The sequence below is a fragment of the Artibeus jamaicensis genome, unplaced genomic scaffold (genome assembly GCF_021234435.1).
Source record: "Artibeus jamaicensis isolate MK-2021 breed Jamaican fruit bat unplaced genomic scaffold, CSHL_Jam_final scaffold_614, whole genome shotgun sequence".
NCBI lineage: Eukaryota > Metazoa > Chordata > Mammalia > Chiroptera > Phyllostomidae > Artibeus > Artibeus jamaicensis.
Genome location: NW_026522050.1, coordinates 6,908,688 through 6,980,776, shown reverse-complemented (window position 1 = coordinate 6,980,776; position 72,089 = coordinate 6,908,688). Strand labels below are relative to the sequence as shown.

Below are 72,089 nucleotides of genomic sequence, written 5' to 3'. Positions count from 1 at the left end.
TAGGTAATTGTGGGGGAAACTTTGCCCAAAAGTCCCCCTGTCCACCATGGATGAAAATAAAACTACCAAGACATGATCTGCTTGGGGAGGAGAGGTGGTCGATCTCTCAAAGGAGAAGGACCAAGAGCCCCTTCTTCAACGACTTTTATTAGGCTTGTAACACAGGAATACAAGTAAAGCTCATCAATCAATGTCAGGTGGCAAGGATCAAACAATAGATAGCATTTCAAAGAAATCTAAGGGCTTAATCTGAGTCAGTGTCTGTCAGGTAAGGGGGTTGCAAAAACTTTGGGAGACATACTCGTTTCCTGCTCGGACCCTTATCATATGACTGAAAACACTCTTAGCAAAGCAGGCTTCACAGGACCTTAGGAACTCTTTCTTATGCCCGATCACCCCGGAACCCGCTCTAGCTGGCAAAGAGCTGCACCGCCCTCCCTGTCGTAGGTTTTTAGGCTTAAGTGGATAAGAGCCAGGAAGTGCTTTTCCCAGACAGAAATGGGGACTCAGGTTATGGGGACCCAAAAGGAGCAATAGATAAAGATGTGTGTCAGTTACATGTCTGATGAAAGCTCACTTAGTCCATACCTACAAACAGTGCAGAAAAAATGGCTGAGAAATCCTGATGCCAAGAAAGAAGCTTATAAGCATCTTAAAATGCTAGTGCAGACAAGTCACCTAGAAGTTGGGACAATCGGAGGCTATGACAAGTCTAAGGGCTGATGAAGCAAGGGGACAGAAGGGTTATAACCCAAATCTAAGACCAGAAGTTTGGGTTTTTACCTCCTGTTTAAAACAGAGGACCAGGGTTATTTTATTCAATACCAGGAGAATAGGCAGATATCTGAGGAGATTTTTATCACCCTCAAAGCAAAATTTGCTCTCAGAAGTAGAGGTGAGATGACAAGAATCATGTTGTTGAAAACAATTATAAATCACTTTAAGGGAAGATTAGGATACAGGTTAAGTGGTATAACCAGTGAACTTCTCAAATACAGTGACTCATTAAATAAGCTAGGATTGTATTTCTCTCTCAGGCAACAGTGACTTGGGGGTTAATATAAGGCCATTAGACCTTCAATATGTGGCTTCCATGTTTGGGTCTAGAGTAACAGCTTCAGTGGCAACATTTTTAAGTGAGCAGGTGGAGGAAAAAATCCAGGACTAGTGGCTTTGACCTTGAGGTGATGACCTTTAGGTTACATTCATAACATTCTACTAACAACTCATTGCCAAAACTTCATAAAAAAGTTATAGACCTGGCTATTAAGGGAAAATGAAAACTTTTGTTTATACCTGAATGGCAAGCATTTTTGAAATAGTAGGAATATCTCTGCCCTGAGGATCACAGAAAATGTTGTCTTAGAATGTCAGGTTATAATTTCAATCCTATGAAAGCAGTTGTTTCTTGAGCAGCCCTATGTTTTGTGCTTGACACTAACACTTAAGAAGCAAACATGAATAGTTTATAAACATTTTAAAATACTCTTTGTTAGTATAGTTTCCAATACTAGCCAATGGTACTCTTTTCCCGTTCTCGGACTCTAAAATTATGAACAAAAATCCCCTTCCCTCCACCACCTGCCTTTTTTTCAGATCCATTCTAAGGACAAGTGGGCCATGCTTAATTGGCATATTAATCTGAGTTGCAATCCTGTCTCTTATTTAGTTCATCTTACTGGTGGTATTGCTACAACTGTATGCTGCTTCTCCAAGTCCTCCCTCAATATGCAGTTGTACACCCCTTTTAATTAGATTAGCTTTTATACAAGGATAAATTTACTCATCAGCAATCACTTCTACTTTCCATTTGCCCTATGTGGGTAAGTTAATAAGAGTCAGCAGAGATGGATAGATTTGTATTCTACTAGTAGAAAGAATGGAGTGTAGACAATATGGGCTATAGATGCCCCAGTCTAGATAAAATGAAGTGTGAGCTTTTGAAGATTTTTAATGAGGCCCAAAGGGATACCATTTTGACCTGTATTTATTACATTGGAATGCATACTCTGTGCAATAGCATTTGGTTGAAAGTGTTTCTTATCTGGTTGATTCACTCTAGGCACTAAAAACTTGGTTTAAGCTGCAAGAAACAGAACCAAAACATGGGTAGGAAGAACTGGAATCAAGTGATAGTTTCAAATCATATCAATGAAAGGTTTAATTGGACAAAGGTCAGATTTTAAATATAAGAAAACTTATACTTATTTATTTTTTATTATGATGAGGGCAGGAAAACCTTTAGTCATAAATATTTAACCCTTTTAACATCAGGGAATTTATACTACAATCCAAAACAAAAAATAAGGGTAATTAAACAGATTATTGAGATACAAACATTATTTATTATAAAACAGTGCATACTGAAGACAAATCTTATTATTGTATTGGGATACTAGTTGAAGATTCTGAAAACAATTTCACTTTTAAAAATCCATGTGCACATAAACACTACAGAATACTTTTTTGGTAAACCAGCATCCATCAACTTTCTGTATTCATAGAGAAGAAATAAATTCTTACTTACTCTTTCTCTCATGAAATATATATATACAAAATGTATCATAGGAAACCATGTTTGATTTCAACAAGAGTGACTCCAAGTTAACATTTTCTTTCTGAACTTATCTGTTAGTTCTTCCAATGACTATACTTAACACAATCTTATATATACAGTGAATGACATTAATATTCACATTCAATATGTTTTCATGTATAAGATGAAGTAAGCTAGCCATTCAAGTCTATTCATGGGGTAAAGCATCACTGCATTAGATTAAGCCTTTAATCATATGTAAGAGGTGTCTAATTTTTTTCAAGCTAGGACTTTCATGCCTGGGTATTTATAATAGGTAGCAACACACCACAAAAATATCTATCGTAGATTCACTGCCCCAAGTTTAATGATTGCTTTGCTGACTGCCTCTTTCACATCCTTGTTTCTCAAACTGTAGATCATGGGGTTCAACATAGGGATCACTGTGGTATAAAATACGGCCACTATTTTCCCCTGCTCCACAGATTCTTCAGTAGGCCGCCTAAGATACATGAATATGAGAGTCCCATAAAACAGGGTAACAGCTGTCAAGTGGGACCCACATGTGGAGAATGCCTTCTTCCTTCCATCAGCAGAATGCATGTGTAGCACAGTTACTACAATAAGGGTATAGGAAATGAGGACCACTGAGAGGGAATATGTGAAGTTAATTCCAGCAATCACAATCATTGTGTATTCTTTGATGTGGATGCCCCCACAGGCAATCTTGATGAGAGGAGGGTCTGCACAATAGAAGTGGTTGATTTCAAAGTTTCCGCAGAAGTACAAGCCATATGTCCATAGTGTGCATATTAGACTGACAGAGAATCCGTAGACATAGGGCACAGAAATAAGCCGAACACATACAGCCCTGGACATCTTACTGCTGTAAAGCAAAGGGTTGCAGATGGCCATGTAGCGATCAAAGGCCATCACAGCCAAGACATAGACCTCCACATGGACAAGGGCAATGAAAAAGTAACACTGCACCAGACACCCCACATAGGAAATAGTTTTTGTCTCTGATAGTAAGTTTTCCAGCATTTTGGGGGTGACATTGGAAGAGAACCACACATCCACAAAAGACAAATGACTCAAGAAAAAGTACATGGGGCTCTGAAGCTGGGGACTGATGGTGATCAAAATAATCATACCAATGTTTCCTAACAGAGTGATTATGTAAACTGCTAGGAACACCACAAAAAAGATAACTTGAAGTTCCTGGCGACTGGTCAACCCTAGAAGAATAAATTCTGTCACGTCGGTGAAATTTGGCATTGTCTTCACGTAGACTCAGTTTGTTAAAGGCTATGGAGAAATTAAAAATAAAAAATGGATTTGTTGTATTCTTGAAATTTTGAGTCACATTTATCTTTTTTCTAATTCAAATAGTTTAAAAGTTGATGTGAATTTCTCACAATGTCCAAGATAAGAATATATAGGCATAATTGTTTTCTTTAACAGGTGTTATAAGTAGTTACCATAAATATTTATTAGTTTTCTATCTGTAAAAGAAGAAATTACATTAGTTGCTAATACATATTAAAAATAGACATTAAAAAATAATAAATAAATATAGACATTTATATTTTGCTAGATTATGATACTAATGTTAAAATCACAGGGAACAAATATGACTAAAATCTGACTAAAAGTTGTCAAAGAATGGCTAAATCCTATTCCATATAGACTGATATATATTTTTAAATGTTCTATATTCATATGCACATGGATTTTTTAAAATAAAATTGTAGTCAGAATCTTCAACTACTATCTCAATACACTGGTGTTACAATCTAGTTATTAACATATTTGTCCCACTTAAGCCAGCATATGATATCATAGGTTTTCCAATATGAAATATCTAGTCTTATTTTCTTTTGTTTAGCTAACATTATGCTTGTCTGATTGCCACTCTTTGCAGGGGTGAGGTAAGAGGGACTTAACAGTATAAACTCTCTCAGTTGTACAATTATCTCAGAAAAGTAAACTACAAGTGGTCTAATCACCTAGCACCTACTTTCAAAATTACATCAATAGAGATAAATACCATGGGGTAAAGTTTAAGTAACATGTTTTAATAACTAGTATGTCTTATTTCAGGGAGGCAATCAATTCTATGACTTATTATCCATATCTAAATTTGGTGTCACTGCAAGAAAAAGCTTTTCAAACAACATATTCCTATTTTACTGCACTTCTCCAAAAATTAAACACGCGCTATGAGTTCTCAAGGATCTAAATATAGGATTAGCACAATCTTGAGAATTTAAGCTCTGCATAATAATAGTACTTAAAAGGTGTATTGTTGAACTATAAATGGGCCTGTTTGCAATCGCTTACATTAATTTATTTTACAAATATTAAAGCTAATTACATGTCAAATATATTTGTTGCATTTTCAAGTAATCTAAATTACTTGCAGATGAAAATATGAGGGTGAACAAAACAGATAAAATTCTGCATTGCATTATATTTTATTCTTATTGAGAATGTATAAGTAATAAATATACAAGTAAGATAATCTAAGGATGGAATTGCTGTGACAGAAGTATAACTTGCTAATAAGATAAGACAAATCATGAGCATGGACAATGGGGGGAACTGACTTTTGGAAGCTAGGTGGGACAGGTCAGGGGAGAGCAATGGGGGAAAAGGCATGACAACTTTAACTGAACAACAATAAATAAATTTTAAAAAGAAACATGCTCATTTCTGAATATTGACTTTGTATCCCTCCCATTTTGCCAAATTCACTTATTAGGTCGAGTACTTTTTTGGTAGAGTCTACTGGTTTTCTATGTACACTATCATGTCATCTGCAAACAATGACAATTTTGCTTCTTCTTTCCAACTGGGATGCCTTTTATTTCTTTTTCTTGTCTGATCACTGTGGCTTGGACTTCCAATACTATGTTGAATAAAAGTGGTGAAAGCAGACATCCTTGTCTTGTTCCTGATCTTAGTGAGAAAGCTTTTAGTTTTGCCCATTGAGTATGATGTTGACTCCAAGTTTCTTGTATATGATCATTATTATGTTGAGGAAAGATCCCTCTACTACCACTTTGCTGAGTGTTTTTATCATAAATGGGTGCTGTTTCTTATCAAATGCTTTTTTCTGCATCTGTTGATATGATCATGTGATTTTTGTCTTTCCTTTTGTTTATGTGATGTACTATGTTTATTGATTTGTGGATACTGTACCATCCTTGCATTTCTGGGATGCATCCCACTTGATCATAGAGTATGATCTATTTATGTATTGCTGGATGAAGTTGCCAATATTTTTTGAGAATTTTAGCATCTATGCTCATTAGCAATGTTGGCTTATAGTTTTATTTCTTTGTTGTGCCTTTAGCTGGTTTTGGGATTAGGATGATGCTGGCCTCATAAAAAGAGTTTGGGAGTTTTCCCTCTTGGATTTTCTGGAATAGTCTGAGAAGGATAAGGATTAGCTCTACCTAAATGTTTTGTAAAATTCTCCTGTGCAACCATCTTGTCCAGGGCTCTTGTGTAACGGGAGTTTTTTGATTACTGCTTCAATTTCACCAGATGTTATTGGTCTGTTCAGGCTTTCTGCTTTGTCTTCATTAAGTTTTGGAATATTACATTTTTCTAGAAATTTGTTGATTTTATACCAACAATGAAAGATTATAAACAAAAACCAGTAAATAATCCTATTTTCTATAGCAACAAAAAAATGAAGTACCTAGGAATAAACCTAACCAGGAAGTAAATGACCTATATTCAGAGCACTAAACAAAACTGAAGTAAGGAATTATGCAAGATACAAACAAATGAAAGCATATACATATTCATATATTGAAACAATTAACATCATCAAAATATCCGTGCTACCCAAAGAAGTTTATAGATTCAACACAATCCCTATTAAAATACCAATGACATATTTCACAGATATAGAACAAACATTTCAAAAATGTGTATGGAATCATAAATGACTCTCCATAGCTTCAGCAATTTTGAGAAAGAACAATATAGAAGGGATCATAATACCTGATTAAAAACTATATTACAAGGCCACAGTAATTAAAACAGTTTGGTACTGACATAAACATAGACCAATGGAACAGAATAGAGAGCCCAGAAATAAACCCATGTCTCTATGCTTAATTAATATTCAACAAAGGGGGCAGAGGTGTAAAATGGAGTAAAAATAGCCTCTTCAATAAATGGTGTTGGAAGATCTGGACAGCTACATGCAACAAAATAAAACTTGACCACCAACTTACACCATACACAAAAATAAACTCAAGATATTGAAAAAACTTAAATATAAGTCATAAAACCATAAAAGTCCTAGAGGAAAACATAAGCAGGAAAATCTCAGACATTCCACATAGCAATATTTTCACCGATATGTCCCCTAGAGCAAGGGACATAAAGGAAAGAATAAATAAATGGGACTTCATCAACTTAAAAAGCTTCTGCACAGCTAAAGAAAACAATACCAAAGTGAAATGGAGCCAACTGTGTGGAAATATATTTGCCAACAATACCTTGGACAAGTGTTTGATCTCCAAAATATATAAAGAACTCACATGACTCCACACCAGGAAGACAAACAATCCAATTAAAAAAATGAGCAAAGGACCTAAACTGACACTTCTCCAAGGAGGACATATAGAGAGCCCAGAGACATATGAAAGGATGCTCAGCATAACTAGCTATCAGAGAGATGCAAATTAAAACCACAATGAGACACTCCTTCACACCAGTAAGAACAGCCAACATAAAAAAATCAACAAACAACAAGTGCTGGCAAGGTTGTGGAAAAAAGGGAACTGTAGTGCACTTTAGGTGGGAATGTAAACTGGGGCAGCCACTGTGGAAAATATTACAAAATTTCCTCAAAAAACTAAAAATAAAGCTGCCTTTTGGCCTGGCAATTCCATTGATACGATTATACACTATGAATCCTAAAACACCAATTCAAATGAATCTATGCACCCCAATGTTTATAGCAACATTATTTACAATAGCCAAGTGCTGGAAATAGTCTAAGTACCCATCAGTAAATGAGTAGATCAAAAACTGTGGTACATTTACACAATGGAAAACTACGCAGCAGAAAGAAGAAAAAAACTTCTACCCTTTGCAACAGCATGGATGGAACTGGAGAGCATTATGCCAAGTGAAATAAACCAGGTGGTAAGGGACAAATACCATATGATCTCACCTTTAAATGAAACCTAATCAACAAAACAAATAAGCAATCAAAATATAACCAGAGACATTGAAATAAACGACAGTAACCAGAGGGGAGTGGGGAAGGGGAATAACAAGGGAGAGAAGGGGAAGGGTCATCAAGGAACGTATGTAAAGGACACATGGACAAAGCCAAAGGGGGTTAGGATTGAAGGTGGGAAGTGCGGGTGAGTGGGGCAAGGGAGAATCATGGGGGCAAAATGGAGACAACTGTACTTGAACAACAATAAAAAATAATAAGTAAATACATTGAAAAAATAAAAATTCCCCAAAAATGAAGAAGCACACTAAAAGTAAGCAAGGCATGTAGAGCCTACAGACTGATGAGCAATCTAAAGCTTCTGAAAAGAAACAGAAAAGTACATGTATAACATTCTTTTAAAATGCTAAGAAATAAGGGGAGGCGGAGTACAGACAGACTGGTCAAAATGATCTCGCTGAGGAGGTGACCACTGAGTCAGTGAGAAGTAGCCAGCTGTGTAGAAATATGACGGAAGCAGTGGATGAAAATGCAAAAGCTCAGAAGAGGAAATGTTAGCCTGGCATGTTGACAAAGAGTGTTGCTAGGGGCACTCCTTTATGTATTAAAAAGCGCATGAATTCTATGATGATATCATGGCACCTTCAATTATTAGCAGGGCCCACTGAGAAGTTAATTCATCTCAATAAACTGTTTTCTTACCCCTGAAATGCTTAATACATAAATTATATATCTCATTCATAAAATGAACTGGGCACATTACACACTAGGCACTGCAGTCTCGGTTCTGATCTGTTTCCCCTTCCTGGAGAGTTCCATGATTGTATCTCATCTGGTTTGCTCTTTGTAAGTATGGAAATGCTTAGGCAGATGAGAGCTAAGGTCAGGGATTCTTCTGTGTGAACATTCCTGACTTCACTGGAGGAGCCCATTATTCTCTAAAGAACAGAGTTCCAGTGTGGTTATCTTTAATAACCTTATATTGCTACCTCTCTGATAACCTATTGTTCTATTTTTACACATTTTAAATTTAGTTTGATTATCCTCCAAGACTGAATAAATCTATCTTTTTAGTATGTTTCCCTTGATGGACAGAGCTTAGTTTGACCCAAGAATAGGCTGAACTACAGAGATAGTGGACCTCTGCTTCTCCCTGTCTCTCCTTGGTTAGGTAATCCCAGAGACCCAGGATCAAATAAGCAAGACACTTCTGAAACAGGGCTAGTTTATTGCACAAGTGTGCCTCACCTATGAAAACAATTAAGAATACAGAATGTGCAATTTATAAATAAAAAAACCAAATTCACTTTTATTAACCTTTCTGGAATTTTTCATAGAGAAAAATTACTGGTGCAATTGTATTTACTGACACAAATATCCTCAAACTTCATTAACATATATTTTAAAGCAATAATGTTCAAATCAATGGAATTTGTAGAAAATAATGAATGAGTAAAAAATGAGAAATAAAAAATTTTGTACATACTTATTGTAGCAAGATCATTCTTATGAAATTTTGAATAAACTCTGAATAGAAATAAAAATATTTACCAGTAATATAATTTCACAAAATTAAACACTGTAATAACAAATAAATCTACAAGTAAAGTCTCAGTCTTCTCTTCAAAATAGGAATAAAAATTAAAGACTTGCATTTATCTGTATTGCATAGAATACAATTTACAGACCTACCTTCAGCAGAGAAGACCAGCAGATGATAATTTCTTATAATTTATAATGGAATCTGGAACACTGAGAGCATCTCCCTAAGGAATGATCCAGATAATTATGAAAGGAATAATGATTACAATTCTAGAAACATCTCAGGGGTAGCAGAAGCTAAGGGGTATTAATTGGTAGAATAATTCCTTTAATAAAATTAAGAAATAAAAATTATTGATATCATGGTACAATCTCTCACCTTCACATTTGCTCTGCCCTCTTTCATTCACACTTGGTACTTATGCATGTCATAAAAATATTCTTGGTTTGCATCATGCAAAACTTTGGGCAGTCACTTTCTTTTCTTTTGTATTACAGTTCTAATAATCATCATGTATCAGGATACATAATCATAGCAACTCATGCCCTGTGCTTACATTTTTGTTTGTTTGTTTACGGGTACCAGAAGCATCAAAAGTATAGATCACTTGGAAACATTTAGGGAGAAAGAGTACAATTAAAGGTCTTGGTGAAGTAGTCGATTGTAGAACAATTCAGCTTGTGGAGTTTAAGCTTTTCTGGGAGTTGATAAAGCATAGACTTTGGTCAGACATATCAGGAATAAAACCATGGTTCTACCACTATAACTACATGACTGTGAAAAAGTAACAATTCCCAGCCTCCATACCTATCTGTAGAGTGGGGAAACTACTATCTTATAGTGTGACTTAATGATCTCAGATGACATAGGGATAATTTTCAGAACAATGCCTCTTTCATATGACAACTCAAAAAAACTGAAATTATGCAATTTCACCTCTAACACTTTATAAGTATTATCCCACCATCTCTATTGTTGTGACTAATATTATCCACGCTCAAGAATAAAAATATGCATGTGGGACATAACTATGAGATTAAGTGTTTCTACCAAGTTTAGATAACTAGCAAGCTAAAGATCCGGAATGCTACCTTCACTTGTTCATGAAGTCTAAACTGTATACTATTTCAATTTAACCTGAAAAATTATGGACATAATTGTGCTCAAGCAATTTTCTCCTGAATTCCTCAGTTCCCAGGTACCCAGAATTCCTAAGTCCCTCCCAATTTACTATGGAGAAAATACATTTGATTAACTTTTTAGCACCAGGTTATTACAATATAATATGTACCCTTTCAAGAGTATGTAGTTTGGAAAAGCAGAAGGTGTGTGTATGTTAGAGAGAGAAAGAGCACGAAATAGTGACAAGGGGAGATGTTTAAATATAATGAAGTTGATAAATGTAGAAATTAATATAACAATAAAATGTATTTTAAAAAGTGTTTTACAGAAATATCCTGAATTTTCAGCTAATGTCAAAATTTCTTTTTAAGTTCTGCCAACTCATAAAAATTATGAACCAGAAGAGACATTGGAGATAATAGTCTACAACCTAAAAATCAACTAGATGAATAATAAAAATTGAATATTCCAAAGTCATTCACAAATTAGCCTTTTAAATTGTCAGTGATCTCATTATTTTAGCTTTCTCCTCCTCTTTTTTTAAACTTGATTTTTATTGTTGACTCTACTACATATGTCCCCATTTTCCTCCTTTTGCCCCCTTGCATGAAGCCTCTGCCACCCCCCTTACTTCAGGCAGTCACCACACTGTGTCTGTGTGTGAGAATATGTTCTTTGGCTAATCCCTTCACCTTCTATCATGCAGTCCCCACCCCCCACAATCTCCACCACACACAAATTAATTTAAAATTTGGAACATGATTGAACATTGATCTTGGGGCCCATCATTCTCCATGTAACATTAAAGTAGTTCTCTAAAAAAGTCAGATGGGAAAGCATTTCACCTTTGAAAAACAGAAGCAACAAAGGTTATCCAAATCTACCTAACAGATTACAAAATTAAATTGCTTTAAAATTATATTGTGAAATACATTATAACATGGCTTATCAAGCATTGTACAATAAATGGTTTGAATTTCAAAAGAAATTACTGTAACACATTCCAAAAGTAATATTGCATAAGTTAGATCTTAAATTCTTTATGGAGTTTATGATTTGTAACCAGAGACACAGCAATAGTGCAAATTAATCTAAAATAACACTTTGGTTATATGTGAATAGCTTTAAAGAGTTGCCCATGATATACACATATGTATGTGGAAATGAATTCATATGCATTTTGGGTTTCCCTTGGGGAAAATAAGAACAGAAACAGACAATGAAAAATGTTTTTCCTCACATTTCGAACATATAATTTTATATTTTTATCTTTGCAGATAAATTAATAGTTACTTAAATGTGTAGTTTAAATCTGTGAATTACATTTCTGTTGTTATACATTGTCTTTATCAAAGCATCAGGTTATTTGTGTAGCTACTGGGGACAAAGAGCCATTAAGGAAGTCCCAGTTGTCAAGTTGTTGCTTCATGCTGGTACTTCATGAAATGAGGTAAAATACAGATGCCAATCATGTTAACATTATCATGGTAGGACAGGCTATTGGTAATAAGAAAGAGAACACCCTAAATATATCATTTCTTTCAAACACAAAAATTATTTAAAAATATTTAAGTACTCTATTGAGAAAGACGTGCATAATGTTCCACGTGAACATCATTTTAATGGGTTAAGTGTAATCTGGAGAGCTGTGTTTTCAAAATGGCCCGTTCATCCATGAATCCCACCCACTTTCATTCAGACTAGACACCTTGGCAGAGGCACATGAGACAGGCACAGTGTGGTGTTTGGCAACTTTGGGGGTGAATTGTGGAAGTTATTAAAATCTGTAGAAGACAGACATCACGTTGTATCTCTTAAAAACCAAACAACTGAGCAGGGATTAAATACAGTAAGATTGTTATTTTCAAAGTAATTGTCACTGAACACACCTGCACTTCACAGTGAAAAAGCCACTAAATATTATAGAATCTCACAGCTTTTAGGGGGACTATTGTATGTCCTCATTCTATAAAATTAAATAAAATATATTATTTTTCTGCCCTGATTTACTCTCTAAATATACACATTGATATTTCCCAAATTCATCTACTGCATTTTAATAAGATAAACAAAACCTGTTCATTCTAGCTATGAATTTGAACAATTTCAATTAGTGCAAGAGTGAACTTTGACTCAAATAACCTTTCATTAGTTAATTTATGAAGTTTTAGTTATCCTCACTGCTTACATCAACAGAAATGGGTCAATCTACTATTTTTCTTTTAATGTGAGTCTTTGTTCTTTTTCTTTTCACTGTGCAGCCTTTAGCTTTTGTAAAAGGTCTTTAGCTTTGTACTAAGCCACAACCTGCTGACAAATAGAATGTAGGAGACAAAATTAACTCAATTTTACTTTAACTTGTTACACATATTCTGCTCATCACTTTGTTCAAGGCCACTTTCACATCCTTGTTTCTCAGACTGTAGATCATGGGGTTCAGCATAGGGATCACTGTGGTGTAAAACACAGCCACCATTTTCCCCTGCTCCACAGACTCCTCTGTGGGGCGTCTGAGATACATGAAGAAGAGAGTCCCATAAAATATGATGACAGCTGTCAAGTGGGACCCACAGGTGGAAAAGGCCTTCCACCTCCCTTCTGCTGAATGCATCCGGAAAATGGCGATGACAATGAATAGATAAGAAATTATAACTACAGTCAGAGAGTATGTGGCGTTATACCTCCAAGTATCTTCATGGAGTACTCTTTGACAAAGGTCCCAGCACAGGCCATTTTGATGAGAGGTGGGTCTGCACAGTAGAAGTGGTTGATCTCAATTTTCCCACAGAAGTATAAGCCATAGGTCAATAATGTTGCTGCCAGACTAGTCAGAAAACCATATATGTAAGGGAAAGAGATCAGTCGAACACAGACAACCGTTGACATTCTGCTGCCATAGAGCAGAGGCTTCCCAATTGCCATGTATCTATCAAAGGCCATCACAGCAAGAATAAAAAATTCTACATGGACAAGGGCAATGAAAAAGAAACACTGTACCAAACAGCCATTGTAAGAAATAGTTTTTGTCTCTGATAACAGGTTTTCCAACATTTTAGGGGTAACATTGGAAGAAAACCACACATCTACAAATGACAAATGACTGAGAAAAAAGTACATGGGGCTGTTGAGCTGTGGACTGACTTTAATTAACACAATCATGCCAATATTGCCTACTAAGGTGACAACGTAGATCATGAGAAAAATAATGAAGAAGAGAATTTGCCATTCCTGATGACTGGTGAGTCCCAAAAGAATAAACTCTGTCACATCAGTAAAGTTGAGCATTTTCTAAGTTCCTGGCCAATGTTAGTTATAAATCTCTGCAATAACAAAAAGAAAATGAATTTGAAAATCAAGTATTAATTATTTATTAATTTACACTTTTATCCAGCCCACTTTGATTGTTTTCCTTGTGACATACTTCGGACTGCTTTTTGCCAATATTGCCAGCAGATCTCTGGTGGTCACTGAGATGAATAAATACATGGGCTCTACTACGTAACAGTAAAACTAACTATTTTGATTAAAACATGCTAGTGTTAAATATCGGGATTAGCCAAATTCAAAGACTACCTTTTAGACATCTCTCCTTCCCAGCACTGGCATGTTTTAGAAGTTTCACATTTTTTAGGTATTTATGGAAAGCTATACTTCTCTTTTGACCATAAGTCAAAAAAAATTTTTCCACCAACTCTTTTTTAATATAAATATATTCTCCATGATTAAAAGAGAAAGCCAATTATTCAAATAACCTATCAAATAAACTTAATGCCAGAAATAAATACTCTTTAATGTAATCTCCTACTTATACTCACTCAAACTGAAGAGGCACAAACGAATCACAGTCATCATCAAAACCAAGTGAAAAGGGTGAACCACTTATACATGTTCATATGTATTCACACATTATGCATGTTCCCTGGGTACTGACTCTTTTACATATCACATGCAATTCCAATCTACTAGCTGGCATCCACTGTAATGTCCTGGAGATTCAAAAATAAGTAAAACAAGGACACTAATATTACTACTTATAGCAGTATTAATGTAAGTAAATTTTTCAAAACCATGATACACTCTTAAAGAGTTATACAAGGTGAAGAAAGTAAGAATGCTTGACTCTTCTTTTGAGATCCAGTGGAGTTTAAGAAAGCTTCTTGGATGTTTTTCTAATTTATTTTCAAATATAGGTTGTATCATATACACCTTTCTCCAGAACAATATTTTACAAGTTCTTTTCCTAAAAAAACATTAGTTCCTTTATAATTTTAATAGGGTTTATGAAGAAAAATCCACCAGTATCCATTCATCAAATAAGAATGAGAAATCTTTATATCCTATCCAATCATTTAGAGTCACACAATCTACCTACTACAATTGAATTCTGAAAAGTTATGTGGAAAATATTGATTAAACTTAGTTTGGCTTGCATTGACTTATCTCAGAAGAGAAGTGAGAGAGAGAGATCCCATCAGCCTCAGTGAACATGGACACAGACTGTTATACTACCCCATAAGAATCTTGAGACAGTTTTTCAATGGCACAATGAATGTGTCATGGAATGGTGTCATGCCCTTGAAGGTGAAATGTCATTCCTAAGACACAGGACTATTCCAAAAACTCTTGTTTTAACCTCCATAATTACACTTTGTTCAATTACAATTAGATGGGACCTACCCATGGTTTTCACTGGGTACTGACCAGGACAGACAAGAACAGGCAATAAGATGCACCTCACTGCCATAGTGAAAGTAAATGCACATGTCCACAAATGTAATGCTTTACTGCCCACTCACCTAATTTGGAAAGGAAAGTTTTCTCTGGAGAAAGGAGAATGCTAACAATCAAGGTCGATCAGACCAAGACTGAATAACTCCTGAGTCTCAGGCTAAATAAGGAAAAGTGGAGGCATTAACTAATGGCTAAAAAAACTATCAATAATTACAGTTCAACTTCTTTGAAACTAGATAATCTGACTTGGAATATATTTAGGCAAAAAAAATACTTGTAGAGTTGATAACCTCATCTCTAAAATCCTTTAGAGGATTTGTCATTTGTAGATGTGTGGTTTTCTTCCAATGTTACCCCTAAAATGTTGGAAAACCTGTTATCAGACACAAAAACTATTACTTACAATGGCTGTTTGGTACAGTGTTTCTTTTTCATTGCCCTTGTCCATGTGGAAGTTTTTATCCTTGCTGTGATGGCCTTTGATAGATACATGGCAATTGGGAAGCCTCTGCTCTATGGCTGCAGAATGTCAATGGCTATCTGTGTGATAACCTCTAACAGATGTGATAAAGAGTACCATTCTTCATCCCCAGCTCTAAGGCTCCAGAGAGCCTGTAGAGAACCCAGAGAGAAACTTTATGGGACTTGTATTGCTTTAGAAGAGTTTTTCAACCTTCAATTATTTTTGGACAATATTGCAATCAAAACCCAACAATCGTCTTCTAATTTTCGCATTGTCCAGGTATCTTTATGGCAGAAAATACAGTAAAAGAAACAACCTTTCAGCTGAGGGAAGAAAGGGAAGGGAAAGAGATAGAGAAAAGAAATTCGATTCCTTCCCTTCCTTTACTGTCTCAAGGCCCAGTCCACAAGGGTGTCCTGCTTTTAGGTGCCAGGTCTCTGGATCAGAGACTGTTTTAGTTTCCAGACACTGGCATTCCCCAAAAGCTTCCAGCTGAGATTTTCCTGAAAATGCTTTTGTTTGGATTTATTATTATTTCCTTAAGAATGAATATCATTCATGTATTTTGGGCATGATTGCCACAGAAATGAGGCTGTGTTTTCTCTGTCACATCAAGGGAGACATAACATGTATTTATTTCATTCTGCCTTGGTTTTGTTATCTGCCAGGTCTCAGCACCATACTTGTAATTAACAAGTATTTTGTCCTTATTACTTAATGAGAATTAGGTGTTGCTGTGTATTTTGTAGGTGGGGGGTGGGGGGAAGACAGTGTGCTCTGTGAATACCATGTTACTCCTAAGACTTTCAGCCACTAGGTAACAGCCAGTGGTGTTCTTAGGTAAATCTGTCATTACTGTGATGGTAGTCAGGTGGAGATTCCATAATTATGTTGTTTATTTTATATTTACCACTTGGCAATTCACTGCAGAGTTTTGCTTTCTCTTCAATCTGTTCATGCGTGCATGTCTAGAGAGGCTTGTTGATTGACAAAGCAGACAACCTGTCTTGCTGTATTGGAGATGTGAGGAACACTTTGTTTTTATTGGTCTTCACATTTTTGAACTGTGTCCCATGGCCCTGTGGGTTACAAAGGAGAATAGGCACCCAGCCACCCTGTTTAAATGTATCAAGACATTTTCAATGTTCACTGTGACAGGACCTTTTGGATTGAAGCATATACAGACATGCAGAGATGAACTGAAGCTGAGAAAGTACATGTGATCACACTGAATTATAGTGGCTCTCAATCCTCTGTGCATAAAGCGGTTTCCTTTAAATTATTTTAAAGTCTAACTCAATAGCACTTTGCTATTGTTCAGCTTACTACTCATGGATTATGTATTTTTTGGCCAATATTATTTATCTACCGATTTATCATGCATGTCCCAAAAGTTTAACTACCTACCACTTTAAAGAAATATATTTGGGAGTCTTCAAGAAATAAAGGATGGCATCAGATCAGATTGGAAAGTGGTAATGTGAACATCTTTCAATTAAAAAATCTCTGATTTATGTACAGTAATTGTGTGTGGCACTTATACAACTGTCATAAAGGTAAAAAACAAAACCTCAAAGCAAAGTTATACATCAATTGCCTTATGACAATGACTAAGTGAATTAGTTGGTGGACAGTGGGGCTTTGCTCTCACAGTGTGAGGTGAACTGTGCAAACGCCACTCTGCAGGTGGCTATTACCTGTGATAACTCAGTTCTTTCTGACAATCTTTTCTCTTTTCAGTTTTTGTGGACCCTTTCTGACATAAACGTAAACTTAATTTTAAACACATTTTTAAATATTGAAGTCCACTAAAGTCATAAACTGCTTGCTTAGCTTTGTCTTTCACTCTTAAAAATTGTTCTCACGTACAGGGTGGGGCAAAAGGGTAGGTTTACAGTTGTTCACAGGGGAAATAATACAATAATTAATAAATAGTAATGCAAGAATAAACTGTGTGTTTCACGTACAAACTACAGTAAATCTACTTTTACCCTACCCTGCATTCAAGAAATAGAAAAAGAAACTCATACTCAGCAGGAAAACAACTTGATAAAATATCTTCCCTCCTTGTTGTATGTATGCTCTGTCGTGTGCTGTGTTTTCCATTTTGGAGATGCTTTTCAAAGTTCCTAGAGGAAGAACAGCTATGTTTCGGGTGTTTGTCCAGAATGATTGAAAGATCACTGTGAACTTCCAGTGAATGTGCCAGGAAAAACAGATCACAGGTATATTTGTAAACTACCCAAACAATGGTACTTTATAAAAGTATTAACTTTTCAAAAGAAACAAATTTCCTACATAAGAAGAACTTGGATTTTTGAAGTTTGACACAGACATGAAAAATGTTTTAGACACCATCACAGATGATAGAGAAAATACAGAGTTGAATAGACATTCTGTAGCCCAAAAAGAAATTGCAAACATGTCAACAGATCCTACTCATATCTTAATCAACAGACTATGCTTGCAGCTGCCTGTGCTACTCAACCTTATGCATTTTGCAGAGCTTTGTGAGAGAGAAATCTTTACTTAGAAAGTCAGACATGATTGCACAGGACCACAGATGATTTGGCACACACACACACACACAAAAAAAAAAATGACTGTAAAACATGGCGGTGTTGGTATTTTACAAAAGTGAAATACAAGAAAAACTGAATGGTACTTAGCCAACTGACAGCAATGGTGAACTGGTAGGGGAAATGAAGGGTTAGGTCTGATCTTAGGTGGTGTGTGGTCTGCAGAACTTGGGGAATCTTAGAAGCATGTGTCTTTACCATCTAAAAGCAATAACATATATTCAACTTCCTCACAATCTAAAACTGTGTATTTCAAATTAAGTTACCAATAAAGGTAGATTTTTTCCCTAAGACTAGGAATGAAAAAATATTCAATATTCCAATGAAAGAGTTCTGTTTCCATTGTCTTGGTTAAATTCTCAGTCCATGACATTTTATGAACTTGGGCAAGTTTTACTTTTTTTGTTTGGTTGTGTTTAGATTTTCTGTGCCTTAATATGAAATTATAGCAATAATAGTAATCATTTCATCATGTGTTTATGAGCATGAAAAGAAATGTTACACATTACCACATAATAAATATACAAGGAATAAATATTATTAAAAGAACTCCTGAAACTTGTAGCTTCCTTTAATAGTGTGTAATAACCAAATGATCAAATCTCTACAAAAAAAACTCTCTCTTGCAGTGACTTCTCTTTCACATATATAAATAGCACACCTACAGACAAATAACATTTAAGGAATAATTGATGTTAATTAATAAAAAATAATATAAAATCCAAGATACAACCTTCATCTGACAGTTCTGGACAAATGCATTTGTATACCAACCTGAGAATGCATGAAAATACCTCCAGTAAAGATGCAGAATGAAAAGGAAATGGAAAACAGCTTATATACACCAGGCAGAAGAGAACTGGAGGACCATAAGAGACATTTCCCTTAAATCTTTGCTTTAGGAACAAAGAAGTAATTAAGCAGCTTCCTCTGGAAGTGACCCTGGGGGAAGTACATCTCTAGAGGAAGAGGTGATTGTAAAACATCTTTTTTTGGCAGTGAGGGAGGATGGTGTAGGGAGGAAGGGCACCATTAGGAGTCAGTTTTTAAATAATTGATTTATTATTCTTCTTTATTTTCTCCATTGTTTGTTCTATTACAGTAGTCCCAATTGACTGATGTGCACAACTTTATTCCCACTGCCCCGCCAAATTGAAGTTGTTTGGATGTGTCCTGAGATTAACAGCATTTGCTTTGGGTTTGCATCATAATAAAATTGCTAATAGTCTTACTCAGTCAGTTTAAGGGTACCTTTTTTCTGTACTCCAGTCTGTGTCACTTGGCTTTTCCAGAGAAAGAGGAAACAAGTACTATTCCTTATAATTAAATTTGTAATTTATCAAAGCAGGAAAACTATGTTTGCTTTCACTTAAGTTTATTAATAAGGAAAACTGGAAACTTAATCAAAGCAACAATAATGCATTTATTAAAGTTAACACATAGCAGACAATTCAACTTAGTTATCATAAATATCTCCTAAGATATTTATATTACTCTCATTTTTACAGGCAAAAAATTCCAATCTGAGAGAGGTCCAGTCCCTTACTCCACAAGTCCCACCCACTCTTCATTTAGACTGGACACTCTTGGCAGGGGCACAGGAGACAGGCACAGTGTGGTGTTTGGCAACTTTGGGGATGAATTGTGGAAGTTATTAGAATCTGTGTAAGAGAGACATCATGCTGTATTTCTTAAAAACCAAACAACTGAGCAGGGATTAAATACAGTAAGATTGTTATTTTCAAAGTAATTGTCACTGAACACACCTGCACTTCACATTGAAAAAGCCACTAAATATCACAAGATCACACAACTTTTAGGGGGACTATTGTATGTCCTCATTCTATAAAATTAATTAAAATACACTACTTATTTCTGCCACAATTTACTTTATAAATAAGCACATTGATATTTCCCAGATTCATCTACTGCATTTTAATAAGATAAACAAAACCTGTTCATTCTAGCTATGAATTTGAACAATTTCAATTAGTGCAAGAGTGAACTTTGACTCGAATAACCTTTCATTAGTTAATTCATGAAGTTTTAGTTATCCTCACTGCTTACATCAACAGAAATGGGTCAATCTACTATTTTCTTTTAATGTGAGTCTTTTTTCTTTTCAATGTACAGTATTTAGCTTTTGTAAAAGGTCTTTAGCTTTGTACTAAGCCACAACCTGCTGACAAATAGAATGTAGGAGACAAAATTAACTCAATTTTACTTTAACTTGTTACACATATTCTGCTCATCACTTTGTTCAAGGCCACTTTCACATCCTTGTTTCTCAGACTGTAGATCATGGGGTTCAGCATGGGGATCACTGTGGTGTAAAACACAGCCACCATTTTCCCCTGCTCCACAGACTCCTCTGTGGGGCGTCTGAGATACATGAAGATGAGAGTCCCATAAAATATGATGACAGCTATCAAGTGGGACCCACAGGTGGAAAAGGCCTTCTGCCTCCCTTCTGCTGAGTGCATCCGGAGAATGGCAATGACAATGAATAGATAAGAAATTATAACTACAGTCAGAGAGTATGTGAGGTTAATACCTCCAAGTATTATCATGGAGTACTCTTTGACAAAGGTCCCAGCACAGGCCATTTTGATGAGAGGTGGGTCCGCACAGTAGAAGTGGTTGATCTCAATTTTCCCACAGAAGTATAAGCCATAGGTCAATAATGTTGCTACCAGACTCGTCAGAAAACCATATATGTAAGGGAAAGAGATCAGTCGAACACAGACAACCGTTGACATTCTGCTGCCATAGAGCAGAGGCTTCCCAATTGCCATGTATCTATCAAAGGCCATCACAGCAAGGATAAAAAATTCTACATGGACAAGGGCAATGAAAAAGAAACACTGTACCAAACAGCCATTGTAAGAAATAGTCTTTGTCTCAGATAACAGGTTTTCCAACATTTTAGGGGTAACATTGGAAGAAAACCACACATCTACAAATGACAAATGACTGAGAAAAAAGTACATGGGGCTGTTGAGCTGTGGACTGACTTTAATTAACACAATCATGCCAATATTGCCTACTAAGGTGACAACGTAGATCACGAGAAAAATAATGAAGAAGAGAATTTGCCATTCCTGATGACTGGTGAGTCCCAAAAGAATAAACTCTGTCACATCAGTGAAGTTGAGCATTTTCCCAGTTCCTGCCCAATGTTACTTATAAATCTCTGTGATAACAAAAAGAAAACGAATTTGAAAATCAAGTATTAATTATTTATTAATTTACACTTTTATCCATGCCCATTTTGACTGTTTTCCTTGTTACATACCTCGGACTGCTTTTTGCCACTATTGCCAGCAGATCTCTGGTCGTCACTGAGATGAGTAAATACATGGGCTCTACTATATAACAGTGACAGTAACTATTTTGATTAAAACATACTAGTGTTAAATATTGGGATTTGCCAAATATTCCAAGACTCCTTTTTAGACATCTCTCCTTCCCAATGCTGGCATGTTTTGGTAGTTTCACATTTTTTAGATACTTATGGAGAGTTATACTTCTCTTTTGACCATAAGTCAAAAATAAATTTTTACACCATCTCTTTTTTAATATAAATATATTCTCCATGATTAAAGGAAAAAGCCAGTTAATCAAATAACCCATCAGGTCTAAATGTCAGATAAAAAAATATTATTTAATCTAATGTCATACTTGCATGTGGGGACAACTTTGCCAGCAAGTCCCACGTCCACCACAAATGAAAATAACACTACCAAGATATGATCTGCTAGGGGAGGAGAAGTGGACAATTTCTCAGAGGAGTAGGGCCTGACTATTTTGGTGAAAAAGTTGATGAGACATTACTGCTGATTGTTAAGTATCTACTAGGCTGACAAGGGCATCAGCCCAAGAATTACCTTCTGCCATAGGTCCAGGAAGCCCGAATGAGAACAGATATGAGTAACAAATAAGGGATGCTTCCTTTTATATACGAGATTCTGCAAGGTTAGAAATACACTTAGTAACTGAGGTTCAACTGACCCTTTTAATATAGCCTGATCTATATGAAGGAGTGTATACACGGTATAAGCAGAGTCCCAAACTAAGTTAAGAGGCTCTTTGGGCCAATGTTGGAGGGCAAGAATTGCTCCTGAAATTTCTGCCCGCTGTGTGGAGGAGTGCTCTCCAGAAAGAAAATGTTTCCACTCATTCTCTTCTTTCCAGGTGATAGCAGCCTTCCCTGTTTTTCCTGAACCGTCATTAAAGATGGTTCTAGCCTTAGGAATAGTAGTGACACTGAATTTTTCCCCCATGCGAATATTAAGAGTGGGGAAGTTTGGAGAAGTTTATCAAAAGGTAAATGAATACTAAAATCACCAACAAAATCAGCGAGTGCACCCTGAAATTCTAAAGATTGACTATAAAATTGCTGGAGATGCACTTGGGTGAGAGGAATGTGTATAACAGCTGGGTCATGGCCAAAATGCTGAATAACTCTATCCCAGCCTTTAATAATAAACTGACATAGCACAGTAATAAAGGTGGTAATAGTGCACTGGGGCTGATGGGGTATGCCCTTAGTGGTCATACTAGACCGTCCTAAAATCAGCCCTACTTGTCCCGGGGGTAATGCCCCCATACTCATGTTGGAGCAGTGACCACCTCATCTTGCGCTTTTAAGATGAGTTCAGAGGCGGTGACCAAGTCCAACCCTGCGCTCCCCTACTGGCAACACGGAGGTCAGAGACTCAGCATCTGCCTGAGTCCACAACACCTGATTGTTGTTGCAGCTCCTGTTGGGGTTTGGGGCACCGAAGCTCGCGCCCCACTTCTCATTTCCCTGGAATGGGGGCAGTAAGTTCCCATCCTTATCATAGATGGACCTGCGTTGATTGGTCCAATGTTTGCCTTCATGGCAACGAGGGCAATCGCTCCGGTGACTGCTACTGCGCCAACAGGGGCCCTTTTGGCCCCAGAGATGACGGAGAATGAAGAGGGGACTGCCGCTCAATCCCTCTAGAGACCGCTGCCATGCAAAGGGAGGAGGATGGAGCCACGATCCCTTTGGAGACCGCCCTGGGTGCGCACACTTTCCGCCCAGTCTCAAACAAAAGAGGTTGTTTGTTTGTTTGTTTTCTAAAATCCCTTCTGCCGCAAGAGGCAGTGAATTCAGTCACTCTCCTGCACTCTCAAATCGTGTGTCTTGCTAGGGACCAGTGTAGTCAGAAATGTCCTGTTGGTGGAAGACTGTCAAAAAAGGGGGCACCGAATGTTTGGGGTCCCCTTAGTCCTGCTTACGAGTCTCGGGTTCACTTCCCAGTTGCCTAAACAGCTGGGAGGGCTCGGAGCACCACAGGATGACCAATCCTTACCTCCAGCTCCCATAGGAGGCCAAAGGTTTACATGAGATGGAATTCCCTAAAAGGCCCCTGCACATCTTAGGGATTTGACCCCAGACACCTCGGCTAGATCTCCTACCACGGAGAGACGCCAGATTTCTCGAGCCAGAGGGAAGTAGTGCCTCTTTTCTTTGGCACTTCAGCTAGAAGCTGAAACGCTCTTTAAAATACCTCATTACTAAAGCTAATAAAAGCGGGGAAGTCCTTGCTTTCTCCTCCCAAGCCAAAAACCCATCCGGGGATTGCGCTGCAGGGAATGGGGCTGTGAATGCTTTTGCAGAGTGCCTTCTCTTTGTGTGGGCTCTTTCTTGCAGTTGGCGGAAAACCCAATGTCCTAATCTAGCCATGACCAACTTACCCTGTCATGGGAGGCTTCTCGCAGCAGGTACCCTATTGGCATTTAACTGTTTGTCCCCTGCCCACAGATTGCAGCAAATGCTTGGGAGGGAAAAAAGCAAGACTCTTATTATGAAGGAGAGTGCAGGGGAGAGAAATGAGAAGAAAACCACTCAAGGGGACTGGTAACAGTAACATTTCCTCTTATCTGTAACAAGCCTGGGGGCCTTACCGGGAAGTTGCCCCTGGTCCCTCTGGGGATGAAGAGCTATTCTGTCCCCCTAGACATGTGTCCCTGACAATGTGGCTCCTAGCCTCAGGTTTGAAATAGGTCCTGCACCTGTAGCAGGCGCCAGGTCCCTGTCGCAGGTGCCATATGTGAGGGCAACTTTGCCAGCAAGTCTTGCACTCACTCAAACTGAAGAGGCACAAACGAATCACAGTCATCATCAAAACCAAGTGAAAAGGGTGAACCACTTATACATGTTCATATGTATTCACACATTATGCATGTTCCCTGGGTACTGACTCTTTTGCATATCACATGCAATTCCAATCTACTAGCTGGCATCCACTGTAATGTCCTAGAGATTCAAAAATAGTAAAACAAGGAGATTAATGTTACTACTTATAGTGGTATTAATGTAAGTAGATTTTCCAAAACCAGGATACACTCGTACAGAGTTATACCAGGGGAAGAAAGTAAGAAATGCTTGACTCTTCTTTTGAGATCCAGTGGAGTTTAAGAAAATTTCTTAGATGTTTTGCAGATTTATTTTCAAATATACGTTGTATCATATACACCTTTCTCCAGACCAATATTTTATAAGTTCTTTTCCTAAGAAAACATTAGTTTCTTTTATAATGTTAATAGGGATTATGAAGAGAAATCCACCAGTATCCATTCATCAAATAAGAATGAGAAATCTCTATATCCTATCTATTCATTTAGAGATACACAATCTACCTAGTACAATTGAACTCTGAAAAGTTTTATGGAAAAAATCTATTAAACTTAGTTTGGCTTACATTGACTTATCTCAGGAAGAGAGGTGAGAGAGAGATCCCATCAACCTCAGTGAACATGGACACAGACTGTTATACTACCCCATAAGAATCTTGAGACAGCTTTTCAATGGCACAATGAATGTGTCATGGAATGGTGTCATATTATTGCCAAAACTCTTGTTTTAACATGCAGAATTACACTTTGTTCAATTGCAATTTGATGGAACCTACCCATGGTTATCACTGGGTAGTGACCAGGACAGACAAAAACAGGCAATAAGTTACACCTCACTGCCATAGTGAAAATAAACGCACGTGTCCACAAAGGTAATGCTCTACTGCCCACTCCCCTCATTTGGAAAGGAAAGTTTTCTCTGGAGAAAGGAGAATGCTAACAATCAAGGTCGATCAGACCAAGACTGAATAACTCCAGAGTCTCAGGCTAATTAAGGGAAAGTAGAGGCATTAACTAATGGCTAAAAAAACTATCAATAATTACAGTTAAAGTTGTTTGAAATTAAATAATCTGACTTTGAATGTATTTAGGCAAAAAAATTTGCAGAGTTGATAACTTTATCTCTAAAATTCTTTGTTTTATGTGATAAAGAATACTATCTTCCATCCCCACCTCTACAGCTCCATGACAACTTTATGGGACTCATTTTGCCTTAGAAGAGTTTTTCAATCTTCAATTATTTTTGGACAATATTGCAATCAAAACCCAAAAATCTTCTTCCAATTTTCCCATTGTTCAGGTATCTTTATGGCAGAAAATACAGTAAAAGAAACAACCTTTCAGCTGAGGGAAGAAAGGGAAGGGAAAGAGACAGAGAAAAGAAATTCGATTCCTTCCCTTCCTTTACTGTCTCAAGGCCCAGTCCACAAGGGTGTCCTGCCTTTAGGTGCCAGGTCTCTGGATCAGACACTGTTTTAGTTTCCAGACACTGGCATTCCCCAAAAGCTTCCAGCTGAGATTTTCCTGAAAATGCTTTTGTTTGGATTTATTATTATTTCCTTAAGAACAAATATCATTCATATATTTTGGACATGATTGCCACAGGAATGAGGCTGTGTTTTCTCTATCACATCAAGGGAGACATAACATGTATTTATTTCATTCTGCTTTGGTTTTGATATCTGCCAGGTCTCAGCACCATACTTGTAATTAACAAGTATTTTGTCCTTATTACTTAATGAGAATTAGATGTTGCTGTGTATTTTGTAGTTGGGGGTGGGGGAAGACAGTGTGCTCTGTGAATACCATGTTACTCCTGAGACTTTCAGCCACTAGGTAACAGCCAGTGATGTTCTTAGATAAATCTGTCATTACAGTGATGGTAGTCAGGTGGAGATTCCATAATTATGTTGTTTATTTTATATTTACCACTTGGCAATTCACTGCAGAGTTTTGCTTTCTCTTCACTCTGTTCATGTGTGCATGTCTAGAGAGGCTTGCTCATTGACAAAGCAGACAACCTGTCTTGCTGTATTGGAGATGTGAGGAACACTTTGTTTTTATTGGTCTTCACATTTTTGAACTGTGTCCCATGGCCCTGTGGGTTACAAAGGAGAATAGGCACCCAGCCACCCTGTTTAAATGTATCAAGACATTTTCAATGTTCACTGTGACAGGACCTTTTGGATTGAAGCATATACAGACATGCAGAGATGAACTGAAGCTGAGAAAGTATACATGATCACACTGAATTATAGTGGCTCTCAATCTACTGGGCATAAAGCAGAGTTTCCTTTAAATTATTTTAAAGTCTAACTCAATACCACTTTGCTATTGTTCAGCTTACTACTTATAGATTGTGTATACATTGGCCAGTATTATCTATCTACCGATTTATCATGCATGTCCCGAAAGTTTAGCTACCTACCACTTTAAAGAAATATATTTGGGAGTCTTCAAGAAATAAAGGATGGCATCAGATCAGACTGGAAAGTTGTAATGTGAACATCTTTCAATTAAAAAATCTCTGATTTATGTATAGTAATTGTGTGTGGCACTTATACAACTGTCATAAAGGTAAAAAAACAAAAAACTCAAGGCAAACAAAATTATGTATCAGTTGCATTATGACTAATGACTAAGTGAATTAGTTGGTGGACAGAGGGTCTTTGCTCTCACAGTGTGAGGTGAACTGTGCAAACCCCACTCTGCAGGTGGCTATTACCTGTGATAACTCAGTTCTTCCTGACAATCTTTTCTCTTTTCAGTTTTTGTGGACCCTTTCTGACATAAACGTAAACTTAATTTTAAACACATTTTTAAATATTGAAGTCCACTAAAGTCATAAACTGCTTGCTTAGCTTTGTCTTTCACTCTTAAAAATTGTTCTCACGTACAGGGTGGGGCAAAAGGGTAGGTTTACAGTTGTTCACAGAGGAAATAATACAATAATTAATAAATAGTAATGCAAGAATAAACTGTGTGTTTCACATACAAACTACAGTAAATCTACTTTTACCCTACCCTGCATTCAAGAAAAAGAAAAAGAAACTCATACTCAGCAGGAAAACAACTTGATAAAATATCTTCCCTCCTTGTTGTATGTATGCTCTGTAGTGTGCTGTGTTTTCACTTTTGCAGGTGCTTCTCAAAGTTCCTAGAGGAAGAGGAGCTATGTTTTGGGTGTTCGTCCAGAATGATTGAAAGATCACTGTGAACTTCCAGTGAATGTGCCAGGAAAAACAGATCACAGGTATATTTGTAAACTACCCAAACAATGGTACTTTATAAAAGTATTAACTTTTCAAAAGAAACGAATTTCCTACATAAGAAGAACTTGGATTTTTGAATTTTGACACAGACATGAAAAATGTTTTAGACACCATCACAGATGATAGAGAAAATACAGAGTTGAAATAGACATTCTGTAGCCCAAAAAGAAATTGCAAACATGTCAACAGATCCTACTCATATCTCAATCAACAGACTATACTTGCAGCTGCCTGTGCTACTCAACCTTATGCATTTTGCAGAGCTTTGTGAGAGAGAAATCTTTACTTAGAAAGTCAGACATGATTGCACAGGACCACAGATGATTTGGCACACACACACACACACACGCACACACAAAAATGGCTGTAAAACATGTCGGTGTTGGTATTTTACAAAAGTGAAATACAAGAAAAACTGAATGGTACTTAGCCAACTGACAGCAATGGTGAACTGGTAGGGGAAATGAAGGGTTAGGTCTGATCTTAGGTGGTGTGTGGTCTGCAGAATTTGGGGAATCTTAGAAACACTTGTCTTTACCATCTGAAAGCAATAACATATATTCAACTTCCTCACAGTGTAAAACTGTGTATTTCAAATTAAGTTACCAATAAAGGTAGATTTTTCTTCAAGACTAGGAATGAAAAAATATTCAGTATTCCAATGAAAGAGTTCTGTTTCCATTGTCTTGATTAAATTCTCAGTCCATGACATTTTATGAACTTGGGCAAGTTTTACTTTTTTGTTTGGTTGTGTTTAGATTTTCTGTGCCTTAATATGAAATTATAGCAATAATAGTAATCATTTCATCATGTGTTTATGAGCATGAAAAGAAATGTTACGCATCACCACATAATAAATATACAAGAAACAATTATTATTAAATGATTCAAATTATCGAATCTCTACAAAAAATATCTCACTCTCTCTTACAATCACTTCTCTCTCACATATATAAATTGCACACCTACACACAGCTGACATTTAGGGAATAAATGATGTTAATTAATAAAAAATAATATAAAATCCAAGATGCGACTTTCACCTGAGAGTTCTGGACAAATGCATTTGTATACCAACCTGAGAATGAAGAAAAATGCCCTCAGTAAAGATGCAGACTGACAAGGAAATGGAAGACAGTTTATACACACCAGGCAAAAGAGAACTGGAGGACCATAAGAGACATTTCCCTTAAATTTTTGCTTAGGAACAAAGAAGTAATTAAGCAGCTTCCTCTCTAAAGGACCCTTGGGGAACTACATCTCCAGAGAAAGAGGTGATTGTAAAATTTCTTATTTTGGCAGTGAGGGAGGATGGTGTAGGGAGGAAGGGCACCATTAGGAGTCAGTTTTTAAATAATTAATTTATTATTCTTTTTTATTTTTTCTACCTTTTGTTCTACTACAGTAGTCCCAGGGAACTGATGTGCACAATTTTCTTTCCACCCCCTCAACAAATTCAAGTTGTTTGGATTTGTTCTGGGATCAATTTAACAGGATTTACCTTGGGTTTGCATCACAATAAAATTGCTGATAGTGTTACTCAGTCTGATTAAGGGTATGTTTTCTTCTGTACTTCAGTCTGTGTCACTTGGTTTTTCAAGAGAAGGAGGAAACAAGTACTATTCCTTATAATTAAATTTGTAATTTATCAAAGCAGGAGAAATATGTTTGCTTTAACTTTATTGATAAGAAAAACTAGAAACTTAATCATAGCAACAATAATGCGTTTATTAAAGTTAACACATGCCATATCATTTAACTTAGTTCTCATAAATATCTCCTAAGATATTTATATTTTTCTCACTTTTGCAGGCAAAAAATTCGAGTCTTAGGGAGGTCCAGTACCTTACTCCAGAAGTCCCACCCACTCTTCATTCAGAATGGACACCCTTCTCAGGGGTGTAACAGGGCGCAGTCAGGAGGGGGGCACTAAAAAAAGGATTTGCAATGGAAGGGGTCTGTAACTCAAGGTCCAGGAAATATTAAGATGTCATCCCTCCCCCCCAGCATGAAGAGGTGTCATTTGGGGGAAGGGACTAATGGAGCAGGGCCATTGAGAATTGTTTCACATAGCAACAGTTTTGCAGCTAACTTCTGGAATGGTCATTTAACGTATCTATAACCTTTAACTGGTTTCATAGACATGTTAAATTGCTGTGACCATGCTTTGAGCCAGGGAGAAGGGAGTGGCTTCTACCCAGGATGTAACTGAAGGCTGGTCCCCTGAGTTACAGCACCCAAATGAGAGCTTGGAGATGATTGGCTCCACAACATGGGGCCACACTTGCCCAGACTCACTACTGCAGCCCGGTAAAGCTGGGAGGATATGGAAGTCCTGGCAGGTGTAACTGATTCTGGGAGTTGAAAATGGGGCTGCAAAGGAGGACTGGTACGGGGATTTAAACCCAGACACAGCAGCCATTGGGGAGAGAGCCACTTGGTTTTGGTGGAGTGTAGGTACCCTCTTGCCCAGGTGAAGAGAGAGCCATGCACTTTGGGCAGAGTGAGGACCCCTTCTTGCCCAGGTGAAAGAGAACCACGCACTTTGCCAGAATGGGGACTGCTGCAGCCCGGTGAAGAAGAAATCCACGCACTTTTGGCAGAGTGTGGACCCCTGCGGCTTAGGTAGAAGAGGCCCATGTGGCTTGCGGATGCTCCCTTTGGCTGCGTGGCCTAGAGAGCAGGAGAGACTTTGCCTGGAAAAATGGCTATGAAGAACAATCGCTAGTGGACCATGAGAAGGTGCCACTTGACTTGTGAGTAACTGGAGATCCTGCCTGGATGGCGACACAGCTGACGGTGCCAGCACTCAGCCTGAAACACACACATGTGCTTCTTTTCCTGAAATACAGTACCCCAATTTAGGGCATGGGGAGAAGGAAGCACTGTGGGCCTCTGTGGTTGGCCTAAAGTACTTTGATATTTTTATGGAGACATCGGGTCACTGCTTTAAGTCTGGACAACTTTAAATAAACCTTTCCTTTCCTTTTCACAAATCTCTGGCATTAAGAGATGTCTTTCCAATTGGCGACGACAATCCGGCCCAGCACAGGGGTCCCTATGGTATTAGTATACCCTCCTCTTGAGTCCAGGGTCCCGGTGTATCTGTTCTTTAACAGTTTCTTTGGCATCCCTGGGTGGGCCAAATATTGCTGCCCTGGGACTTCTGTTCCGGAACAGGGGCACATGAGATATGCACAGTGTGCTTTTTGGCAATTTTGGGGATGAATTATGGACGTTATCAGAATCTGTACAAGAGAGACATCATGCTGTATCTCTTAAAAACCAAACAACTGAGCAGGGATTAAATACAGTAAGATTGTTATTTTCAAAGTAATTGTCACTGAACACACCTGCACTTCACAGTGAAAAAGCCACTAAATATCACAAGATCACACAACTTTTAGAGGGACTATTGTATGTCCTCATTCTATAAAATTGAATAAAATACACTACTTATTTCTGCCACAATTTACTTTATAAATAAGCACATTGATATTTCCCAGATTCATCTACTGCATTTTAATAAGATAAACAAAACCTGTTCATTCTAGCTATGAATTTGAACAATTTCAATTAGTGCAAGAGTGAACTTTGACTCAAATAACCTTTCATTAGTTAATTTATGAAGTTTTAGTTATCCTCACTGCTTACATCAACAGAAATGGGTCAATCTACTATTTTTCTTTTAATGTGAGTCTTTGTTCTTTTTCTTTTCACTGTGCAGCCTTTAGCTTTTGTAAAAGGTCTTTAGCTTTGTACTAAGCCATAATCTGCTGACAAATAGAATGTAGAAAACAAAATTAACTCAATTTTACTTTAACTTGTTACACATATTCTGCTCATCACTTTGTTCAAGGCCACTTTCACATCCTTGTTTCTCAGACTGTAGATCATGGGGTTCAGCATGGGGATCACTGTGGTGTAAAACACAGCCACCATTTTCCCCTGCTCCACAGACTCCTCTGTGGGGCGTCTGAGATACATGAAGATGAGAGTCCCATAAAATATGATGACAGCTGTCAAGTGGGACCCACAGGTGGAAAAGGCCTTCCACCTCCCTTCTGCCGAGTGCATCCGGAGAATGGCAATGACAATGAATAGATAAGAAATTATAACTACAGTCAGAGAGTACGTGAAGTTAATACCTGCAAGTATGATCATGGAGTACTCTTTGACAAAGGTCCCAGCACAGGCCATTTTGATGAGAGGTGGGTCCGCACAGTAGAAGTGGTTGATCTCAATTTTCCCACAGAAGTATAAGCCATAGGTCAATAATGTTGCTGCCAGACTAGTCAGAAAACCATATATGTAAGGGAAAGAGATCAGTCGAACACAGACAACCGTTGACATTCTGCTGCCATAGAGCAGAGGCTTCCCAATTGCCATGTATCTATCAAAGGCCATCACAGCAAGGATAAAAACTTCCACATGGACAAGGGCAATGAAAAAGAAACACTGTACCAAACAGCCATTGTAAGAAATAGTCTTTGTCTCAGATAACAGGTTTTCCAACATTTTAGGGGTAACGTTGGAAGAAAACCACACATCTACAAATGACAAGTGACTGAGAAAAAAGTACATGGGGCTGTTGAGCTGTGGACTGACTTTAATTAACACAATCATGCCAATATTGCCTACTAAGGTGATAATGTAGACCATGAGAAAAATGATGAAGAAGAGAATTCGCCATTCCTGATGACTGGTGAGTCCCAAAAGAATAAACTCTGTCACATCAGTGAAGTTGAGCATTTTCTCAGTTCCTGGCCAATGTTAGTTATAAATCTCTGTGATGGCAAAAAAAAATTGAAAATCAAATATTAATTATTTATTAATTTACACTTTTATCCATGCCCATTTTGACTGTTTTCATTGTTACATACCTCGGACTGCTTTTTGCCACTGTTGCCAGCAGATCTCTGGTCGTCACTAAGATGAGTAAATACATGGGCTCTACTATATAACAGTGACAGTAACTATTGTGATACAAATGCTAGTGTTAAATATTGGGATTCACCAAATATTCCAAGACTACATTTTAGAAATCTCTCTTTCCCAATGCTGGCATGTTTTGGTAGTTTCACATTTTTTTAGATACTTATGGAGAGTTATACTTCTCTTTTGACCACAAGTCAAAAGTGAATTTTATACCATCTTTTTAAAATATAAATATATTCTTCATGATTAAAGGAGAAAGCCAACTAATCAAATAACCCATAAACTCCAAATTCCAGATGAAAAATATTTTTAATTTAATCACATATTTGTACTCAGTCAAACTGAAGAGGCACAAACTAATCACAGTCATCATCAAAACCAAATGAAAAGGGTGAACCACTTATACATGTTCATACGTATTCACACATTATGCATGTTCTCTGGGTACTGACTCTTTTGCGTATCACATGCAATTCCAATCTACTAGCTAGCATCCACTGTAATGTCCTGGAGATTCAAAAATAGTAAAATAAGGAGATTAATGTTACTACTTATAGTGGTATTAATGTAAGTAAATTTTCTGAAACCATGATATACTCATACAGAAAGCTCCTTGGATGTTTTGCAAATTTATTTTCAAATATAGGTTGTATCATATACACCTTTCTCCAGAACAATATTTTACAAGTTCTTTTCCTAAGAAAACACTAGTTTCTTTTATAATGTTCATAGGGGTTATGAAGAGAAATCCACCAGTATCCATTCATCAAATAAGAATGAGAAATCTTTATATCCTATCCAATCATTTAGAGTCACACAATCTACCTAGTACAATTGAACTCTGAGAAGTTTTATGGAAAATAATTTATTAAACTTAGTTTGGCTTGCATTAACTTATCTCAGAAGAGAGGTGAGAGAGAAATCCCATCAGCCTCAATGAACATGGACACAGGCTGTAATTCTTCCCCGTAAGAATTTTGAGACAGCCTGTCGATGGCACAATGAATGTGTCATGGAATGGTGTCATGCCCTTGAAGGTGAAATGTCATTCCTAAGACACAGGATTATTCCAAAAACTCTTGTTTTAACATACAAAATTACATTTTGTTCAATTACAATTAGATGGGACCTACCCATGGTTTTCACTGGGTACTGACCAGGACAGACAAGAACAGGCAATAAGATGCACCTCACTGCCATAGTGAAAATAAATGCACGTGTCCACAAAGGTAATGCTCTACTGCCCACTCCCCTCATTTGGAAAGGAAAGTTTTCTCTGGAGAAAGGAGAATGCTAACAATCAAGGTTGATCATACCAAGACTGCATTACTCCAGAGTCTCAGGCTAATTAAGGAAAAGTGGAGGCATTAACTAATGGCTAAAAAACTATCAATAATTACATTTAAGTTGTTTGAAACTAGATAATCTGACTTGGAATATATTTAGGCAGAAAAATATTTGTAGAGCTGATAACTTCATCTCTAAAATCCTTTGTTTTATGTGATTACTGTCTTCCATTGCCAGCTCCAAGGCTCCATGACACCTTTATGGGACTCATTTTGCTTTAGAAGAGTTTTTCATTTTTCGATTTCTTTTGGACAATATTGCAATCAAAACCCAAAAATCTTCTTTCAATTTTCCCATTGTTCAAATATCTTTATGGCAGAAAATACAGTAAAAGAAACAACCTTTCAGATGAGGGAAAAAAGGGAAGGGAGAGAGAGTGAGAAAAGAAATTCCCTTCCTTCCCATCTTTCACTATCTCAAGACACAGTCCACAAGGGTGTACTGCCTTTAGGGGCCAGATCTCTGGATCAGAGACTGTATTTGTTTTTAGACACTGGCATTCCCCAAAAGCTTCCAGCTGAGATTTTCCTGAAAATGCTTTTGTTTGGATTTATTATTATTTCCTTAAGAACAAATATCATTCATGTATCTTGGGCATGATTGCCACAGAAATGAGGCTGTGTTTTCTCTATCACATCAAGGGAGACATAACATGTATTTATTTCATTCTGCTTTGGTTTTGATATCTGCCAGGTCTCAGCACCATACTTGTAATTAACAAGTATTTTGTCCTTATTACTTAATGAGAATTAGATGTTGCTGTGTATTTTGTAGCTGGGGGTGGGGGAAGACAGTGTGCTCTGTGAATACCATGTTACTCCTGAGACTTTCAGCCACTAGGTAACAGCCAGTGATGTTCTTAGATAAATCTGTCATTACTGTGATGGTAGTCAGGTGGAGACTCCATAATTATGTTGTTTATTTTATATTTACCACTTGGCAATTCACTGCAGAGTTTTGCTTTCTCTTCAATCTGTTCAGGTGTGCGTGTCTAGAAAGGCTTGTTGATTGACAAAGCAGACAACCTGTCTTGCTGTATTGGAGATGTGAGGAACACTTTGTTTTTGTTGGTCTTCACATTTTTGAACTGTGTCCCATGGCCCTGTGGGTTACAAAGGAGAAATAGGCACCCAGCCACCCTGTTTAAATGTATCAAGACATTTTCAATGTTCACTGTGACGGGACCTTTTGGATTGAAGCATATACAGACATGCAGAGATGAACTGAAGCTGAGAAAGTACACATGATCACACTGAATTATAGTGGCTCTCAATCTAATCTGACTGGGCATAAAGCAGAGTTTCCTTTAAATTATTTTAAAGTCTAACTCAATAGCACTTTGCTATTGTTCAGCTTACTACTTATAGATTGTGTATACATTGGCCAGTATTATCTATCTACCGATTTATCATGCATGTCCCGAAAGTTTAGCTACCTACCACTTTAAAGAAATATATTTGGGAGTCTTCAAGAAATAAAGGATGGCATCAGATCAGATTGGAAAGTTGTAATGTGAACATCTTTTAATTAAAAAATCTCTGATTTATGTATAGTAATTGTGTGTGGCACTTATACAACTGTCATAAAGGTAAAAAACTCAAGGCAAACAAAGTTATACATCAGTGGCATTATGACTAATGACTAAGTGAATTACTTTGTGAACAGTGGGGCTTTGCTCTCACAGTGTGAGGTGAACTGTGCAAACCCCACTCTGCAGGTGGCTATTACCTGTGATAACTCAGTTCTTCCTGACAATCTTTTCTCTTTTCAGTTTTTGTGGACCCTTTCTGACATAAACATAAACTTAATTTTAAACACATTTTTAAATATTGAAGTCCACTAAAGTCATAAACTGCTTGCTTAGCTTTGTCTTTCACTCTTAAAAATTGTTCTCACATACAGGGTGGGGCAAAAGGGTAGGTTTACAGTTGTTCACAGGGGAAATAATACAATAATTAATAAATAGTAATGCAAGAATAAACTGTGTGTTTCATATACAAACTACAGTAAATCTACTTTTACCCTACTCTGCATTCAAGAAAAAGAAAAAGAAACTCTTACTCAGCAGGAAAACAACTTGATAAAATATTTTCCCTCCTTGTTGTATGTATGCTCTGCAGTGTGTTGTGTTTTCACTTTTGCAGATGCTTCTCAAAGCTCCTAGAGGAAGAAGAGCTATGTTTCGGGTGTTCGTCCAGAATGATTGAAAGATCACTGTGAACTTCCAGTGAATGTGCCAGGAAAAACAGATCACAGGTATATTTGTAAACTACCCAAACAGTGGTACTTTATAAAAGTATTAACTTTTCAAAAGAAACAAATTTCCTACATAAGAAGAACTTGGATTTTTGAAGTTTGACACAGACATGAAAAATGTTTTAGACACCATCACAGATGATAGAGAAAATACAGAGTTGAAATAGACATTCTGTAGCCCAAAAAGAAATTACAAACATGTCAACAGATCCTACTCATATCTCAATCAACAGACTATGCTTGCAGCTGCCTGTGCTACTCAACCTTATGCATTTTGCAGAGCTTTGTGAGAGAGAAATCTTTATTTAGAAAGTCAGACATGATTGCACAGGACCACAGACGATTTGGCACACACACACACACACACAAAATGGCTGTAAAACGTGGCAGTGTTGGTATTTTACAAAAGTGAAATACAAGAAAAACTGAATAGTACTTAGCCAACTGACAGCAATGGTGAACTGGTAGGGGAAATGAAGGGTTAGGTCTGATCTTAGGTGGTGTGTGGTCTGCAGAACTTGGGGAATCTTAGAAGCACTTGTCTTTACCATCTGAAAGCAATAACATATATTCAGCTTCCTCATAATGTAAAACTGTGTATTTCAAATTAAGTTACCAATAAAGGTAGATTTTTCCCCAAGACTAGGAATGAAAAAATATTCAATATTCCAATGAAAGAGTTCTGTTTCCATTGTCTTGGTTAAATTCTCAGTCCATGACATTTTATGAACTTGGGCAAGTTTTACTTTTTTTGTTTGGTTGTGTTTAGATTTTCTGTGCCTTAATATAAAATTATAGCAATAATAGTAATCATTTCATCATGTGTTTATGAGCATGAAAAGAAATGTTACACATTACCACATAATAAATATACAAGAAACAATTATTATTAAATGATTCAAATTATCAAATCTCTATAAAAAAACTTCTCTCTCTCTTGCAATCACTCCTCTTTCACATATATAAATTGCACACCTACACACAGATGACATTTGAGGAATATTTGATCTTAATTAATAAAAAATAATATAAACTCAAGATGCAATCTTTATCTGACAGTTCTGGACAAATGTATTTGTATAACAACCTGAGAATGCAGAAAAATACCCTCAATAAAAATACAGTGTGAAAAGGAAATGGAAAACAGCTTGTACATACCAGGCAGAAGAGAACTGGAGGACCATAAGAGACATTTCCCTTAAATCTTTGCTTTAGGAACAAAGAAGTAATTAAGCAGCTTCCTCTGGAAGTGACCCTGGGGGAAGTACATCTCTAGAGGAAGAGGTGATTGTAAAATTTCTTATTTTGGCAGTGAGGGAGGATGGTGTAGGGAGGAAGGGCACCATTAGGAGTCATTTTTTTAAATAATTAATTCATTATTCTTTTTTATATTTTCTATTGTTTGTTCTATTGCAGTAGTCCCAATTGATAGATGTGTGCTATTTTATGCCCTCCCTTCAACAAATTCAAGTTTTTTGGATTTGTCCTGGGATCAATTAACAGAATTTGCTTAGAGTTTGCATCACAATATAATTGCTGATAGTGTGACTCAGTCTGGTTAAGGGTACCTTTTTTCTGTACTTTAGTCTGTGTCACTTGGTTTTTCCCGAGAAAGAGGAAATAAGTATTATTCCTTACAATTATATTTGTAATTTATCAAAGCAGAAAAAATATGTTTGCTTTAACTTAGTTTATTAACAAGGAAAACTGTAAACTTAATCATAGCAACAATAATGCATTTATTAAAATTAACACATGCCAGACATTTTAACTTATTTCTTATAAATATCTTCTAAGATATTTATATTATTCTCATTTTTTCAGGCAAAAAATTCAAGTCTTAGAGAGGTCCAGTGCCTTACTCAAGGTCACACTTTCAATAAATCAAGGAATAGATTCCTGATTGCAGAACGTGATTCCAGAGTTACACTGTTAATTACCTCATGCTATTAAACAGCAACTATTAACAGGACAGACTAAAAATCTCAATTTCTGACCCAAAGGAGTCTTGTTTTTATTATATGATTAATGTTAATGTATAGTAGTACATCATAGCCTTTATAGACTTAAGGGGAAAAAAGAAAGGGTAAATATATCTCTATTTTTCCCCAAATTTTCTAAAAATAACTTGTTTAAATATATTTATGAAAATACACTCTAAATTCCAAAACACCAACAAGATTGTTATCCCCTTCTGATAGTCATTATAAGGTACAGAATAAATAAGATTTTAAGTGGATATCATAGGATATTAAGTATTGTTTCAGGAAAAACTCAATTGTTCTTATCCACACAGGAAAAAATTACAGATTAGCAAGTCTAGTATGCAAGCAAAGTTTGTTAGAGATATTTTTTTCATGGAGGAGACCAGGCCCTGCTGAGGTGGGAGTAAAAGGCATAGGTAAAAAGCATAGGTAAAAGCAGGTGTGGCAAAAAGTATCAGGTCCTTTGTCCTGAGAACTTACAGAGTTAGTGGGATGGGGTGACACACATTTGATTGGTGGGTAAAGGCAACGCCAGCTTCCCTGGGTGGAGTATGACTACCCAAAAGGAGGTAGGTATGGGGGTCTGATAGCCTCAATTCCTATCTTGGTCCAGACCACATTTATTCATCTTGTAAAACATACATGTGACATGAGACAGTGTTATTTCTCTCACCCCATAGTAATTCAGCTTGTGAGCCCAAGGACCTATGTTTCTGTAGTCTATATTTAGAGGTTGGGAAAACAGGTTTCTCAGACCAGCAAGTCACCTGATTCTAGCTCTTTTTTGACTCTTGAGTTTGAATTCATTGACATTAGATAGTTTCACTCTGTATGAACATCCTGTCATGACAATCGTCCATGAAGACCGCAAGTCCTCTCCTCTAACATGAATAATAATTTCATCTTTTCCTTTGTTGCTAAGACATTTTGGGGGATAATGCCAACCACGGAGAAGCTAAGTAAGAAAATTATAGTATAGCACACCCTTGTTCTTCATTGATTAAGTATTAGCAATTTTGATCATTCTTGGGCAATCTCAAAGCATTAAAGTATATTGTAATTTGGCTGAAGGCATATTAGAATCACATGTCCTGGGGTGGTGAGAAAAAAGGGGTGGAAAGTAGGAAGGGGACTAAGTCTCGTATTTGCATGTGAGTCAGCCATGCTGCCCATATGGACATCTGAACACAACTAAACCAAACATCATGATTTATAAAAATAACTTCAGTTAAATAACTATTAACAGAGGCTTGCTTGTGATTTCTAAAAATGTCCCTGAGCACATAAAAAATTAAGAAGTTTAGAAATTAGATCTTGTGTGCCAACAACCTGCATTAAAGAAACAAAATCTTTTATGACATCTTAATTTCTGAAATATCCAAATGCATTTGAAAAACATTTAAAGGCATTTTTATGATACTGCAAGTAAGAGCCTACTTATGTGTAATATTGACACTCTAGAATAAAAACGTTTTTGTGGCAAAATATGTTAAAAGAGATTTCACTCAAGGGTATCGAGAACATTTGTGGAGACCTTGTCAGGTATCTAAGATCCTCAGGATACTTGTGGAATAAGATGTTATTTATTTCAAGTCTTGGGAATAATTGGAAGTGGGTTAAGAACTGTTCCTTAGATGAGTAAGTAGTAAAAATGAGATTTTTTTTAATGGAGTGCAGATGGCTGCTCGCTAATGAGGTGATGGCGGAACCCTTATCTTTTAGCCTGATCCAGTGCCCCAGAATAAACATTTCCTAAACTCTCTTACAGGGAGGTTTGAGGGTATGGTTAAGTTTGGCCAGAGAGACCTAAGAGAACATGCTGTATACTACATTTATTGTAGAACATTGAAGATCATTTGCACATGTGGGCTGGCTTCTCAAAAAGCCATTTTACATCTTAAGGTTACACCTTAAAAATGTAAGCTGTGCTGAGAATAAAACAAGCTGGAAAGGATTCAGAGACCAAACCCAATAAAGCTGACACACACATTGGAGACTGATAAGATCCAGACTTCTTTTATCTGACCATAAAACAAAACAAAGTAAATATTTAAACTTGTTTAAGCCACTACTTTTTTCTAAGAAAAGACACTAGCCAATACAGGACTGTGAATGAACTGTCTCAATGTTACCTCCTATTCTTCCCATGTTCAACTACTGCTTTCACGAATGTTAACCTTGTCTGCTATCTCACACAAAGTTAGAATTGTGTAAAACTAGCTTCAAAAAAGACATTTGACCCAGTAATATCATATCTTGCTGTGTCTAGAAATATTTTAATGGCACTTGAGCACTTTTATTTCCCCAGTTTTTGTTTCCCTATTGCTTCTCTCAATACCTCTTTCACATCCTTGTTCCTGAAGCCATAGATCATGGGGTTCAGTATGGGGATCACCATGGTGTAAAACACAGCCACCATTTTGCCCTGTTCCACGGACTCCCTGGCAGGATGTCTCAAATGCATGTAGAAGAGGGTTCCATAGAAAATTGTGACCACTGTCAAGTGGGAGCCACATGTGGAAAAAGCTTTCTTTCTTCCTTCTGCAGAATGGCTTCTAAGGATGGCGACAAGGATGAACATGTAGGATGTGAGAATGATCAGGAGGAACCAGACATTGCTGTAGCCAGTGACTATGTACATTGATAACTCTTTGCTGTAGGTGTCAGAGCATGCCAGTTTGATAAGAGGAGGATCAGCACAATAGAAATGATTAATTTCATTAGCTCCACAGAAAGAAAGGTTGTAGGTCCTCACAGTTTCCATCACACTGAGGAGGAAACTATAAACATAAGGGACAATTACCAAGGCAACACAGACATACTTGGACATTTTGCTACTGTACAGCAGTGAATGGCAGATGGCCATGTAGTGGTCATAGGCCATGAGAGCCAGCATGCAGTTCTCTGTGAGGACCACGGCAACAACAATATAGCATTGCACCAAACAACCCGCATATGAGATGGTCTTCTTCTCCAATAAGAAATTTTACAGCATTTTGGGAATGACATTTGTGGAGAAACACAGATCTAGAACAGACAAACTTGAGAGAAATAAGTACATGGGAGTGTGAAGTTGAGAATCAGTTTTGATTAAAACAATCATGCCCATGCTCCCTATCACAGTGACTACATAGACCACAAGGAACAGCACAAAGAAAGCAACTTGCAACTCTGGGCGACTTGTTAGACCCAAGAGAATAAATTCTGTTACAGCAGTGTAGTTTCTTCTAGACATTTCTTTGTCTCATATGAGATGCATTGGTTGGATTATCTAAGGAGAGATAAAAAAAAAGGCTTTTTTAATCACTGAATATTGTATGAGGTTACATATTGTAAAAAGATCCAAAAGACCTTAGTTATGTGATCTCAGTAGCATTTCCATATTAGATATGAACATATATACCATAACCAAGGAAAATGTTTCAACAAACAATTTTTATTCAGGTTACATTTGTAATCCCACTGTGCAGTTAAGTTCCAGGCTAAAGATAAAACTGCAAATTTAAGTATCTCAATACTTTGGGAAATTTGAAAGTATAAATAACTTATCTATCAAAGAAAATGTTGTAATATAAATTTAGAAATGCTTAGAAATTTTGCCTGCTTTTTTTTATATACACATAAAAGGTTATAAAGAATTTTGAAAATAACACAGGTAAAGTTCATTCTGAGAAACACTAAGAAAATGAGTTGTGAGCAGATAAGATGGTGGATATCAGAACTTCATCTCATATTTCCTAGATTGATTACTTACTGATGTATTATATATCTCAACCAGTACAAATTTACATAGTTTCATATCATAAAATTGAAGTTTAAATTGAAGCATAAATTGAAGTTTGTAACTAACTGTAATTTTCTTTGGGACAATTTTAACATTAGCAAATGTCATTATCAGAGAACTTGTCAGAAGCTAGGTAAATTTTCATACCCCATGAACAGACTCAGAATGCCAATGTGAGTAGAACTTCATTTTTTACCTTTCCTAAGACTGCAAGCTAGACGAAGAGATCTGGTTCACTTGTGTTTGAAGGTGTAACCAGGCAAGAACGATAATAACAATTGGTGAGTTCTTATATTCCATGCACCATATGAAAGCACTTTCCATCTATTATTTGATTTGATACTACATAATACCAATTTACAGTATGGAAACACAGATGGTTTCTTGAATCTTTGATTTTAAATCTTATTTTTTAGCTATTAAATAGTATTAGATCTTTCAATAATTGTACTTACCTTATTAACATTAAATTTTATAAAATGTATTGTTAATGTTAAGAAGTTCATAAAATTCTTTAAGTCACTTTATAAAATGTTGTAAGCCATTTTGTTATTTATGTTTAAATGCTTATAACAAGTAATTATTGGCCATATTTCAAGTTCCAGCCATGGTAATACCGGATACTGGAAGTAAGATGGTGGACAAGATAGAGGCAATAAGTTGTACAAGGTTGAGTACTCAAGTTCAGAAAATTTAACACTGTGACCCTAGAGCATAGATCAGAAATGGAACAACCAGTAGAGGATCAGATATAGTTCCTAGTTTAGTGTTTTTCCTCTTTATTGTGCTACTTCCTGGCAGAGTTCATCACTTCCTATCAGCTGAGTGGACTGCTTGGGGAAATATCATAACTGTTGCTAAAAATGTTAAAATTCAATTTATCTAATATTATTACTTGTTATCTTAAACCAACGATTGCACTGTCAGCTACTAGAAAAAACAAATATGAATAAAATAGGATCTTAAACTAGAATTGGCCTTTTTTTTTTGAAGTATAGATGATAAGGACACACCAGACATTCTTTAAAAAGTACCAGATGGAAGAGTGAAGAGAAGGACAGGCAACCAAGGTATCAGAGGAAGTTTGTAATGAGAACCTAGGATAGTGTGTAGGTATTGTGATTCAATTGGCCAGAGGAAAGCCAAGAGCTTTTTTCTAAAGCTCTCTGTCCATGAGCAGCTTCTTCAGTTCAAGATCTAGATTATAGTACTGACTTCATATCTAAGAGTTCCTCAATTTTGCTCAGATCTCACTGGCTATAGACATACATCATATTTTAGTGGAAGCCATTATTGTTAACCATATTTCAATTCTAGAATTGTTAGGCTATGACAGAGGCAATTAATATAAAGCTAAAGTCCATGGGATACCTGTCACACTGCTGCTAGACATCATGAAACACAACATATACTCAGACACAGTTAGTAAGTCTGATGATGAGTCAAGTGACTACATGAGAATGCCAGAACCTGCCAAAACAGAGAATCCTTCTCACTAACTAATTGTTGTAAGGTCTTTCCAACCCCGTTCATTTCTCTGAGCATAATCAGAATGATTCATATTTTAAGTATCTGGATTTAAAAAAAGATATTCTGAAAACAAAATTCCCTTGGAATACAAACATGGGCTATAGAAAAAACAGATCTTAGACAAAAACAGGATATTGGAAAATAATTCAGAATCTTGTAAGTAAGAGAAGATAAAGGGCTTAGAGATCTTTTAGTCTAAACCTAGTAGCTACATATACTGAAGCTAATTTTTCCATATATTTAATGCTTACAAGAAAAGGCCTATTTGAACATATACTTTACTTCTGAGAAGTCAAAAACATTTTAAAGCATTAACAAACTACATGGACCTACACTATAATTTTTTTTCTTGTGGAAAGTGATGACAATAGACACCCAGACATTAAGTAGTTGGAAAACACGAAAAGAGTATTATTTGCAACTAATACTAGTGAAACGTCTGCTGGAGATCCATAGTACCAAATTCTGCCAGAATGATTCAAAAACACCAATAACCTAAAGAGAAAGACAGAACTGAGTAAACACCTATAAATTTTCTCTCATTAACAATGCACTGTCTGTGCAAATTTCCCAGGAAACTACCTATTTCAACACATCAATATGTAAAAAAGTATGCAATTTAAATAAGGGAATACATAAATTGCTAGATTTTAAAAACTACCATGTGAACACATTTCCTCTCCTATCTGTAAAAGTATGAGTGTCTTCTTAGTGACCACAAAGGTCAAATTCTTGCGTTACTATAGGATTTATATTCAACTTGATGACATCAGCATTTATCTCAGGAGAATCCCCAACTGTTCCAAGGAGCAACTAAAAATAAATTCCCAATTGGGAGCATTTTCATGAGGAGAAACACTAACTGGTAGTATTACACTTTCTCAATTCCATATTTTATATTTCATTGAAATTTAAAACATTTGCCTGCTATGAGTAGTAGTGAAATATTTTATACAATAATGAAAGCCAAATTTGCAATCCTCTGGGGACAAAATTTTTCATGAAACTGAATTCAAGCAATTTTATTATTTCAAGTTCTCTAACTGATTTCTTATGTTGTTTGCCCTTTAACTAATTCACACAAATTATGTATTTAGCAGAAAGTTCACTGCTGTTTAGTCTTCAGAATACAAATATGAAAAATATATTCTTCTACTAAAGGAGTTCTCATATTGATGGGATACTTAAATAAATAACACTAGGTATAAATGATTAGTTTCCAAAAGAAAAATGCATGGAATGTGAGAGACAGATAACTACCAGTGACAACAGCATAGACAATAATCAACAAGTGCATGCTAAATATATGAACTGCATTTAATTTATAGTTTCTATCATGCCTCCAGTGTTTGCAAAAGTTTCCTAAAACTGAGTCCAAAATTGAATTCAGAGCATAGTTGCCGTAAAATGTAATTAAGAGAAAGATATCTTACAAATAACATTTGATATTCACAATAATCTCCTGAAATGTGTGTCAGTAATCATTGTTTGTAAGGAATAAACAGACCCCATCGGGTAGATATTCTAAGCTAACCCAGCTAAAAAGTAAATAATAAAACTGTGATTTAGAATCAGGTCTAAATAAATCTAAAGTCAATCCTTTGCCCATCACACCATGCTGTTATTTTTTCTTTGTTCATTCATTTCAGCAATAAGAGGTTGAAGTGACTGTTTTAACAGGTGGTATGAATCTTGAAATGGATAGAAATGAAAAAGAATCACACAAAATTCTACATTTCTTTTGTGAGTTGACAGTGAGTTCTATTCCATGTCTCCTCATTGAAGAAGCTGTACTTAAATCTTAAATCTCACTTGTCACCATGGAAAGAAAAAAATACCCACTGAAGGTTTCTCTCACCAACAATATTTTGCTCAACTGAGAAGAGACACATATGAATTCTAATCTACCTCATTGTTCACAAGTAACCACACACTTCCACCTAAGCTCAAAAGATAATTATAAATGCTATCATGTGCACAAAGGGCAACAAAATTAAAACAACTAGTGAACAAAATGAACAAAGATACAAAATGTAAACTTTTGCAATAAAAATTTTACTTTTTGTGTTCAGATTTTTTAAAAATCTTTAAAGTTTTAAAAGTGCAGTGTTCGTGAGATTCCACATATAAGTGAAGTCATGTGGTATTTGTCTTTCTCTGACAGGTTTATTTCACTTAACATGATACTCTTCAGGTCTATCCATGCTGTCTTAAAAGTTATTTTTATGACCAAGTAGTATTCCATTGTATAAATGTACCACAGATTTTTTTCATCCATTCATTTGCTGATGAGCTCTTAGGATGCTTCAAATCTTGGCTACTGTAAATAGCACTGCAGTGAGCACAGGGATGCATATATTCTTCTGAGTTAGTGTTTCAGGCTTCTTTGGATATATTCCTGAAAGTGGAATTGCTGGGTCATGAAAAAGTTTCATTTTCAATTTTTTTAGTTAACTCCTGTTTTACACAGTGGCTGCATCCATCTGCATTCCCACCAACAGTGTATGAGGGTTTCCTTTTTTCCACATCCTCGCCAACACTTGTTTGTTGACTTACTGGCAATAGCTGGTCTGACAGGTAGGAGGGGATATCTCACTGTGGTTTTAATTTGCATTTCTTTGATAATTAGTGACATTGAGCATGTTTTCATATGTCTATTGTTCATCTGTATGTGCTCTTTGAAGAAATATCTATTTAGGCACTTTGCTCATTTCTTAATTGTGTTGCTTATTTTGGGGGTGTTGAGTTGCATAAGTTTCTTATACATTTTCAATATTAAGCCCTTGTCAAATATATTGACAAATATTTTCTCCTCTTTAGTGACCTGTCTTTTCATTTTGTTGATGATTTCCTTTGCTGTGCAAAAACTTTTTTAGTTTGATGTAGCCTCACTCATATGTGGAATCTAGTGAACAAAATAAACTGGCAAACAAAATAGAAACAGACTCATAGATACAGCAAACAGACTGCCACCTATTAGAGGTGAAAGGAAATGGGGGCTGTGTGAAAAATGTGAAGGGATTAAGCTAAGAAAAAACTCACGGACACTGACAACAGTGTGGTGATTAGAAGACATTAAAGGGGTAGGGAGAGGTAGAAGAGGATAAGGGGGGATAAATGGTGATGGAAGGAGACTTGATGTGGGGTGGTGATCACCTAATATTGTGTGTGTGTGTGTGTATATATATATATATATATATATATATACATATATAGTAGAATTATATCCCTGAAACCTATATAATTTTGTTAACCAATGTCACTCAAATAGGTTCGATAAAAATAACATATAAATAAACAATTGCAGTGTTTCTTGCTGGTGTACCAAATTTCTCATCTTACCATAAATTTTGTCCTATAATTTAAAAAAAAGGTCTAGAAAATGCCCTGGGGCCAAAAGAATAGTGACATCTTCTAGGGAAATATATTTTTCCTTAACAGCTCTCTGGTTAATGCTTCTTTCACATCTTTATTTCTAAGGCTATAAATCATGGGGTTCAACATGGGAATTACTGTGGTATAAAATGCAGCCACCATTTTCCCCTGTTCCACAGATTCTTTTGAAGGGGGTCTGAGATACATGAAGAAGAGTGTTGTATAGAATATAGTAACAGCTGTCAAGTGGGAGCCACAGGTAGAGAAAGCTTTGTGCCTGCCTTCTGTGGAACGAATCCTCAGGATAGCAGGAAAAATATAAAGGTAAGAAATCAGGATGATGAGGAGAGAAAAGGAAAGGTTACATCCAGCGACAACAAACATTGATGTTTCTTTTTTGGTGGTGTCAGAGCAAGCCAGCTTAATCAGAGGGGGGTCAGCACAGTAGAAGTGATTGATTTCATTGGAGCCACAGAACACGAGGCTGTAGGTCCACATGGTCTCCATCAGCCCAGTGAGTGCTCCATATACATAAGGCACCGTGATGAGGGATGTGCACACGCTCTTGGACATTTTGATGCCATAAAGCAGAGGGTTGCAGATGGCCATGTACCGGTCAAAGGCCATCACAGCCAGGATGTAGATCTCCACATGGACCAAGGCTATAAAAAGGTAACACTGCACCAGACAAGCAGGATAGGAAATGGTTTTCTTCTCTGACAAGAAAATCTCCAGCATCTTTGGAGTCACGTTGGAGGAGAAGCACAGATCCACAAAGGACAAGTGGCTCAGGAAAAAGTACATGGGCGTGTGGAGCCTGGCATTGACCTGGATGAGTACAATCATGCCCAGATTCCCTGCCACTGTGGCCACATAAATGGCCAGAAAGAGCAGGAAGAGGAGAATCTGCAGTTCCAGGCGATCAGTCAGTCCGAGGAGAATGAACTCAGTCACTGAGGTGAAGTTTCTTCTCATCGCGTCCTTTAATGATGGAAGGAAACTGGACATTTATGTAAGATTAAGAGAAAATGAAAAAAATACTTACATTAATGATCTTTGTTTTTCTTCTCAGAAATTTTTTTCATCCCATTTCTCCTGGTGTCAAACTCAGTGTCATTTAGGCATCAGCAGTCAAAGGTATCAGAGCAGCTCTCTTGACCTTTGCAGTATTGATCTCCATTTCATTTACTTCCCTCTCTTTCTTTCCATCTCCTTCTAATGCTTCTGTCCCTTTTCTCTTTCTCCACTTTCTCCTTCTCTACCTGTGCTCCTGTCTTTTGTTTGATAAAAATACTTTATGTCTATACCCATCCCAAATATAATCTTCAGGACTAAAGAATTCATCTATTCCTGATTATCATAATAAAAACAGAATTGTTTTAAGCAGGCATTAGTGTGGTTATTTTAAGATTTATTTATTTTCAGAGAGAGGGGAAAGGAGGGAGAAAGAGAGGGAGAGAAACATTGATATGCCAGAGATACATCCATTGGTTGGCTGTATGTCCCCAAATGGGGACCTAACCTGCAACCCAGGCATGTGCCCTGACTGGAAATCAGACCAGCGATCCTTTGGTTCCCATGCAGGCACTCAATTCACTGAGCCACACCAGCCAGGGCAAGAGAATTATTTTAAAGAGAGAAAAGGACCTGGTAACAAAATATTTCTCCAAATGACATTTTTTAAAAATAACTTTCACCTGACTGATTCCCTGCTAGAGAATTCTTAGAAATTAAATTGGACTACTTTGATGCTTTCTCCCCTTTCACACTCTATAGAATTGGGACTTTCAGGTGGGGCATAGGAATTTTCTTCTTTTTGGGGGGAGTAGGGGGATACATACATAATTGCATTTTGGCAGTTGTCTAGCCTTTAAATTTTCCCACTATTAGTACTCCACTAAAATTATGTTGGATAGAGTTGCTGGTAGTTGAAAGTGATGGAAATTCTCTCCTTGTGATCTCCCACTTCTGGTTTCCACTGTGAGATCCGGAGGAAGAGATTCCCAGTTCAGAAAAGGGTAGGTAGGGAAAAGATGCTTGTCCTTGTGATCTGACATGTCAGTAAACTCAAGGTGGACAAAATATTTTTTATCAAATTGATGGCAGTGGACCTTCAAGACCAGAGTGATCTTGTGAAGTTTGGGCTGCCCAGCCTCCAGACCCTGCAGGGTTCTCTGTTCTCTGCGCCTGGTATTCTGCCTGCACGTTGACTTAGAAAAACCGCATGTCCTTCTAGCACAGTTTTTTTTGGGGGGGGGGGGGCTTGAGATAGAATTACTGATGTTGCTTGCAAATGAAGAAAATTATATTACTAATATTAACTGAAACATACATGTTTGTTTTTTATATAGAGGTCATCTATATCTGCTAAGAACATCCTGTTCAGAGCTACTTTTTGAACATGAGTTCAGAGAATTCATGAGTTGTCTTGTTAGTCATTTATGAGATGCTGCCCTACTTTTTGGAAACATTCATAATTCTGAATTTCAGCTTTATTGTCAATTTATTGCTTCAACAAACACTTTAATAGTCTTATACTCCAAACTTTGATTTAGGTGCTTTATAAATTTTAACTTATTTAATCTTCAAACCAACACTATGGTGTCCCACCTTTCATAAATATAAATACTAACACAGTTCTCAAGTTCAGCACAGAAGAGATAATCTCATGGACAGCAGAGTGTACTGGTGAAAACATGGGCTATGGAGTCAGTTTCGCAATCTAGTGTCAGCTCTTTTGATTCCACTAATCCAGGGAATGTTTCTGGGGTCCAGTTTCTTCTACTGCAAAATGGCTTTAATAAATTGAATGGCTATTTGGGATTATATAAATAAAGTAGGCGATTTGCAGAACACTATGCCTAATATTTGGTGAGCCCGAAATAAATGTTGGCTATTAGTCCTGTTAAGTGGAGGGTCTTAGAGAATACCTGTTAATATATTTTGATCCCCTATTATCTATCTTTATTACTCAATTACTTTTATAAGTAACAGTACCCTAAATAGTTAATGTCTATACTTTTCTGGTAATTGGTATTCTTCTTTCCATCTAGTCATTTAAAACCATAAATCTAATGCTGGTAATGCATATGATTTCACAAATAAGTAAAGATTCATGATCATCAGTATATGCAGAATAAAGTAACCTACTTACCTGTGGAGAAAGAACCACCTTTACAAAGAACATAAGTGGCTCTTCTGATAAGTTAGGCAGGCAGAATTTATATCACTTGTATGTTAAGTCTATCTCCCTAAGCAATTGCCCAAATAGATGAAGATGAAGCAATTACTTCATTAGATCACTGTTTTCACTGAATGAGTTCCCTGGAGAAATAACTGGCACAATGCAGGTTTAACATGGGAACCATCCAGGGTCTAGTCAGTGTTTCCTCCTTTGTGTTCAATCTCAGTACTGAGGAATCCGTGCAGTAGTAACATTGACATTTGCCATGGACTGCATTCTGTTTGCCATGTTAATTTCAGCTGAATTCAATTTTCTGGTACAATTTCTTTACGTCATTGTCACAACTTAGTGTCACAATTTTATTACTATCTCACCTTGTATTACAGACTGAATTGTGTCCCTCCAAAACTCATGTGGAAGTTCTGACTTCCAGTACTTCAGAATATGACTAGATTTGGAAATGGAATGTTTAATTAGGAAATTAAAGTTAAACGAGGTTATGTGAGTGAATTCTAATCCAAGATGACTGGCATCCTTTTAGGAAGAGGAAATTAGAACACAGACACATACAAAAGGAAGACCACGTAAAGACACGGGCAGACAGCCAGCCACAAGTCTCAGAGAGGTTTCAGAATGCAAACAACCCTAGTGACATTTTGAACTTTTAGCTTCAAGAAATGTGAGGATAATGCTCTCCAGTTCCATCTATGCTGTTGCGAAGGGCAGGAGTTTCTTTCTTTCTGCTGTGTAGTATTCCATTGTGTAAATGTACCCCAGTTTTTTGATCCACTCATTTACTGATGGGCATTTAAGTTGCTTCCAGCACTTGGCTATTGTAAATTGAGCTGCTATGAATATTGGGGTTCATAGATCTAATCAACAAAACAAAAAAGCAAGCAAAATATAACCAGAGACATTGAAATAAATAAAAAACTGGTCAGAGAGGAGGAGGGAGGGGGATAACTCGGGATAGAAGAGGAAGCGTCATCAAGGAACATGTATTCGTGGAACAAAGGTTTCGTGGACAAAGCCAAAGGAGGGAAGGATTAAGGATGGGAGGGAGGAGTAGGTGAGGTAGGGGAAAGCGGTGGCAGGAAAATGGACACAACTATACTTGAACAACAATAAAAAATTTAAAAAAAGAAATGTGAGGAACTAAATTTCAGTTGTTTAACTCACCCACTTTGTGGTATTTTGTTTTGGCAGCCCTAACAAACTAATATATGCTGTGTGTTGAAGATAAATAGAGAATGTTTTGATGTTAGATGGAAATGTTGCTTCTTGAAGAATAGTATTGTTTTTAGCATTTTTTAGTAAACTTTACATTAAAGTTTAATACACATAGAAAATGTGCATAGAATTGACTCTAGATACCCTTTTCATACCCTTTCTCAGTTACTGTCCTTCAAGTTAACTCTACCCTCACTTTTTTATAGCCAAACCAGGATTCTTTTCCTAATTTTTTAAAGTTAATCTTCATTGTATATTTTTCTATTACCATTTAGTCCCCTTATACTCCCCTCCCCCCAGCAATCACCACACTATTTTCCATGTCCATGAGTTCTTTTTCCTTTTTGCTCAGTCCCTCCATACCCTAACTCCCCCACTATCTGTCATTTGTTGTCCTCACTTTTAATACTGTAGATTAATTATGTCTGGTTTTGAATTTTACACAATTGAAATCACACAGTGTATATTTTTATGTCCAATATTTGATGTACACTATGCTGATGTCCAAACGTCACATTGGTAATTGTTTTAGTTTGTTTGGGCTGTGATAACAAAAACTACCATAGACAGGGTGGTTTATAAATAACAAAAATTTATTTCCACAGTTCTGGGAGCTGGAATTTCAAGATCAGGTTGCCAGCATGGTCAAGGGTCCTGTTTTTGGCTCATGATGTCTATCCCTTTGCTGTGTCCTCAGGTGGAGTAAGGGGCAAGGGAGTCTCTCAAGTCTCCTTCATGAGGGCTCTAATCCCATTCATGAGGCCTCAGCCCTGGTGACTAATTACTTCCCAAAGGCCCTGCATCCAAATACCATTGTACTGGAAATTAAGTTTTAGTGTGAATTTTAGAAGGACACAAACATTCAGTCTGCAGCACTGATTTTCATTAGCAGTGTTGAACATAATGAGTATAGCAATTATTCTTTCACTCCTATATCTGTGTATCATCTGTTATATGGCTACACCAAAATTTATATAACCTTTTTACTTTTGAGATATACTTAGGGTGTTTCCAGATGTGGGTATCATAAAGACATTCTTGTGCATTGCTCTATGATCACATTTAAGCATTTCTGCTTGTTAGAATTCTGAGCAGAATTGCTGGCTTACAATGTATGCATGTGTTGAGCCTAAGCTGATACTGCCAAATAGTTTTACAAACTGCTTATATCAATTTACACGAGCACCAGTATTATATCCATGATGCAGTTGCTCCACTGTCTCACCAATACTGAAAACTTATGAGCTTTTAATTTTTAAAAAATCTTTGCTATTCTGGTATGTGTTTTTAGGGACAGATATCTTGTAGTTGTAATTTGTATTTCCCTGACCACTGAAGTTGAACACATTGAAATATGTTATTTGGTTTGTTGAATATATTTTTGTTCAGAACATGTTCATAATTTGTTGTGGTCTTTTATGCATTTTATTAACTTATTCAGTAATATTTTAAGGTCCTATAATAATTTAGAGTTAGATTGCTTTAGAATTGTAGCTTCACCATTTACTATCTGTATAATCATATGGAGGTCATTTAATGACCCTTTGCTTCATGTTTTCCCAAGTACAAAACTGGGACAATTGACATCACAGGTCTCAGTTGTTTGGATGACTACTGACATAATATTTGTAAATATCTGTTTTTTAAAAAAGGTAAAGCTTTGAATATTGGTTGTTACATAGTCAACACTATATGAGTATTATCTATTAATCTTCTTTCTCACGTATTATTGCAAAATACATTCTATTTTTAGTTTTTCACCAGTGACATTTGGTATTTTAACACCCACACTGAGCTTAATAAATTGAAGTTATGCAGTACTTTTACTGTCCTTCTAAAAGTACAAAAATAAAAAAAAACATTAGTATAACTTCTTTGCTCTTTATAATTTGTTTTACAGTAAATTATATCTTTTGAACCTTCAATTACATATTATTATTGCTTTATATATACTCAGCACTTACATATATTTAGACTTGGAAGTTTGTTTTCCTCCTACTATTAAATATATTTTAATAAGAAGTTAAAAGTATCCACCTATACTTTTTTTCTCATTTTTCTTGAAATGGTTATAAACAAGACCTTCATCTGAGGAAGTCCCATCAACCACTCAGACTGCAAGGAACTTCCTCAGATGAAGGTCTTGTTCATAACCATTTCAAGAAAAATTTCCTCCCTCTGGCATATATTTTTGTTTGGTGGTCAAGGCTCATGAAACTTCTTTCTATCTAGGAGTACTTTCCATTCATTTCTTGCCTTGAGATTTGATAATGTGTGAAACTAGCATCAATCTAAAATCCAAATTGACATGAAAACTAACCTATGGTCTTGAATTATCAAATAAGATGATGTCTAACTTTTCCAAGAGAAAAGCCTAAATAGACTAGTTTGATTTGTTGTTGCTGTTGTTGACTGGTACTTCTGCAGAGGTTATAGCCTTTCAAAAATCCTAAATTCATGACGGATCTCTGTTTTAACCCCTTGCTTCATGTGCACCTCATCATTAGCCTCCCATCTTCCATAATATTATTCTTCTTAAAGCTCTAGGTAACTGTAGCAGATCTGTTGGCCTCAACACCCATAAAACACACACATATGAGACTTGAAGATGTGGTGGTAATTTGGCTATTTGTGATAACTTAACATTTAAGCAACCATTTCTTTATATTTAAAGTACACAAAATAATTTTAGGCCACTGGGTTCCCACTGAAGTTAATATCATCCGTTCTTAATATTCTGTGGGATACAGTAGGGATAAGATATAAGATTGTGCAATGTACAAAATGCTATGAAAATATGAGGTGATATTACTATTTGAACCATTCATACTTTATGAGTTGATACAGTAGTTTTAGGCATACAGTCAATGTATTATCAGTTCACCTTGTGTCTCCTCAAACAGACCTTTAGGTAATACTAAATTTCAGAACAAGCTAGTCATTTTTTTCTCAAAAGAAAATGACAAAAAGGCTGGGGATGGACCACAGCAAGGTGGATACTTCACTTTGGAACAAGTATCTAAAGAAGGGGCTGGTATAAGCAAAGACTAGAGCTACGCTGACAGATAAGTACACAGAGATAAGGCTGAGTTACAGGCTAGGTGAGTGAAAGTGGGATGCGGGTTTTCACCAGCAAGGGAGGCAAGATTATTTAGTAAAGTTTGGCAGAAAGAATATTTTTGAAAAGTTTTATTATAAGCTGTATGTTGAAGTAAATAATTCCTATTAAAAATCATCTAAAACTATATGATTAACTGCTCTCAAAAAGAAAATACTGGAGGAGAGAAAGGATGATGGCAACAGAGTAAGACGGAGAGGATTCTAGCTCTCATACTTGTGGGTGAAAATCCTGGCAGACCTATAGAGAAGCAGCGCACTAATCCATCGATTATCTAGCATTTGTGAAATTAAAGGAACAGAGATTGTGACGGACACTGAAACACCAGAAAGCGGCAGGTCAGTGGGGTCCCAGGGACCGGAGTAAAGACAAAGCGGCGGCGGGGGCCGGCACCCCTGGCCAGGTGGCCCTGGTGCTGCCTCTACAGCCAGGGTCCAGAGCCATCCATCTGAGACCAACACCAGAGGTGTCTGCCACAAGACCCTGGGCACCCAGAGGCCCCAGTGGCCACCAGCTCAGGCCAGCAGCTCCCCTGCTCCCTGTATAAGCAAAACTGGACAACACCGGGCAGAGACCTGTCTGCTTGCCTGCTCGCATTATTAGGGAGGGTTACAAAGACAGAGGGCCGTGTTCAACTGCAGACTCTGTGGTCGCAAGCCTGGGAGAACAGAGAGGCACATTGTTCTCACTGGTATGGTTGGGGACTGAGCTGGACTGAGAGGCAGGCTGTCTGGAGAGTTTTGTGTGTTTTTTAAGTGGACTGAGGTGTTCTGCCAGGGCAGCTTGGCTTGCTTCCCACCTGGCCTTGCAGTGAGCCAGGGGGAAAGCGGAGGCCTCTGAGCCGCTGCCAGGGGACTGGAAAGTGCCCTGCCAGTTTCTCAGGTCCCGGACAGCTTGGCGGGTGCACATAGGCACAGAAGCCTCTGAGTCCCCAACACAGGACTGGGAAGCGCCTGGCCGGATTCACCTGGCTGGTGTGCACAGGAACAGAAACAGTTGAGTCCCTCCACAGGACTAGGAAGGACCTTACCAGAACCCATGGGTCCCAAACAGCTTGGCTAGTGTGCAGGCGCCCACACCCCAATCTGGTAGCCTGGCTGGTGCACGCTCTTGCACTGGCATTTCAGCCCACAGAGAGATCCTGCTGCAACCAGAAAAACCGGTCTGGGCAGTTTGAAACCAACAAGGGAAGGGTTTCTCTGTTGTTGTTGTTGTTTTTATTGTTTTTTGTTTGTTTGTTGGGGGGGTTCCCCATTTTTTTAATAACTTTTTTGTGCGTTTGTTTAGTAATCTTATAGATTTTTTAAATTTCATTATTGCTTTATCTTCCTATACTTCGTTCCTCTCCTCTCTTTTTCCTGGTATTAGTCCTTCTTCCTTTCCTCTTAAACTCATCGCTGTCGCCTCACTTCTCCTGCTTTTTTGTTTGTTTGTTTGTTTGTTTGTTGCTTTGTTTTCTTTTACCCACAAGAGACACAAACAACTAGGAACTGTAAAAGGACCAGAATGGGACCCAAACAGGGGGCATCTCAACAGTAGAGACAGAGAGACAAATTTCACTTTCCTATAGCAGAGAAACCACGAGGTGTTGCATTTTTTTCATTATTCTCACTTCTTTTATATTTTAATAGTATCTCTGTATTCCTCCTCTTTCTGTATAGGCTTCTTAGTCTTGGGTGGTTATATTGTATTATTAGACAGGTTTCCCCTGTTCTTTCCTCCACAGTGCTTTGCTAATCCTCTACACTCCACACCACTTGTTTTCCTTTAGCACACTAGCTAAAGCTTTATACCCCCTACTCAGACAGATCACATAGAGTTTGTTATATGACTGCTGCTCTAATATTAGTGTAAATAATAGCTGTTCTATACAACTGTAAATACTTCACAACCCATCCCCCGGATATTAGCCCATTATAAAGGTCCCTAAATTCTATTCCTGTAGTGATTAACTCTATTGGCTCACACACTACACCTATTTACTGTTCCTTACACCTACCTTACCTCAAAATCTGACCATCTGAAACCTCACTGCTTTCTAGTTCCAACTAACAAGCCTTCCCTCCCCAACAACAGGATTATCTTTTGTCCATCCTTTTCTAAAAGTGGCAAGTTGGGTTGAAGAATACGGTTAACACTGTATATAGCCTAAAGATCGCCTATCTCCTCTCTACTGGCTGTGACTGTAAATATCATAAAAAAACTCTTCTGCTGTCATAAACCATTTTGCCTCCCCCTCCAACTGATCACACATACAGGATAAAAGGAGTAGGTGGAAATGGAGAACATCAAGATACCTGAAGGAGTCTGCACCACTGAAATTTACACGTATTATACCACAGAGGTTCACAACGTAAACCCAGGGAGTCAGAACAGATCAATTTCAGAAGCTGAGGCTAACAAGAAGAGTCTCACAAACAATGGGAAGACAAAGAAACAATCCCCAAATGAAAGAAAAAGCAGGAACTTCAGAAAGAATGTTAGATGAAATAAAGGCTAAACAACTATCAGATAGTGAATTCAAAGCACTGGTTATCACAAAGTTTACAGAGCTCACAATGAGCTACCAGAAACTACAGGGGAGCTACAATGATCTCACCGCGAAATATATCAACATGAAAAAGGAAATAGGAACTATCAGCAAGGGACAAGAGAAAATGAATACAATTTCAGAATTGAATACAGTAGAAAGTATTAAAAGTAGAGTTGATGAGACAGAAGATCGGATTAGTGAGTTGGAGGACAAAGTAGAAAGCATCTCACAGAAAGAGCAGGAAAATGAAAAGAGGCTCAGAAAGAATAAAGAGGGATTAAGAGAAATACAAGACAATATGAAACGTAATAATATCTGAATAATAGAAGAAGAAGGAGAAGGGATAGAAAACATATTTGAAAGAGTAATGAGAGAAAATTTTCTTAATTTGATGAGAGAAAAGTCACACAAATCCAGGAATCACAGAGAGTCCCAATCAAGAAGAACCCAAGGAGGCACTTCAAGACACATCATCATCAAAATGGCAAAACTCCAAGACAAAGAGAGAATCTTAAAGGCAGCAAGGGAGAAAAAAGAAGTAACATACAAGGGAGCCCCAAATAAGGTTAGCTACTGACTTCTCAAAGGAAAAATAGAATAGCAAGAAATATTCCAAGTAATGAGAAACAGAGGCCTATAAGCAAGGCTACTTTACCCAGCAAGGCTCTCAATCGTTATAGAAGGCCAAATAAAGAGCTTCCAAGACAAAAGAAGTCTAAAAGAATATGCCTCCACCAAACCAGTCCTACAAGAAATACTAAAAAAAACTGCTTCAAGGAAAGGAAGGAAAAGATACAGATAGAGAAGAACACAGGTACAAAAATGGCAATGAATAAGTACCTATCAATATAACCTTAAATGTAAATAGATTAGATGCTCCAATCAAAAGACACAGAATAGCTCAATGGATAAGAAAGCATGACCCACACATATGCTGCCTACAAGAGACCAACCTCAGGACAAAAGACAATCACAGACTAAAAGTGAAAGGCTGGAAACAAATTTTCCAAGCAAATGGACAAGAAAAAGAAGCCAGGATAGCAATTCTCATATCAGACAAAATAGACTTCAAAAAAAGGGCCAACCAACTGTATGAGAAAACATATTTGCCAATGATACCTCAGACAAAGGTTTAATCTCCAAAATATACAAAGAACTTTACAACTCCACTCTAAGAAGACAACTAACCCAATTAAAAAATGGGGAAAGGACTTGAACAGACACTTCCCCAAGGAGGACATACAGAACATCCAGAGACACATGAAGAGATGCTCAATATCGTTAGCTATCAGAGAGATGCAAATTAAAACCACAATGAGATACCATTTTACACCGGTCAGGATGGGCATCATAAACAAAGCAACAAACAACAAATGTTGGAGGGGTTGTGGGGAAATGGGGTCCTTAGTTCACTGTTGGTGGGAGTGCAGACTCGTACAACCATTATGGAAAACAGTATGGAATTTTCTCAGAAAAATAAAAATCGACCTGCCTTTTGACCCAGTAATTCCACTGCTAGGATTATATCCCAAGAATCCTAAAACATCAATATCAAAGAACCTATGCACCACAATGTTCATAGCAGCACAATTTACAATAGCCAAGAGATGGAAGCAACCTAGGTGCCCATCAGTAAATGAATGGATCAAAAAATTGTGGTACATATACACAATGGAATTCTATGCTGCAGAGAGAAAGAAGGAGCTACTACCTTTTGCAACAACATGGATGGAACTGGAAAGCATTATGCTGAGTGAAATAGGCCAGGTGCTGAAAGACAAATACCATATGATCTCACCTTTAACAACGAAACAAACAAGCAAGCAGAATAAAAACGAAGACACTAAAATAGAGAACAAGGGACAGTGACCAGAGGGGAGAGTGAAGGGAATTTAAGGGGAAAAAAAGGGAGGGATTTGGAGGAACAAATAGGAAGGACACAGGGATGAGAACTAAGGGGGGTGGAAATGGGAGGGAGGTGGGGAGCACGGGGTGGGGGGGCTGGGATGGGAGAAATAGACAAAAAACTGTACTTGAAAAATAACTAAATAAAATTTTAAAAAAGAAAATACTGTTCTGATTGTAATAATTTTACACCTTAAGAAATAAATTGTGGCTTTCACTGACACTGATTCTTCAAAGTACAAGTTCTTAATTTTGGATGTATACAGGCAAAGCTTACTGGAAGAATTCAAAATGCCCATCAATTGACAAAGGTACTCAGATTCCTCTTACTCAAACTTTCTCAATGGAAATTCCCTTCATCCCTTTAAGAAAAAAGATATAGCACTTCCGCCAGTTGGAGGCATAGGTGGAGACGCCTTGCTTTCTCACACAACCAAGTTTAGAGACAACAAAATATTAGCAACAGAAAACATAGACAGAACACAAAAAAATTGAACTTTTCAGAAGTCTGATAACAACGGATGCTTCAGCCTGACCAGTAAGAGGGGCGAAACCAGCAGCTGGGGGAGCAGAGTTGCACAAGAAAAACTCCGTCAGACGGACTCAGGCTCGAGAATCCCAGGTGTGGGGTTGCAAAGGGCAGACCCAGTGAGCGACCCAGTGAGTGACCATGGATCAGGCGAGGGCACTGGGCAGCGTGTTCACTGTGGTGCCGCATTCCTGCGCAAATAGACCGGTGAGGGAGTGGACAGTGAGACGGGACCAAGCGGGCCCCAGCAGCAGGTGGCAGCAGAGAGGGCTGCCATTTCCCCGCTCTGACCTCGCCCCTACCTGCGGCTTCACAACCCAGCGACCTTGCCCTGGTAGCCCCGCCCCGCCCCTAAGGCTCCGCTCCTCATATTTAATGGACCCAAACAGACCAAAAATGGCTCAAGGAGATCTCAAAACCCCAGAGCCCATAACTCTAAGCAACGAAGAAATAGCAAAATTTTGAGATGCACAGTTCAAAACACTGGTCATCAGGATGCTCACAGAACTGGTTGATTTTATTCACAAATCAGAGGAACATATGAAGGCTAAACTAATTGAAATTAAGGGAAATGCACAGGAAACCAATAGTGATGAAAAGGAAACTGTGTCTCAAATCAATGGAGTGAACCAGAAGGAAGGAAAAAATGACCAAACAGGAAAATATGAAGAAACAAGAATTCAAAAAAATGAGGAGAGACTTAGGAACCTCCAGGACATCATTAAACGCTCCAACATCCGAATTATAGGGGTGCCAGAAGGGGGAAAGGAATAGCCACCAGTGGAAAACTTATTTGAACAAATAATTGAGGAAAATTTCCCCAATCTGGCAAAAGAAATAGACTTCCAGGAAATCCAGGAAGCTCAGAGAGTCCCAGAGAACTTGGACCCAAGAAGGAACACACCAAGGCACATCATCATTATATTAGCCAAGATTAAAATGAAGGAGAGAATCCTAGAAGCAGCAAGAGATAAGGGGACAGTCACCTACAAAGGAGTTCCCATCAGACTGTCAGCACATTTCTCAAAAGAGACCTTACAGGCAAGAAGGCCTGGAAAGTATTGCAAGTCATGAAAGGCAAGGAACTACATCCAAGATTGCTCTATCCAGCAAAACTTTCATTTAGACTGGAAGGACAGATAAAGTGCTTCTCAGATAAGATCAAATTCAAGGAGTTCATCATCACCAAGCCCTTATTATATGAAATGTTAAAGGGACTTACCTAAGAAAAAGAAGATAAAAAAGATGAACAGTGAAAGGACAGCAAACTCACAGTTATTAAGAACCACACCTAAAACAAAAGTAAACTAAGAGGACAGCTAGATCAGGAGCGAAAACATAGAAATGAAGATTTCATGGAAGGTTAGCAACACGGGAGTGGGAAAAGGAGAAGAGGGGAGAAGGTACAGAAAATAAGTAGCATAGACAGTAGGTAGAAAATAGATAGGGGGAGAACAAGAATAGCATGGGAAATATAGAATCTAAAGAACTTGAGGTACATGGACATGAACTAAAGGGGGGGAACGGTGGGGGTGGGGGTGCAGGGTGGAGGGGAATGAAGGGGGGAATAGAACAATTGTAATGGCATAATCAATAAAATAAGAATTTTTTAAAAGGAAAAAAAGAAAAACGATATAGATTTGGGAAAATTATTGTTGGACCAAGCCCCAAGACAAAAATCATAGAATATGGAAAATAAAAACAACTGAAATCAGCATTGAGGTTTATTTAGGAAGCAACTTCCTTCTGAACAGTTCTTTGATTAAAGCATCTTTCACATCTTTATTCCTAAGACTGTAGATCATGGGGTTCAACATGGGGATTACCGTAGTATAAAACACAGCCACCATTTTCCCCTGCTCCACGGACTCTTCTGAGGGGGGTCTGAGATACATGAAGAAAAGAGCTGAGTAGAATATGGTGACAGCTGTCAGGTGGGAGCCACAGGTGGAGAAAGCTTTGTGCCTTCCTTCTGAAGAGGAGATCTTTAACGTGGCAGGAAATATGTACACATAAGAAATAAGAATGATAAGGAGAGAATAGGTGAAGTTGAAACCAGCCACAACAAACATTGATGTTTCTTTTTTGGTGGTGTCAGAGCAAGCCAGCTTAATCAGAGGGGGGTCAGCACAGTAGAAGTGATTGATTTCATTGGAGCCACAGAACATGAGGCTGTAGGTCCACATGGTCTCCATCAGCCCAGTGAGTGCTCCATACACATAAGGCACCGTGATGAGGGATGTGCACACGCTCTTGGACATTTTGATGCCATAAAGCAGAGGGTTGCAGATGGCCATGTACCGGTCAAAGGCCATCACAGCCAGGATGTAGATCTCCACATGGACCAAGGCTATAAAAAAGGTAACACTGCACCAGACAAGCAGGATAGGAAATGGTTTTCTTCTCTGACAAGAAAATCTCCAGCATCTTTGGAGTCACGTTGGAGGAGAAGCACAGATCCACAAAGGACAAGTGGCTCAGGAAAAAGTACATGGGCGTGTGGAGCCTGGCATTGACCTGGATGAGTACAATCATGCCCAGATTCCCTGCCACTGTGGCCACATAAATGGCCAGAAAGAGCAGGAAGAGGAGAATCTGCAGTTCCAGGCGATCAGTCAGTCCAAGGAGAATGAACTCAGTCACTGAGGTGAAGTTTCTTCTCATACTTTTCTTCAATGGGAAGTGAGATCTTGGATTAGTTTAGAACTTTTTTATGGAAAAGAAATTAATATTTTCTTAGGACATTACTTTGTTTCTTTTTCTCTATGACTATTTTTCCCCTGGAGACACTAGAAATAGTTTAATTAAAACAGGATCTAATCAAATGTTACCAAATCCAAAGTAGCTCTGGGGCTCATTCAACAGTCACCTTCAATTTTTATTTTTATTTTTGCTAATTAATCTTTTATTTCTCTTTGTTTACGTATCTTTGTGGTGTCTCTCACTACATTCTTACCTACATCCTATCTCACTTTGTCTATTTTCAGCTTTTTATTTAACCCCACATTAATTTTTTATCCTAGATTTTGCCACTCAGTGGCAATAAACAAACAATCACCATTAATTTAAATAAATTTACAAGGCAACTTAATAAAAAACAATTAGAAATTGATAACCTTGTACCAGAAGTCCTTTTCCTGATAACGATTCTTTCAGGTCTTACCAGACAAAATCTCTTAGGTTTTCTGTCAAAGGCCACTAACTGATACATTTAATTGATTCTTTGTAGAAATTGAATAGTCTGTACTTCCTATTTTAGACTGACTCTATGGTATTTGGGGGAAGACACCAAAAAGAAGAGATATCTTTTTTAAAAATTAACAATTGTAAATCATTTACCAGGAATAAGAATCAATATAAAGTACAGGGAAAATTTGAGAAATTCTTCTAACCTTTTCCCAATAATTCAGTAAACCTTGGAGAAGCTAATTGTTCAATCCATCAGGCCTGAATTAGACTTTAGAAATGACTCAGTTGAGTATATTCATCTATACTTGTAAAATCATTAAAGAGCACAGTGCTCACAGCAGCCACTGGGAAGTGACGGGCCCTGGGCTGGAGCTTCCCTCACACTCACACAAGGGCTTGCCTCTTAGGTCCAGAACTAGTCTCTTTAAAACAACACTTTTTTGAAAAGGCAAAACAGTAGTAAACAAAACAAAGCAGCCAAGAATGACCCTTTTCTTTAGTTACTTTCAAACCAGATTAATTACAACAAAAGAGTAAGTTTTAGCCAGGAAAAGGTGATGAAAGAGTGTGATTTGGTACAACAGGTACAGTATTTTCTACCCCTTTATACCAGAGGCTTGCCCTCCCCTTCCCCTGTTCTGCTGCCTGAGGCTGCGGTATGGAAATAGTGCTGAGCCTGGATCCATGGATGAGATGGCAGAAAAATGAGTTAATAAGCTGAAACTCCTAAAATTGTGGCAGCGATGAAATGACATATCCCCTGAGTTGTATATAAATTAGAATCGAACTCTAAATTGTTTAACTATCATTTTATTTTACTCTTGCATGAATTAGAGTTATTATTCAACTAATAACAAACCTCTAGGATCAGTACTCAAGATGCTATAAAGCTGATTGCTATATAAAATATAATTATATGAAGTGATAATTGTTATTTTGAATTTAATTAATCCCTCATAGGTTATGTCCAAGTACCAGGACCATGCTATGACTTAAAAATTGTTATAATAATGCCTAGATAATCCCAACATTCACCTTGTGAGACATTTTTAAATTGTCTTAAACTTACTATTCATTTATTCCATGCCATTTAGAAATCCAAAATCACAAATACACACACAAAAATTGCAATTCTATGGAATGTACCTGGAAGATAATATTTGTTGCAAAAGAGTAAAATAATTAAATTAAAATATTGGGCATGTGTATTTTTTTAAAAAATCCTAACCACAGAGGATTTTTTAAAATTTTTAAAGATTTTATTTATTTATTTTTAGAGAGGGAAAGGGAAGGAAAAAGGGAGCAAAACATCAGTGTGAGTTTGCCTCTCTCACTTCACCTACTGGGGACCTAACCTGCAACCCAGGCGTGTGCCCTAGACCAGGATTCCCTTAGGTTCACAGGCCAGTGAGCCACTGAGCCACTCAATCCACTGAGCCACTCCAGCCAAGGCCACAGAGGACTTTTTTCATGGACTGCTTTATAGTACCTAATCCCCAGCTTCATAATATCTTTGGTTTTTCTTATTTCTCCCCTATCCTTTTTCTTACCTCCACTCTTCTTTCCCCAAATGACTTGAAAAACTCCCTATTCTTCTTTCTACATATCATTCTGAGCATCTCATCTTTTCTTCACTGTGTGTGCATATATTTTCATGTGGGTAGTGGCGTGTCCCACTTATCTTTTTCTCCCCTCCTATCAGAAAATACTGAAATATATCGTACCTGCATATGTATTCACACCCTCGTCTTAGATCCTAGTTTCCTTAATAATGCTCTACCAAGATATATTTGTGCTTTTCAAAATTAAAAAAAAAATTATTTTGTGCTAAAATTCTTCTGGTATTCATAAATACCGAAATTTGTCTCACAATATCAACCACAGGTTTTGGAACTAAACAGATTTGACTTGAAAAAAATGACTGTGCTGCCTATTAACTCTATAATTGTAGAAAATGTAACCTTTATGAACCTCTGTGTTCTCATTTGGAAAACGTTGTAACAACAGTTTTCTCTAATGATTTTAAAAGTTATAATGTATGTAACTATCTGACCATGTGTGAAGCAAATAAGGCCATCACAAGAAATTTTTTGTTTCTACTTCTCCTTTGTTTAATATCTAGAAGAAATAAAATTATTGCTATTAGCAACCCTAATTATTGCTATGCAGTTCTTTATTCTACCCATACACTTGTTCTTATCAAATAACTAATTCCAAGTATAAATAATAACCCCATTGCTAGTTCTTCACACAAAATCGACAGTCCTACCTATAAAGTGGTGGGAAAAATCAGCGAGCCTTCAAAAATAATAAGTGAGGAAAATCAGCCCTTGTACTTATTTATAAGATTGCTTCCTGGGAGAGAGGTGGGGAGCAAGGGGCGGGGGAGGCTGGGATGGGAAAAATAGACAAAAAACTGTACTTGAAAAATAACTAAATAAAATTAAAAAGAAAAAAAAAGATTGCTTCCTTTTCCCTATAGCATCTTAAAAACAACATGATTAAGCAATCCATTCTGCCAATTAAAAGTCCCCTGAAGATAGCTCAGGGAATTTTCACAGGGAAGTTAAGAATGGCTTAAGCATCTCTTTTGTGTTTTCTTCCTCAGCTCTCTTGGTAGTGGCTTTGCCTACTGCTTGAATGAAGTCATGCATTTCTGGACACCGTTCTTTTTTGCTACCTTCATTACCCAGCAAGAAGGGCTTCATTTTAAAAAGAAAGTTACTCACTCATGTTACTTGGCCATCAATGCAGCAGGAACATATTCTACCACATAGTGTCCTTGCAGTGATCACTGATTCATTTGGGAAACAAAGGGGTACATCTAGCCCCCTTTTCCTTTTGCTTGTTTTATATTGTTTTGTTTTGTTTTTTGAAAAGTCCCAAGGGCAAATGAAAGCAACTGGAGAAAGCTAAAGTATGCACATGATTTAGTATGCTTTCCTAGGCTGTGATGTATTTTGTATAATTGTTGAATTTTTTAGTGGTTAAGTGTTTTTAATATATTTGATTAATAAAGTAGACATACTAACTGTATTCACAAAACAATTTTTTAAAAATATACTGCAGCTGTTTCTCACAAGTGTTATGGTAATATAGTTGAGAATGTTTCTCCATTAATAAACATTATTCTTGATTGGCAGTGGGTATATGTTTAATCATATTAAAAGCCTACAGTACCTGGCCTTTAATAAACTCCATAACTTGTGTTAAGCAGAGTTAAATTAACACATGATCACAAACATATTAAGATATTTTTATCAGCTGAGGTGTAAGGTAAGAAGAAACTTGTTATCAAAATAGTCTTACCCAAGAAATTCAGGCTGCTTTTAGGTCCTTAAATAGAGCAAGTCTTCTAGAAAAAATCCATTTTATTATGCTATAACTTCCAACCCAAGGCCATCATAATAAATAATGATTGTATATATAAGTTTTTTTTAATTCTTGAATCAATGGCTACTTTTACATACATTCTGATTTTCCAAGCTTGTTCATCAAACATCACATCACTTTAGAAGTGCTCTTTACAACTCAGAAAAATTAATTTTACAATTAAATTATGGAAGATCTCCTTGCGGAATGTGAGACAGATAAAAACTAAGGAACCAAGGCTTCAGAACCAAAGAGTTTAAGTAATTCAGCAGTTACCCAGCTATTGTTTTTAACTATTCATTGGACATTCTCTGAAAATTTACTTTATAAGAGTTTATTCAATTGTTGAAACAAATAATCACCTTGTTTCAAGGAAAACCAAAATACAAAGTTTTACTATATTCAATAACAAAAACAAAATGCAAGCCTTTCAAATTATTTACATAGTGATTCTTTATGCTTATGGATAAAAACATAAGTAGTAATTCAACTCTGGATTTCATCATATTTTCAAATATTACATTTTTCTTTCTATTTATTTGTCAGTTCAAAAGGAGAGTCACAACTATACAGAAGAGATACTTTATTAATATTTGTATTGATTCTTTCAAGGAAGTATCATTACCTAGCCATACTTTGAGAGATTTTTTAAAATATATTATGCCACTAATGTTGTTCTATTTCCCCCCTTCATTCCCCTCCACCCTGCACATACCCTCCCCCACCATTCCCCCCTTTAGTTTATGAACACATGTCTCAAGTTCTTTAGATTCTATGTTTCCCATACTATTCTTGCCCTCCCCATCTATTTTCTACCTACCATCTATGCTACTTATTTTCTGTACCTTCTCCCCCCTTCTCCTCCTCTCACTCCCCTGTTGCTAACCTTCCATGAAATCTTCATTTCTATGTTTTCACTCCTGATCTAGCTGTCCTTTTAGTTTGCTTTTGTTTTAGATGTGGTTCTTAATAACTGTGAGTTTGCTGTCCTTTCACTGTTCATATTTTTATCTTCTTTTTCTTAGGTAAGTCCCTTTAACATTTCATATAATAAGGGCTTGGTGATGATGAACTCCTTGAATTTGATCTTATCTGAGAAGCACTTTATCTGTCCTTCCATTCTAAATGAAAGTTTTGCTGGATAGAGCAATCTTGAATGTAGGTCTTTGAATTTCATGACTTGGAATACTTCTTTCCAGCCCTTCTTGCCTGTAAGGTCTCTTTTGAGAAATGTGCTGACAGTCTGATGGGAACTTCTTTGTAGGTGACTGTCCCCTTATCTCTTGCTGCTTCTAGGATTCTCTCCTTCATTTTAATCTTGGCTAATATAATGATGATGTGCCTTGGTGTGTTCCTTCTTGGGTCCAAGTTCTCTGGGACTCTCTGAGCTTCCTGGATTTCCTGGAAGTCTATTTCCTTTGCCAGATTGGGGAAGTTCTCCTTTGTTATTTGTTCAAATAAGTTTTCCACTGGTGGCTGTTCCTCTTCCACTTCTGGTACCCCTATAATTCAGATTTTGGAACGTTTAAAGACGTCCTGAAGGTACCTAAGTCTCTCCTCATTTTTTTGAATTCTTGTTTCTTCATTCTTTTCTGTTTGGTCATTTTATTCATCTTTCTGGTCCACTTCTTTGATTTGAGTCCCAGTTTCCTTTCCATTACTATTGGTTTCCTGTGCATTTCCCTTCATTTCAATTAGTTTAGCCTTTATATGTTCCTCTAATTTGTGACTAAAATCAGCCAGTTCTGTGATTATCAGATGACCAGTGTTTTGAACTGTTCATCTGAAAGTTTGGCTATTTCTTCATCACTTAGAGTTATGGGCTCTGGGGCTCTGAGTTGTTCTTGAGCCATGTTTTGATCTGTTTGTGCCTGTTACATATGAGGAGAGGCACCTTAGGTGTTCACCAGGGCAGGGTCACCCAGGTCACTGGTTTGTGATGCTGTATGTAGGGGCGGGGTCAGAGAGGGACAATGACGGTTCTCTCAGCTGCTTCCCGCCACTGGGGCCTGCACGGTCTGTCTCACTGCTCGCTCCTTTGCTGGTTTATCTGCACACAATGTGTGACTATGGTCAGCCCTCAGTGGGTCCACCACCTTGCGCTCTCAGTGGGTCTGCCTGCTGCTACTCCACACCTGGGATCCGCCCACAGCTGCTGGTGCACCTGGGTTGCTCACCTGGGTCAGTCCGGTGCATCTTTCCTTTCTGACCCCACTTTGATGATGGCTCTGCCCCTCTTACCGGTTTGACTGAAGGGTTCGTTGTTGTCAGACTTCCGTATAGTTTAATTTTCTGTGATTTGGCTGCATTTTTGTTGCTAAAACTTTGTTGTTTTTAAACTTGGTTGTGTGAGAAGGCACAGTGCTTCCACCTATGCCTCCATCTTGGTGGAAGTTCCCCTTATGAGAGATTTTGAAAGCAAAGAGGTTTTTTTCTGGATTTACAAAGATCAAAATTTTTTTGGTAAATTTCAAATTTGAGATTCCTGTGTAACCCTAAAAATATTCTAGAGTTTCAATAAGATGTGTAGTTAAAAACTTAATTTTATTTGGTCTGAGTAACCACGAAGTATGATGATGTTCCATATTGCCAACTCTGGAGAAAACAACTGTGATGTTAAATTTATATAAAACCACATATATAGACCAGGGTGGCTGTTGGGAATGTAGAACAATTTGTACCCAGTGTTGTAACTACATGAAAAACAGATGATCATGTGGATGTAATTGTCAGAGATAACACCAGGAACAAAATGTTGAGTTATCAGGAATGTAATCTTGTCATACTGGTCAAATGAACTGGCGAGCAAATGACCTTATTAAATAAAAGGTTAAGGAGAATGCATGTAATTGGCAGATTGGTGAGGAGACAGTATGAGGGTGTGATCTGCAGAGTTAGGCCCAAGGTTTGCACAACGAAGAAAATACAGATAACCAGGATCAAGGCAAAGTAGACAAGTTACAACAATGGACAACTGGTCACCCTCAGGAAGCTGAATTTTGACTTATACTGAACATTTTTAAATAAATTCTTCTGTTTAAGGAAATCAGAACACACTCATTATACATGAATAAATTATGCATACTTATAATTCTATCAGTGTGTTTCATGTTTTCTAGTTCCATCAGCTTATAAGACTTATAATCTCCAGTGTGTTAAAGTTTTCTGTCTATGTATTTACCAATCTACTTACCTACCTACCAATCTATTTCTCTTTTTTTTAGTAGTATGTACTATGTACCAGGCTAAGCAATGGAGAAATGCAAGATATGTCTGTAAAAAGTCCATCTATTGTTAAAATAATGAGAACGGCTTGTGCAACATTGACCTAACCTGGCAGCCAAGAAGAGTGGACTAGAATGCACATGCGTGAGTGATAACAACATCACTGTACCAATCAGTGGGAGCAGTAGATGCTGTTGAGTGAGCATGTGTACTGTGTGGCTGTCACATTCAATGTGACTAAATGAGTAGAACAATGAATCTGCATCAAATTTTGCAATAAGCTTGAACATCCCTCCATGGAAATTGTTTGGGTGATTCAGAAAGCCCCAGCTATGGACAACTGGCAAATGGCAGTTTCATCACCACAACATGCCTGCTCATGCATGTCACATGCAGTCTTTTTGGCAAAACATCAAATTACCCAGGCAACTGAAAACCCCTACAGCTCAGATTTGGTGCACTTTGACTTCTGGGTTTTCTAAAACTAAAATCATCTTTGAAAGGGAAGAGATTTTAGACCATTGATGAGATTCAGGAAAATATGACAGGGCAGCTCATGGCAACTGGGAGAACTGTGTGAGATCCCAAGGTGCCTACTTCAAAGGGGACTGAGGCATCACTGTCCTATGTGCAATGTTTCTTGTATCTTGTATCTTCTTCAATAAATGTCTCTACTTTTCATGTTACATGGCTATAAACCTTCTGGACAGACCCCAGGCTTGCTTTCAAACATTTTATCTGCTATTGTGGCATTTACATTATTACAGAGAACACAGGCATTAATTAAATAAGCACACCTATAAGAATATTATATCCAAAGAGTGCTAAATGTAAAAACAGAAAAATATAGAAACCTATGGAAGGAAACTAAGTGAGGTGACATGATTTTATAGTTATTATTAAAAATGAATTAACTTTTATTGAATGAACAATAAGTATCGGGCATTGTGTTCAGTACTTTATATGTGTTAATCCATTTCTGCTACACAGCCATCCTATGAGAAAATGCTATATGATGATGTTATATAAAAGAAACTGGGGCAGAAAGATCTTGAGTAATTGGTTCAGTAAATCAGATTCCAGAGTTCATTCACTTAACTATTAATTTAGCTGACAAATGATGAAGTCATGACCTGAACTACAAAGCTTTCTTTATTTAACAAGCTGAATTAGTCCATAAATTATAAAATGGGATGTTTTCTTATACTGCATTATGTAATTCAGTGGCATGCAGCTGTCAAATGTATGATGAACATTTTTTAGAAGACAAATAATAGTTTTATTCACTTCATGGTGTTTTTTCAACAAAATATAGTGAAAAAAGTACGTTACCATAACAAAAGAAAAAAAACATTTGAAGCTAGACACATTTGGGTTTGCCTTTTGATTGTAGGTTAATAATTACTCTGTGAGTCTCTGTTTTCTCATCATTAAAAAGGGGACTATGACACTAAAATCAGTATTGGTTGTCACGTTATGTGAAACAACATATAGTCAGGCAGGACCTGAACCTTGGTAATAATCATTATTATTATTTCTTTCTCTCTCATATATGATGTGTAGGTGAGAGAGTCTAAACATTCTTCAGATATCCATCATTCCCAGGGAAATATATGTTAATAAAAATGTTGTACTCATTGCATCGCCACTTCCTGCACATTTATTTTTTCTAAATACACATGGATTAGTTTCCCTCACAAAACCACCAATTAGTCATAAACTTTTAGATGAGTAAGGAGAAAAATATAAAATATCATAACAGTTATCCCCTAGAGAAGTGCAGTAGATATCCTCGATTTTCTCATAGATTCTTTTTATCATCACATTGCTCAGTTTTTTTAAATAAATAAAGACTCCAGCAGAATTAACTTTAAAAAGAGAAGAACAATAATTTAAGATCCTTCATGAGAGATTTTCATTAATAAGGGAATTCCTTCAATTTTAGGTAAAAATTCTGGATCTACTGGAATAATTCACTAATACAAAAAAATATTTAACCAGCGTATATCTACTCTATGTCCAGCGAAGTGTAGCATGAAAGAAAAGACAAACCATTTTAACAGGCTGATGGTGTCGTCCCAGCCAGCCAGTCAATTCATGAAAGCACATGGGATCATTCCCCCTTTATCTTTAACATGTGTGTACGTGGGCATCACTGTGGGCTTCCTGTTGCTAGTGTCAATTGTACATGTCAGTGACATTATGGGTTACTTGTATTTCTAAACAGTTTTGTTGCCTTATAACTCATAGTTTTCCTCCAAGTCATTGGTTGGTCCATTCAAAAACATTTTTCTCATACATGTGAAAATGGAGATAATTTGTTCACTTTCAAAATGGAGATTCGTTTATTATTTTATGCTGCCATTATGATTGAAGCTTTATTTGGTGCCCAGCTAGGTTGTAAGGATAAAGACGTGGATACTGAGAACAGAATATTTGAACTAATAAAGGGGCTGGCTTTATATAACCAAATATGTGTGTGCTTAAATAGTAATAGATCTAGGTATGTGTTTAAGTAGAATCCAGCAAACTATCAATTGGATGTTAAAAGTTACAAAAATAATTGTTTATATGTGTGTTTTAACAGAATTTGTAGACAATCTGACTTATATAGCTATTTAAATAACATTTAGTCATAGGAAAGCTTTAAATAATTATATATGATAATATACAATTAATGAATATTAAAATCTTACCCTGCAGGAAATATTTAGCAAAAATAGGCTGTAAGGTGTAAAAGAAACTTTGAAATACAACTGAAAAAAATGGTCTCAATTGGAGGAGTGACTAATTACTGTCCTATGTATACCTTTTACTTCATCACTGAAAGTAACATTCACATGTGGTCACAAAACAGTTGTAACACTTATTTTGCTCAGACTCGACTGGTCTGACATAACATTGAACCAGGAGCTATGAGTAAGTTGGAGCGGGAGCACAAAGGATGAACAAGTTCTTGTCTTGCA

At 37.0% G+C, this 72,089-nt stretch overlaps 6 protein-coding genes and 1 pseudogene across 6 annotated transcripts; all 7 read right to left on the bottom strand.

Moving 5' to 3' along the window:
- Positions 1-2,875: 2,875 nt before the first annotated feature.
- LOC119040851 (olfactory receptor 5M9) lies at positions 2,876-3,814 on the bottom strand. Its single transcript, XM_037133962.2, has one exon. The coding sequence runs from the start codon at positions 3,812-3,814 to the stop codon at positions 2,876-2,878; it is 939 nt and encodes a 312-aa protein (XP_036989857.2).
- An 8,949-nt stretch (positions 3,815-12,763) lies between these two features.
- Positions 12,764-13,695, bottom strand: LOC128626513 (olfactory receptor 5M3-like; annotated as a pseudogene).
- A 6,713-nt stretch (positions 13,696-20,408) lies between these two features.
- On the bottom strand, positions 20,409-21,341 carry LOC119040852 (olfactory receptor 5M3-like). Its single transcript, XM_053659239.1, has one exon. It carries the CDS (start codon positions 21,339-21,341, stop codon positions 20,409-20,411), a length of 933 nt encoding a protein of 310 aa, XP_053515214.1.
- Positions 21,342-31,442: 10,101 nt separating this feature from the next.
- Positions 31,443-32,375, bottom strand: LOC119040853 (olfactory receptor 5M3). The gene has a single exon (XM_037133964.2). The coding sequence runs from the start codon at positions 32,373-32,375 to the stop codon at positions 31,443-31,445; it is 933 nt and encodes a 310-aa protein (XP_036989859.2).
- An 8,070-nt stretch (positions 32,376-40,445) lies between these two features.
- Positions 40,446-41,396, bottom strand: LOC119040879 (olfactory receptor 1030-like). The gene is given in 1 exon segment (XM_037133984.2): positions 40,446-41,396. A coding segment is annotated over 1 exon segment (939 nt). The 5' UTR covers positions 41,385-41,396.
- Positions 41,397-46,877: 5,481 nt separating this feature from the next.
- LOC119040878 (olfactory receptor 5M8) lies at positions 46,878-47,813 on the bottom strand. The gene has a single exon (XM_037133983.2). It carries the CDS (start codon positions 47,811-47,813, stop codon positions 46,878-46,880), a length of 936 nt encoding a protein of 311 aa, XP_036989878.2.
- A 13,248-nt stretch (positions 47,814-61,061) lies between these two features.
- On the bottom strand, positions 61,062-62,001 carry LOC119040880 (olfactory receptor 5M8). Its single transcript, XM_037133985.2, is given in 2 exon segments — positions 61,062-61,694; positions 61,696-62,001. Coding segments are annotated over 2 exon segments (939 nt in total).
- Between the last annotated feature and the right edge of the window lie 10,088 nt (positions 62,002-72,089).

Coding starts and splice junctions, on each gene's coding strand:
- LOC119040878 (XM_037133983.2), bottom strand. CDS start 47,813: ATGAGAAGAAACTTCACCTCAGTGACTGAGTTCATTCTCCTCGGACTG.
- LOC119040851 (XM_037133962.2), bottom strand. CDS start 3,814: ATGCCAAATTTCACCGACGTGACAGAATTTATTCTTCTAGGGTTGACC.
- LOC119040853 (XM_037133964.2), bottom strand. CDS start 32,375: ATGCTCAACTTCACTGATGTGACAGAGTTTATTCTTTTGGGACTCACC.
- LOC119040852 (XM_053659239.1), bottom strand. CDS start 21,341: ATGCTCAACTTCACTGATGTGACAGAGTTTATTCTTTTGGGACTCACC.